The sequence below is a fragment of the Stegostoma tigrinum genome, chromosome 46 (assembly GCF_030684315.1).
Source record: "Stegostoma tigrinum isolate sSteTig4 chromosome 46, sSteTig4.hap1, whole genome shotgun sequence".
Lineage (NCBI taxonomy): Eukaryota > Metazoa > Chordata > Chondrichthyes > Orectolobiformes > Stegostomatidae > Stegostoma > Stegostoma tigrinum.
Genome location: NC_081399.1, coordinates 4,515,054 through 4,576,001, shown reverse-complemented (window position 1 = coordinate 4,576,001; position 60,948 = coordinate 4,515,054). Strand labels below are relative to the sequence as shown.

The following is a 60,948-nucleotide window of genomic DNA, read 5'->3' as shown; positions in this document are numbered from 1 at the left end:
TTCTTCTGTAGGTTTCTATCAAGTCTCCCTTTGGCTTCTGCGACTCCAGAGAAAATAACCTGAGTTTTTTTCTTGCCTCTCCTTATAGTTTATATCCTCTAATCCAGGCAGATTTCTGGTAAACCGCTATGCATCCTTTCTAAAGCCACCGTGGATCTGATGCATCTTAATCTTCAATCCTCAATTGCTATGCAATCTTTTCAGCTTCCAGAAAACTTTTACAGTTGGATGCTCTGGGCTTCTTCAGAGCTACAATTTCATCCCTCACAATGATCTTCACTTTCATTGATCTTCCCCTTAACTCTGGAATTTTGCCTCTCTAAATCTTCTCCACCATACTTCCTTTCGGGTGTTCTTTGAATCAATGTGCCTTTACACAATGGTATTCCTTTTGCGGGCTTGTCAGCAAAATGTATTTACTTCTCTGCAGTTTTTTTCAATGGTCACCATGCGAAAGGCGCTATCAGTTCACCTCAAAGAGATGATTCAGGGCTGGACTATAAATTCAGCAAGTGAGATATTCCAGAGGGAATGACATGCGTATCTGATATGCGCAGGGTGCAGAGTAAAGGTGGAAGAGTGGCATTAAGTGAGCGTCAATTCAGAGAGTGGGTGCAGATTCGAAGGGCTGAAGATCCTCCTCTTGTGTGATAATTACTTTGTTATACTGGACCAGGTTTTGAAAAAAATAAAAGAAAGTCTGCCAATCAACAGTAGTGGAAAGTATGTAATTTGATTAGCCCAATTTGGTTTTGAGCGGCAAAGAGTTCTGTTGTTTTGTATGATATCACAAAGACATCAAATGACAAAAACCACTGGGACATTGTGAAACTACACACCATTCTTTACAGCTGCAATTGTTCACCTTTTTAAAAAAACCTGCAATCAGCTTTTCCCTAGCATAAACTGGAATCATTGGGGGGGGGGGGGGTGGAAAAGTGGTGGTGGAGGGAGATGTCCACTGATTGGAGTCGTTCCTGGCACAGAGAAAGCTGGCTATGATCATTGGAGCTCAGCCATCTTGGATTGAGGACATCTCTGTAGGAGTTCCTCAGGGTAGTGTCCTCGGTCCAACCATCTTCAACTGCTTCATCACTGAATTTCCCTCCATCATAAGGTCAGAAGTGTGGATCTTTGCTGATGATTGCACAATGTTCAGCAACATTTGCAACTCCTGACATAAGGAGGCAGCCGATGTTCGCATTCAACAAGATAAAAACAATATCCTCATTTCAGCTGACAAGTGATTAGTAATATTCATGCTACACAAATGCCAGGAAATTTCTATCTCCAATAAAGGGCAATCTAGCCATCGCTCCTTGACATTCAATGGTGTTACAACATGGAATCCCTCACTATCATCATCCTGGCAGCATTACCATTGACTAGAAACTCAACTAGACTCATCATATACACAACGGCCACAAGAGCAAAGGCGATAAGTATTGCATGAGTAACTCACCCTCTAATTCCCCAAAGACTGCCCACCATGGATGAGGCATAAGTTAGGAGTGATTTATTTATTGATTTGTTTTTGATTTATTTATTGGTTTACTGTTGTCACGTGTACCAGTGAAAAGTTTTATTTTGTGAGCAATGCAAGCAGATCATAGCAAGCAAGGATGTACACAGATCATAGTGTGCTTAGAAAAAGATGGGAATACAGCTGAAGACTGCACAGGAGTTGCAGAAAAGCATGGTCGCCATTAGATTTGAAATTAGAGATTCCATTCAGGTGTCTCACGACAGCAGGGAAGAGCCTACCCTTGAGCCTGTTGATGTGTGTTTTCAAGCGTCTGTATTTTCTGCCTGATGGAAGAGACTGGAAGAGGATATTACAGGATGGAAGGGGTCTTTGATGAATACTCCCATTGGCCTGGATGTTTGCAGCTGTAATGACACTCAGAACCCTGACGTCATCCGGACTAAGCAACTAGTTTAATTGGCAGCACATCCACTGACTCTTATTAGCAGTAGTGTGTACTATCTACTAGATGTACTGTAGAAATTAATGAAAGATCCCCCAACAGTACCTTTGAAGCACATGGCCATTTCTGTCTAGAAGGAGCAGGGCAGCACAAATGGAGGAATACCACCTCCTGCAAGATCCCCTGCCCCCCCCCCCCCCCCCCCCCCGAGGTTAACCACCATTATGGCAGGGAAATATATCGCTACTCCTACAATAATATTGGGTCAAAATCCTGGAATTCCCTCGCTCATGGTATTGTCAGTCAACCTACAGAACAGTGACTGCAAACATTCAAAATGCTGACTTCGGTCAATGAAGTCCACGTCCCACAAGAGAATTTTTTTTTAAAAAAGGGAATGCAATTCAGGTTTGAGATTGTGGAGGGAAAAGTATATGGAATACTTCGTTGTGTAATCAAATTCCTCCTCAATGATTCATATATTTATGGAGAGTGGGATTTTGTTTGTTCTTTTGTTCAGTCACACTGATGGGGGAAGGGAAGGATTGAGTGTGGATGTGGTGTCAATCATGCATGCTGCTTTGTCCTGGCCAGTGTCAAGCTTCTTGAGAGTCATTGGAGCTGTACACATCCATTGATAGCCTCTCTTCCCTTTGAACAAAGCATTTGCTGGCTCAGAACTCCTGTGCTCTCTCACACACCCAAATTGGTGCTGATGTCACATCTGCATATCGGTATGTTCTTGCGCAGACCTCTGAGTTTCCTAAAGACAGTGCTTAGTTAGAAGCCTTGTGGTTTTCACAGCAGAAAAGGATCGCAGTTACCATTGCCGGGTGTTAAATTGCAGACAACTTGTGAAACTCAGTGTTGCAAGAATCTATCAGGACTCTCTGTGCCCGAACCAAGCAAGTTCCTTTCTGGATATTTGTTCGTTTTGGTGAGTTTAGCAAAAAAATGCCCAGCTTATTCTAAAACTATACCTACTGTGGTTGTCATAAGAACATAGAACAGAGAACAATGCAGCTGAGTAATGGACCTTTCAGCGCACCATATCTGTGCCAACCATGATTCCATTCTAAACTAATATCATCTGCCTATACATGCTCTGTGTCCCTCCATTCTCTGTCAGTTCACGTGACTGTCTAAATGACTCTGATTTTGCTGTCATTTCTGCTTTTACCACCTCCCTGGGCAGTGTTTTTCAGGTACCTACCACTTTCTGTTTGAAAAACAACTTGCCCCCCAGATCTCCCTAAACTTTCCCCCTCTCACCGTGAGCCTCCACCCCCTTGTATTTGGCATTTCCACCCTGGGAAATAGATTCTGACTATCCACTCTATCCATGCATCTTATAGTTTATGTACTCCTATCAGGTCATCTCTCTGTCCCCGATGCTCCAGCAAAAACTTTTCAAGTTTGGCCAAACTTTCCTAACAGCTAATGCACTCCAGTCCAGGCAACATGCTGGTGAACCTCTTCTGCGCACTCTCCATTGCCTCCATATTCTTCCAATAATGTGGCGACCAGAAATGTGCAGAATGCTCCAAATGCAGCCTCACTAATGTTTATAGAGCTCCATTTCAGAACACTTACACTCAATGCCCCGACCAATAAAAGCAAGCGTGTTATAGATTTAACATAGAACATAACAGCACAGTACAGGCCCTTCGGCCTTCGATGTTGTGCCGACCTGTCATACCACTCTGAAGCCGATCTAACCTACACTATTCCATGTATGTCCATATGCTTATCCAATGACGACTCAAATGTACCTAAAGTTGGCGAATCTACTACCGTTGCAGGCAAAGCATTTCATTCCCTTACTACTCTCTGAGTAAAGAAATCACCTCTGACTTCTGTCCTATATCTATCACCCCTCAATTTAAAGCTATGCCCCCTTGTTCTAGCCATCACCATCCGAGGAAAAAGGCTCTCCCTGTCCACCCTATCTAACCCTCTGATTATTTTGTATGTCTCTATTAAGTCAGCTCTTAACCGTCTCTCTAACAAAAACAGCCTCAAGTCCCTCAGCCTTTCCTCGTAAGATCTTCCCTCCATACCAGGCAACATCCTAGTAAATCTCCTCTGCACCCTTTCCAAAGCTTCCACATCCTTCTTATAATGCGGTGACCAGAACTGTACGCAATACTCCAAATGCGGCCGCACCAGAGTTTTGTACAGAGTCATTAGCAATCATTGCCATTGTATCAGTTGCCCGTCTCATGGAGGTATGGACATACACCCGAAGATCCCTCTCTGTATCAATGCTCCGAAGGGCCCTGTCAGTTTAATGTTTATTTTCCTCTTCCATTTTACTTCCCAAAATAATTCATATCACATTTATCCCCAGCAAATTTCATCTGCCATTTCTTTGCCCAACTTTCCAACTGATCCTTATCTTGCTGTATCCTTCAATAAACTTACTTCGGCAATCTACAACTCTGCCAACTTTTGTGTCGTCTGCAAATTTAAGAATCAGCCCACCTGCATTTTCATCCCAATCATTTCTCGAAATTGCAAACAACAGAGGTCCTAGCATTTGAGGAGCTGGAGAGTCGACGTTTCAGAATGACGAAGGATTTGGTCTGAAGGTTGACTTTCCTGCTCCTCCAATGCTGTCTGACCTGCTGTGCTGTTCCAGCCTCACGCTTATAACGCTGGCTTCCAACTGCTGCAGTACTAACTGTCTCTAGAGGCCCCGGCATTGATCCTTGCAGAACAACACCTATTGCAAACCTCGAGTCAAACCAAGCCGGTCTTCTCTCAAATTTGGGGCGATCCGATCAAAGTCTTTTAGATTTTAGTTCTAAAAGGCAGAATAAATAAAGATAAACTATTTCCATTGTTTAGAGATGCTACAACTGGGTGACATTGTCTGAGAATTAGGGCCAGACTGTTCAGCTGAGATATTAGGAAGCATTTAGAACCTAGAACATAGAACATAGAACAGTACAGCACAGAACAGGCCCTTTAGCCCACAATGTTGTGCCGACTATTGATCCTCATGTATGCACCCTCAAATTTCTGTGACCATATGCATGTCCAGCAGTCTCTTAAATGACCCCAATGACCTTGCTTCCACAACTGCTGCTGGCAACGCATTCCATGCTCTCACAACTCTCTGCGTAAAGAACCCGCCTCTGACATCCCCTCTATACTTTCCACCAACCAGCTTAAAACTATGACCCCTCATGTTAGCATTTTCTGCCCTGGGAAATAGTCTCTGGCTATCAACTCTATCTATGCCTCTCGTTATCTTGTATACCTCAATTAGGTCCCCTCTCCTCCTCCTTTTCTCTAATGAAAAGAGTCCGAGCTCAGTCAACCTCTCTTCATAAGATAAGCCCTCCAGTCCAGGCAGCATCCTGGTAAACCTCCTCTGAACCCTCTCCAAAGCATCCACATCTTTCCTATAATAGGGCGACCAGAACTGGATGCAGTATTCCAAGTACGGTCTAACCAAAGTTTTATAGAGCTGCAACAAGATCTCACAACTCTTAAACTCCATTACCCTGCTAATGAAAGCCAAAACACCATATGCTTTCTTAACAACCCTGTCCACTTGGGTGGCCATTTTAAGGGATCTATGTATCTGCACACCAAGATCCCTCTGTTCCTCCACACTGCCAAGAATCCTATCCTTAATCCTGTACTCAGCTTTCAAATTTGACCTTCCAAAATGCATCACCTCGCATTTATCCAGGTTGAACTCCATCTGCCACCTCTCAGCCCATCTCTGCATCCTGTCAATGTCCCGCTGCAGCCTGCAACAGCTCTCTACACTGTCAATGACACCTCCAACCTTTGTGTCGTCTGCAAACTTGCTGACCCATCCTTCAATCCCCTCATCCAAGTCATTAATAAAAATTACAAACAGTAGAGGCCCAAGGACAGAGCCCTGTGGAACCCCACTCACCACTGACTTCCAGGCAGAATATTTTCCTTCTACTACCACTCGCTGTCTTCTGTTGGCCAGCCAATTCTGTATCCAGACAGCTAAGTTCCCCTGTATCCCATTCCTCCTGACCTTCTGAATGAGCCTACCATGGGGAACCTTATCAAATGCCTTGCATTTCTATACACTTTTGGAACTCTCTTCCACAAATGACAGTGAAAGCTGGATCAATTGTTGGTTTTAAATCAGACATAGGTTCATTTCTGTTAAACAAGGATAGGAGCCAAATGCAGGTCCTGGAATGTGGCCAGAGAGCAGTCATGATGTCATTGACTGGCAGAACAGGCTTTAGGGGCTGAATGGCCCACTGCTGTTCCGGTACTCACTGGAGAGAATGCTGCAGATAATACCTTATTAAAGAAGTGAAAGTCAAATGCTGTGATTTTTTGATGTTTATTTCAAGCAGTTTTCCTAGACTTCTTTCTTACTTATTGGGAAGGTTGATGGAAAGGATTTCTTTCTGCTATTTTTAGAACTTTAAAACGCTGTTTTATTTCAATAAGCTGAAGTTTCATTATATATAATTGCTTTGCAGCATGACTCATGGTTCCCCAAAGCCCTTTTTCAGAGACCTAGTTAAGTAGTTAGAAAATTTATGTTCTGATTGTGACAATTGCTTTGGAATCTTGTCCGAATTCTTGTCCTTTCAGCTAACAGGCGCAATGCACAATGCACGTTCTCTTCTGACGGTCTGGGTTCTAAACCGACCATAGAAGATAGTGGAAATAGATTTCTATTTTAACAAAAAAGTCTTGCATTAGGATGATAATGATGTCCTGTGCTTGAAACAAATCTGTTTCACTCATGGCTCTTTAGGGAAGTATGCTTCCATGCTTATGTGCTCTGGTATACATGTAACTCCAGAGCCACAGCAATGTGATGAACTCTCACTTAACTTCTGAGCAGACAAGAATGGTCAAAAATGTTGGCCTGGCCAGAGGCGCCTGTATTTCATGAATACATTAAGAAAGAATGACCGTATTAAAATCCTGTGTCCTCCAACTCTTACTCTATGTGGGTATCCATTTTCTAACCAGCCCTTCTGTGAACTGGGTTTCTCCCAATGAATATCAAATGATCAATCAATATTTTAACTGTGAATAAGCTCTCTCCCCCTTTACATCTTGAGAACAGGCACAGGTCAATCTCTTCGAGCGACTCTAATTCCCTAAAGCAATGCCATTCTTGGAAATCTCGCTGAGACCCAACAATAAGTTTATATGGGTTCCACCTAATTTTTATCTCATTCCATAAAGGCGTCTTCCCAAAAACTCATATTATGCGCTGTTCAGTCTTGATTGATCACTTTCATCTGTCACTCTTGTGCGAACATGCTGGAGATCTCCTTGCCTGCATACCCTCCAACAATACCAGGCAACAAAGTGTGGAGCTGGATGAACACAGCAGGCGAAGCAGCATCTTAGGAGCACAAAAGCTGACATTTCAGGCCGAGACCCGTCATCAGAAAACAATACCAGATGCTTGTTTTTCGCATTACATGTGTCCTTTCCATATGTTGCTTCTGCTAAAAATTCAATTCATCCCCAGTTAACTTCCAAAAGATATGCTTGTCTTTCCATTTCACCAGTCCATCTGGGACTTCCAAAGCTGTTAGCGTCTTTCGTATTCCTAATTCAATTTTCAACTTTTGGGACATCTGTAAATTTTGGAGGCATGCAATATGTTGCTAAATACAGAACAAAATTGCATTGCATTGTTTTCGTGCTTTTCCCTCAGTTCCCACAATCATCATTTCTGCTCTGTCTTCTGCGTTTTATAACTTAGAGTCATAAATCACAGAAGAGGCCCTCAGCCCATTAATACTGTACCGAGCTAACTATTTTCGGCCCACTGTCATGCACTTAGGTGATAGCCCTGAATGTTATGATGTTTCAAAAGTTCATCCATGCACTTCTTCAACTTTTGAAGATTTTCTGCTCCTTTGACCCGCCCAGATAGTATGTTCCAGATGCCCACCAGTTGCAGGGTGGAAAATGCTCTTTGAAACTCCTCTAAAGCTCCTGGACTACTTCATTTTTGGACTATAAGCTACCCCACCTCCCCTTCTCCTTCATCCACCCCTGCCCAATTATTGACACTTCAACCAGGGGAACAGCTGTTTTTTATCCACACTGTTCATGTCCGTCATAATCTTACACTCTTCAGCCTTCCCTTGCCAAAGAAAATAAACTGAGCTTATCCAGCCTCTAAACATCGCTGAAATGCTCCATCCCTGGTGAATCTCTGCACCCCTTCCTGCGCAATCAAAATACAGAAATAGTTTCTTGTCAACTATATAATTTACTTTGTTTTTCTGCCTTCCATTTTAATTGTCCTTCCTCCATAAAATTCTGAAATTGTATCTCTGTCACTCAGTTAATTCAAATTTGGAGATTCCTTCTCCTTCCCCCATCAGACCCACTATTTTCTTTTAAGATTGGGGATCACATTAATTTTTATAACTCTTCTGAATCAGCCTAAGGATCCAATTTTAATGTGAACTGGCCCTGTTAATTCAAAATCTTCAAAGCTTCAAACAATGATCAGCTCTTGTTATCACAAAAAGGCACCATTTGAGTTGTTTCTTCTTTTAAGCCATATATCACTATTGCTGCCTGTCTGAGAATAGTTCTCAGGATGTCCTGTGAGGACTCGTCACATTCAGCGGAAATTATGTGTGCCCTTGTGCATGAGTCGATGCACAGTTCTGTGAAAGTACATGAAAACACCTGAGTTCTGCCTGCTATGTACAGCAAAAACCAGACTTTTGTCAGGTTTTGGTGTTTGTGGTTTTTGTGTTGAGAAATACAATAGTTTCCCCAGACATAACTCTTCTTCCAAACTGTGCTGAACAGCATGCTATTTTTCGAGAATATGAAAAATATTTTGTTCTTTCTCATGACCCTATACTGTAATTCCTTTCGTGCACACATGTGAAAATGTCCTCTGTCACTGCTCTGCGATTGGAAACGAGAACATAAAGTTGCGATCAAAGCTGGTGGATTTGTAGTCATATGAGTGAAGTAGTCATCCACAGGCCCAAATTACAAACTTCAGGAAATTGATTCAAATCACAGCACGGAAACTGTTGTCACTTAACTCACTGAATTCTGCAAGCTTGTGACAGTAATCGTAGTGACCACGAAAAAAACAATTCTGTGAAAACACATTTGGATCAAGAATGCAACTTAAGAAAAGTAAACTGTCATCCTTACTCAGGCTAGTATCTATGGAACATCAGTTCTGATGACCGATGTCTGGCAAGTTGCTCAGCTCCAAAGCAATTAAGGGACCCAAACTCCAGTCACAGAAACAACCCTTTACCATCACCCTTTGTCTCCTCCACTGAGCCAACAATAGAAAAGAAAGATTGTTCTGATGGAGGGTTGAAGACCAAAATGTGGACTCTCCTAGTCCTCAGATCCTGCCTGACCTGCTGCTTCGTTCCAGTCCAATACTGTATGGACTCGGACTCCAGCATCTGCACTTCTTGCTGTCTCCAAGGAAGAAAAGATTTGCTGGTGGAAAAAGAAATTTAAATCCATATGTTAAAGCTAAAGTAATCAGGGATTTGTCCTGTGAATCTGGAATTACTTTGAGTGGATCAGGACCTTAATGACAAATGACAGAAGAGAGATTTGTCAAGAGGAGTAAATTACTGCATTTGCTGGGATCTGTACAGAAAACAAAAGTGCTGGAACTCAAAAGCAGTTCGGGTAGCATCCATGGAAAGAGGGCAAGCTACCGTTTCAAATCTAGATGACTCTTGATCAGATCCCTCAAGCATTTTCTTTTTCAGGAGAGACTTGTAGTTTTTTACGAGTCTGTTTGTCAGTCAGATAAATCGCTGGTCGTGAGTCTTTGTGTGTGTGTGTGTGTGTGTGTGTGTGTGTGTGTGTGTGTGTGTGTGAGAGAGAGAGAGAGTGTGTGTGTGTGAGTCTGTGTGTGTGTGAGTCTGTGTGTGTGTGAGTCTGTGTGTGTGAGAGAGAGAGAGTGTGTGTGTGTGTGTATGTGTGTGTGTGTGTATGTGAGTGTGTGTGTGTGTGTGTGTGAGAGAGAGAGAGAGTGTGTGTGCGTGAGCCTGTGTGTGTGTGTGTGAGTCTGTGAGAGAGAGAGAGAGAGTGTGTGTGTGTGTATGTGAGTGTGCATGTGTGTGAGTGTGTGTGTGCATGTGTGTGTGTGCATGTGTGTGTGTGCGCGTGTGTGTGCGCGTGTGTGTGCGTGTGAGTGTGTGCATGTGAGTGTGTGCATGTGAGTGTGTGCGTGTGAGTGTGTGCGTGTGTATGTGTGTGTGTGTGTATGAGTGTGTGTCTGCGTGTGCGTGTGTGTGTGTGTATGTGCATGTGTCTGTGTGTTTGCGTGTCTGTGTGTTTGTGTATGTGTGTGTGCGTGTGTGTGTTTGTGTGTGTGTGCACGTGTGTGCATGTGTGTGTGTGTATGTGTGTATCCGCGCGCGCGCGTGTGTGTGTGTGTGTGTGTGTGTGTGTGTGTGTGTGTGTGTGTGTGTGTGTGTGTGCGTTTATGAGAGATCAACTGCTGCAATCAACTGTGGGTGACTTTGTGGACAGGTTCCACTACTGTTGCGTCTGGCTTCAAATTGTAGCCCACAAGTACCACTTCCTCTCCAAGGTGCTTCTTCCATTATGCCAACTTCTACATATTAAGTTGCATCTCCATGTGTCTGTACATTTTACTGCTCTAGCTGTGTCCTCACCCATTCTGATTCTGAAGTAGGAACATGCGCCACAAGCCTGCTCTACCATTCAATAGATCATGGTGGATCCCACATTCATCACATCCAAATTGTTGCATTTCACCATAATCACAAAACAAATAAAGACATTCTATCCAACCCTTGAATATGCACTTGGACTCTATCCTAGAGACAAGACATTCGTCCTCATCTCAGTCTTACAATGGCATCCCTTTAACATTGTCAGCAAATCTGCTCACAGTGTTTCAGATATGTTCTCATCTGCCTCTTTTCATTTACCATGAGACTTTCCTGCTCTCATACTCCTGTCCCCTTGAAATAAGAAACAACATTCCATTAGCCTTCTTGATTACCTGCTGAACCCAATGAGCTTGCTTTTTGTGTTTCATGCACAGGTTCCCTGAAGACTTTTGTGTTGAACCTTTATGTTGCTCTTTCTCTGTTAAAATTATATATTTTTAAAAAAACTGATTACAAGGTTCACCACACAAAGCAACAATGTCTATGCGTTCACTGAAAATTTTGCTTTGCAGAATTCAAAAATTCTTTTATCTGCTGACCAATTTTTAAAATAGATTTTAAGTCAACACACTACAATCTCTGGGGTAGTTAGATTCGAACATGGGTCTTCTAGATTAGAGAGAGAAACAGTACCACTATCACTGCAGAAGTCTATTGTCTTCATTTGCCATCCTTCCATCACCGCTCTTGGTTACTTCATTACGATATAAAGTTAATTAGTCAAGTAATATATTTGATTTGCCCTTCTGTGCTGTTTGACCTCAATTGAGGCATGCTTTTGCAAATGAGAATAGATGTTTTCAATCATACTACATTCTGGTAGCTTTTGTAACATTGGCACTAGCCTGATTTTGCTTTATTCACCTCAGGGATGTGGGAGCCATTGGCTGCACTGGCATTTATTGCCCAACCCTAGTTGCCCCTTAAGAAGATGTTGGTAATCTGCCTTCATGAATCACCGCAGCCCACCTGCTGTGCCCTACAGGAGGGAATTCCAACGTTTTGATATAGTGATGCTGAAGGAATGGCGATATATTTCCAAGTCAGCATGGTGGGTGGCGTGTAGGATAATTTACAGTGTGTGTTTTTCCACGAATCTGCCCCCTTTCTGCTCCAAAGAGAAGTGGCCTTGGGTTTTGAAGGTGCTTCTGAGGATCTTTCGTGAATTTCTGCAGTGCATCTTGCAGATAGTACACACTGCTGCCACTGAGAGTTGGTGCTGGAGGGTATTGATTCTTGTGGATGTGGTGCCAATCAAGCAGGCTGCTCTGCCCTGCTGTGGTGAATGTTTGTGTGTGTGCCACGTGTGTGTGTGTGTGTGTGTGTGTGTGTGTGTGTGTGTGTGTGTGTGTGTGTGTGTGTGTGTGTGTGTGTGTGTGTGTGTGTGTGTGTCTGTGTCTGTGTCTGTGTGTGTGTGTGTGTGTGTGAATGAGAGAGGTAGATAGATAGAGAGAGAGAGAGAGAGAGAGAGAGAGATATTTGTCATGATTGCCAATGTAACTTCTTAAGCATTTTTTCAATTGTTGCATTCAACAATCGATGAGTATGCGGAAAGATTCCACTGCTCTTGTGTCTGGCTTCAAATTGTCAAAGTGTCAAGCATCTGAATGCATCACTTGCCCTGCCATTTCTATTTTGTTTTAATAGACTGATTAAGATTTTGAATTTTGAAAAGTCACTCATAATTATGGTCAGTAACATTGAGAAGCTAATAATTAAGTTATGAATTTTGCAATGTCTAAATTTTCCACTTTAATTTTATGGTTCTGCTTCATGTGGTATAAAAAGTAACATAAAAGCCATTAATCAATTGCCTTCCCGTCCACATAAATTACGACACTGGAAGTCCAATGTTAGATCTATTGTCTCTTGTTCATTTCTGTTGGACCCGTCCTTGTTTGAAAAACGTCTGTACAGGACCTCTTCTTGCGCAAAAATAAAACAAAGGGCTGTGGATACTGAAGATCTAAGACAAACAAGAACAGAAATCACTGGAGATCTGAAACAAACAAAAACAGAAAGCGTTGACTCTAATTTTGCCCAGTGACGCTGAAGGAAAAGTGATATATTTTCAAGTCAGGATAGTGAGTGGCTCAGAGAGGATCTTGTTGAGGTCGCGTTCCATGTACCTGCTTCTCGTGTTCTTCCGAGTGGAAGTGGCGATGAGACTACCTAAAGATCTTTGGTGAAATTCTGCAGTGCATCTTGTAATTAGTACACAATGTTGGTTCTATGTGCTAGCAGTGGCAGGGAGTGGATGCTTGTTGCTGTGTTAACAATTGAGTGGGATGCATTGTCCTGGAAAATATATCACTATTCCTTCACTGTTCAAGAAGTAAATATTCTGGAATTCCCATCCTAAAGATATTGTGGGTCTACTTACACCATTCCAGAAGGCCGCTCACCACCATCTTCTCAAGGGCAACTAGGGATGGGCAATAAAACGTTGGCTCAGTCAGCAACTCTCACATCCTTCGAGTGAGTTGAAAAAACGTGTTGCCGTTTCCAGCACCATACTCCATTTGCTGACGTTTTGCCCACATTTGTGTTTCTCAAAAAGAGATTGGATAATTATGAAAATATTTCCAGACGCCTGTAAAGCAGAGGTTAGAAAACACAAACAAACAAACAAGAGTAATCCACTATGCCCTTCGATCCTTCCCCACCATTTAATAAGATCATTGCCTGTTCTGTTTGTAGCCTCAACTCTGCATTCTTGCATATTCTCGAAAAATCGTTCATCTTTCTGAGAATCAAGAATCAATCGACCCTGCCTTTGAGATCCTGGTCAAGTAAACATTCAATGAATGTTTTGCTAATGCAATAGAATAGCTGGATTGTTTTTTATTCATGGAATGTGGGCGTAACTGGTTGGGCCGTCATTTTATGCCTCTCTATCATTGCGCATTGTGATAATGGTGCTCCACCTTCATGAAGTGCTGCTGTCCACTTGCTGTGCAGGAAATTCTCTCCTAACCTGCACAATTCTGTGGGCATTCAGAGGCAGTAAAAATCATAGAATCATAGAACACTACAGTTCAGAAGGAGGCCAACTGACCAATTATGCCTGTACCGACTCATGAAGGAACTAATCCTGTTCTCCAACCCTATGTCCATTGCCCTTTAACTTAATCATTTTCATATATACATCCAGCTCTCCTTAGAAATCTCCTGTGGAATCTGCCTCCATCGCTCCCCCAAGCAGTGGATTGCAAATCCTGACAACTCTCTGTGTAAAGAGGCTTCTCCTCATCTCACTCCTAGCTTTCTCGCTGACAATCTTGAAAGTATGACCTTTACCTACTGGCATATCAACTCGCTGAAGCAGAATGTCCTTCTTTATACTGAGAAAAGAATCATAATTTTGAACACTTCAGTAAGGTCAGCTGTTAATCATCCCTGCTGCGTGGAGAATAAACTCAATATCTCTGAGTTTTCCTAATACCTGGAACCCTTCGTTTCTGGCATCAGTCTGGTGAATTTCCTTTGCACCTCCTCCAAGGTTTTAACATCCTTCCTTAAGTAACGTGCCCAGAATTCAGCACAATTCTCCAAATCTGGTCTGACCAGTGATTCATAGACGTGTAACATCACTTACTTATTTTACACTTTATACTTCTATCCATAAACTCAAGCATCCCATAAACTTTTTACCAACTGGCCACCTCAGAGAACTACGAATGTGAACCATGCTCCTGTATTCCTCTCAATGTTGTACCATTGACCCCCTGTATTGTCTCTTGTGTTCCTTATACCAAAATGCATTACCTTAAATTTCTCTGCATTGGAATACACTTCCCAGGTGTCTTCCCATTTGGGCATTTTTTAATGTTTCTCTGACCTCACTCAGCGACATCCTCACGATTCACTATTCTCCCAAGCTTAGTATCAGTTATTCAAATTTATAAATTGTATCCTCAATATCCATCTCTAAATTGTTTATTTCAGACATAAAAAAAACAAAAGTACGAACACAAATCCCTGGGGAACACCACTTCACTCTCCCCAGTCTGAGAAATGCCCATAGCTGACTTCTCATCCATCTGTTAAAGATCATGACCTGGCCTTGACAAAGCCACAATGACTGTATAAGATTAACTTGTTTTTTTCTCCAAGTGTACAATTATCTTGTCCCGTATTATGATCTCCATTAATTTTCTGTTGACAGCAATTAAATAAAAGAAATGCTAAGAAAGTGGGCGAAGAGAGCTGTAATGATGGTCACATGCCAGCATTGTAGGTTTGGTATATATTTCTTTATCTGAAGCACTCATGTGATACTAGTCTGTCACTTTCAGTCCTCAAGTTTTGACTTTCCTGAGCTTGGCCATTCACTTGTTAGGTGACGCACTCTCAGAGACGCACACTCAAACATTTTACACACAGACTCTCTACAATGTTTCATTTTTATTATATAAATCATTGCCAGTTGTTTCAAAGGACAGAATCAGGGGAAGAAAACTCCAATTGAGAGACGAAGGGACCAGATTTGATAAGAGCAAACATCTTTATATTCAGTGAGTAATGAGGATCTGGAATCTAATGCCTCAGTCAATGATGACTATCAAAGGGCATCGGGGATAGTTATTTATAAAATGGTTGGAAGAATTGCCTATCTGTTTTAGACTTCGAAAGCCTGACACTATAATGGTTAAACATGTTCAAGCGAAATTAATTTTATTTTCAAAAGCAACTTTAATCAGATCTTTCACAACAATGAAAGCCCAAAATGAATTTACAAAATCTAATCTATCGGTTGATGGTGTTAAAATGTCAGACACAGGGCATCTCCCTTTCACTGCTATCTTTTGTTTCTCCCACCGGCAAGTTACCCACTTAGTATACTGTTTTGCCCTCAGTCTACTCCACTTTTCTCCCCCTCTGTCTTTCTCTCATGTTTTTCTCTATCCATCTATCTTTCTCCCACCTCTCATTCTCGCTTTGGTTCTACACCCCAACCCTCCCATTTTATTGCTATCTTTCTCCCACTCCCATTCTTGCTATCTCTTGCCCCACACACTCCTGTTAACTTCCTACTCCACATTTTCACTGTCTTTCTCCTCACCCATTCTGTCTATCTTTCTGTACCTTAACATTCTCTGAGCCCTCGATCCCAAGCCCATCCCACATTCCGCATTCTTCTACCTCTCCTTCCTCACTTACTGTACCCTCAATCCACCCAAAACTCTCTCTCGGGAAAGCAGACTGAGGAATGGGGTGTAGGGTGGAAGAAACAGAGAGGGAGAGAATGAATGGGGTGTTTTTCTGTATAATCAGAGTGAAGAGTGCACATGCTCGGTGGTTTCAATAAACACTGTCCTCACACAGTAATGATAAATAGCTTGCTGACACCTAAATACATCTGTAGTAGTCCTATAGTCAAAGAGGCTTAGAGTCATACAAGATGGAAATAGTCCCTTTCGTCCAAATCATCCATTATGACTATTTTCTCAAACCAAAGTTCAAGGTGAGAGGAGGAAAGTTTAAGGGAGATATGCGTGGAAAGTTCTTTGTGCAGAGGGTGGTGGGTGCCTGGAATGCGTTGCCAGCGGAGGTGGTAGACGCAGACACGTTAGCGTCTTTTAAGATGCATCTGGGCAGGTACATAGATGGGCAGGGAGCAAATGGACACAGAACCTTAGAAAATAGATGACAGGTTTAGACAGAGGATCTTGATCGGCGCAGGCTTGGAAGGCCGAAGGGCCTGCTCCTGTGCTGTAATTTTCTGTGTACTTTGTCGTTCTTTGTTCATTCCTTACACGAACAACACTGTGTAAAAAAAGATGTCCCTAATGTCCTTTCTAAACCTATCTCCACTCATCTTGAAAATGATACCCCGTAGTTTTGAACTCCTCGCCTCATGGAAAAGACCCTTGCTATTCACCCTATCTATGCCATTTATGATTTTATAAACTTCTATAAGGCCACCCGTAAGCCTCGCAAACGTTAGGAAAGCAACACCTTACAGTGACCTTAAAATTAAGAATACATTTGTGTTTAGAGCTTCTTCTGAATATTTTAAGGGCGTTCAGTCTGGTCTATAACAAGAGGCTGAGAAGGAGAATCTTTCACAGTAACCTCAGCTGGAGTGAGAATTGAACTCCACTCATGATATCAGTGTGTCATGGTCCAGCCAACCAATTAAAGCCTTCAACTTACCCCAGTGTTAGAGATTGCACTAAACATATAAGGTGGCTTTGCTCTAAATCAGGTAATATGAGAGAAAGCTGATAACACTCAAATGGCCAGACAGAGAATCAGAGTTAAAACCTGGAATTTCAATATGTCTGGGAGATATTCAAGAGTAAATAAAACAAAGAACTATGGATGCCGAAGATCTGAAATAACACCAGAACTTTTTGGAGAAACTCAGCAGGTCTTTCAGCATCTATGAAAAGAAAGCAAAGTGAACGTTTGGAGCCCAGTGATTAGAGTGCTGAGTTCTGAAGAAGGGTCACTGGACCCAAAACATTCATTCCACTTTCTCTCCCCGGATGCAGCTAGACATGCTGACTTTCTCCAGCACTTTCTGCTTTTGATCCAAATATTAGACAGGAACAGTTTTATAACAATACTGCAGCCAGGAAAGGAGACAATCTGTTGACACGAGTCCCTGTGTTTGAATTAAGCCCAGGAAATTTTTGATTTGACTTGATTTGTAATTATCACATGGACATACGTAGAGTGACAAGTCTTGTTCTGCATGCAGTACAGGCAGAGCATAACATACAAAGATGGAAAAATTACAGTGTGATTAGACAGAGCTAGAAATACAAAGTTATGGCTGCAAAGAAGGTGTACAAAAAGCAAGATCTACACTAGATTTGAACTTTAAGAGTTCGATCCAGACATATAACAAGGAACATTTTCCTGCATTCAGTGTTTATCAGAACACACACTTTAAACACACACAGAATGATTGGTCAATGTATTACCTAAACAACAGAAAGGAGAATCAGAATAAATAGGTCTCTTTTCTGCTTGGCAAGGTGTAACTATTGAGGTGCAGAGGATTCTGTCCTGTGGCCCTAAATAGTTACAACCTATGTGAATGACTTGGGCATGGGAATACAAAGTCTAAGAGCCAAATTTGACAAAGACACTAATATAGGTGGGAACCTTAGTTGCAATGAAGAAATTTACAATTCGATTTGAATAGATTAAGTAAGTGGACCAAAAATAATGTCAGATGAAGTTTAATACAGATGTGCGAGGTTTTCCATTTTGGTCAGCAGAAGAGAAAGGCAAATTAATATCTAAATGGAGAGAAAAATCACAGTGCTGCAATGCAGAAAGATCTGGGTATCCTCGTGCATGAGTTGCTGGAAACTATTATACAAAACAGCTGTTAATTCAGGGCTGAATTGATGACTCATCGTTTTGGTTCCATTGCTCTTAAATTCTATGTTAGCAATCAATAAAACACCTTTTTCATAGACCGCAAGGCACAGTTGTCTAAACCTTAAACAACTTGCAAGCACGTCCAGTGGGTTTCTTTATTTTCTTTTGATGCTCATTTTCACACCATGGGTACGCAATAATAAAAACCTCCAAACTTTTTTGGTAGTTAATTATCACTACAATGACCAATCATCTGAGGACAACAAGGCACCTATCATCACAAAATCTTCATAATGCTTTGCTTCTCTCATTGTTTGCTGTCAGTCGCAGATACCAAGAGATAGCAATTGTTTGGAGCTCAATCAAATTTTACGAGCCTTCATGCAAACTGCAACCAACTTCACTGTGGTAGGTGTACATTTTATACTTGATGTTTAACATTTTGCTGACTTGTACTGAAAACTGCATTTAAGTTAATGATTGATTTATTAATGTGGGCGAGTATTTTAAGAGCGGGACAGCATTTCTGTGCCATCTTCATGCCTTTTTATGGAGTATTATAGTGAAATGTGGGATATATAGAAATACTATAATAGACTAATAGAGGAAAAAGATACATGCAACCATGAAAAAAATCAGTAAACATATTCAGATTGAAAGTAATGATATGGATGATGGAAAATGAACTTACATAAAGGTTGCAGAAGGAAATTGCAAATATGTAGAATCGTAGCATCATACAGCATGGAAAGACATGCTGATCATGATTCATAAACTAAACTAATTCCTTTAACCTGTATTTTGCCCATATCCTTCAAAGTTTTTGCTATTCGTGTACTTGTCCAGATGTATTTTTAAGTATAGCAACTATCCTGCATATAACACTTCATCTGGCAGTTCATTCCACATGCGAACCACTTTCTGTGTAAAAATAAAGTTACCCTATGGGTTCCTTTTAAATCTCTGTCCTCTCACTTTAAAATTGTGGTCTCTAGTTTTGAACTCCTCCACATTAGGGAAGAGACCTTTGCTTTTCACCTCATCCATGCCCCTCATGATTTTGCAAACGTCTAGAAGGTCAGGCGTGAACCAGCTTGGCTCCAGGGGGAAGAAAAAAGTCTTGGCCTATCCAACCTATCTTTATAACTCAAACCTCGGTGATGTTCTTGTAAATCTTGTTTGCATCATCACTAGTGTAATAATACCCATCTTACAGCTAATTAAAAAAGACAAAGGCACAGTAAATGGTGTGGATGGAAGTAACAGCCTTCAGAATTGCATGGGCATGTAAAAATGGATGGGCATAAAGAATTTAATGAACCAAATTATTCGTGATCCATCTTAGATGGAAGAATGAGAACCTACAAATTAAAAAAATAAGTTGGTACAGTTTCTAAAATGCACCCAGGTACAAGTGGAAGTGTGCACACATGTCATTGAAGTTGGGAGGACAATTTCATCACGTTGTTGGAAATTTGTAAGGCTCTTGAGTGTTATAAACCAGGGTGTAGAAATCAAACCAAAATTGTCAAGAAAAAAAATTCCCAGGGGATTTGTCTAGTCTCATCCGTAGAACTCCACACTTTAGGAAGGATGTCAAGACTATGGACAAGGTATAGCTGATATCTACTGGAATAGGTGCAGGGAGGTGAAGTTTAAATGAAGTTGAAAACATGAACCAGGAACAAGAATAGACCATTTAGCTCTTCAAGCCTGCTCTGCCATTTGATATGAGCACAGTCGATCTTATCTCGGCTGCAACTGCTCTTTCCTACACATTCCCTATAACTTTTATACCCATTTCCAATACATCTATAAAAAACTTTTGCATATTTAAATTTAAATTTATTCAATGTCCCAACGTGGACCTCACTCTGGGGGAATGAATTCCACAGATTCATGACCCTTTTAGAGAAGTAACTCCTCCCCATCTCTGTTTTAAATCTGCTGTCCATATCTAAAACGATCGGTTCTTGTTCTATCTTTCCTCACATGAGGAAACATCCTCTCTATAGTTACATTGTCAATCCCTTTAAGCACATAACATACCTCAATTATACCTCTTCTCATCTTCTGAACTCAAGCCAGCATCATCCTAAACTGCTCAAAGTCTCCTCATAAAACAAAACTTTCATCTTTGGAATGAGTAAATCTCCTCTGAGCTGCCTCCAATGCATTTGCATACTTCCTCAAGTAAGGGGACCAGAACTGTATGCAGTATTCCAGATGTGATCTAACCAATGCTTTCTACAGTTGCTTCCCTGTTTTTATACTCTGATAGGTTAGCACTAAATGCCAAAATTCAAATTTCCCTCCTTATTACCTGCTATGCTGTACACTAGCTTTCAGTGATTCATGTACAAGGAGACCCCAAGGTCCCTCTGCTCTAATGCACTTTGAAATTTCTCTGCATTAATGGCTGGCATGGTGGAACAGTGGTTAACACTGCTGCTTCCCAGTGCCTGTGACCGCGTTTCATTTCCAGCTTTGGTTGTCTGTCTGGGATGAATTTTCATGCTCTCCCTGTGTCTGTGTAGATATGCTCCCAATATCCGAATATGTGCAGTTTAAGAGTACTTGCCATGCTCTGTTGCCCTATCATGTTCAGAGATGTGTAGATTGGCTGAATTAGCTGTGATAAATGTAAATTTACAGGATAGACCAGGTTCTGTGTTCAATGCTCCAGACGATTAGTGCACACTTGATGAGCTGAACGGCGTCTTTCTGCTCTGTAGGGATTCTATGTTTCAGGCAATAAATTGCCTTTCTTTCACTCCAAGCCAGCTGATTAACCCCAGAATTTACGTTGATCTCCATCTGCCAAATATTGGCACATTCATCTAAGCTATCCACTTCCATTTGTGGATTTCTTATTGCAACTGCATTTCACACCTATTTTAGGATCTTTGGCAAAGTTGGCTATAGTGTGTTCTATGATAACAAGGTGTGAAGCTGGATGAACACAGCAGGCCAAGCAACATCTCAGGAGCACAAAAGCTGACATTTTGAGCCTAGACCCTTCATCAGAGAGAGGGCGTTCTATCCCTGAATTCAGTTTAATGAATTTAGTCCAGTTATTCTCATTGAGAGAGTGAAAAATAAGGTGCCTTTTACAGAGTTACACAAAATCTTCCAGTAATAAAGCGCAACGAGGCAGGGGGGAGATCAAAGGGAATTAATCAATAATCAAAGCGTGAGATGAAGAGCGTACTTTGATTAACGGTGAAGATTGCTGTGATGATCTGTGTGAGCGGGCAGTGTACTGCTCCTCCACAATAATATTCAAAAGTGTAATTATGTATAGTTGCCAGTAGACAATATTACCAAGCTGAGAGAAGTTGGGAATTGGATGTGGCAGAAATGTGATGGATTGTAAAAAGTTAGCACAAGAAAGATCAGGTGAATGGCCACCCTCCATGCTGCATATTCTAAATGTTCTGTAAGCTGAAGGCAGGGTATTCGTGGAAGATTATCAGTTGTGATGGAGAAGTGATATGAAGACTGAATTTTCATCATTGGCTAAGGTGTCGGTGTTGATGTAACCAGAACGGGGCTTTCGCAGGCCTTCGGTGACAGTGGTTTGTGTATTTCTTTTCCACAAGGAGTCGAAAGAATAGAATAGAACATTTGTTTTAGTCATTTATAGTATGTACTGGATAGGCCAGCATTTATTACTAATTTGAGGCCGTTCAGAATCTAAAACAAAATGGTTGGTCTGGAGTATGTCGTCCAGAATCATGCAATCCCTACAGTACAGACAAAGGCCATTCAGTCCACCAATTCAGCACTGTCCCTCTAAAAACATCCTACCCAGCTCCATTCCCATCCTTGTAACCCTGTTAATCCACTGAACGTACTCATCTTTGGACAGTGGAAACCCGATCACCGGGCAGAATCCCACACAGACACAAGGGCAATGTGCAAACTCCACACTAGAGTCGAATTCACAGGAATATAATTCGGGCCCCTGGTGCTGTGAGCCTGCACTGCTACCATTGATCCACTATGTGGCCTGTGAAGCGGTTTCCTTCCCCAAAGGATGCTCGCGAACCAGATTGGTATGGCTGACAATATGTAAAGGTTTCGTGATCATCATTCAACTCTTAATTGATTGATTTTTCCACTATCTGCAGAATTTCAGGCTGGGTCTCCAGCATATTACCCATATCTCCATGTTAATAGTCCAGCAACAATAAAATTAGTGCATCGGCTCTCTGGTCTTGTAAACTTGCGCTGTACTGGCTCATAAGTAATAGTTATTTTGTTCTCTTTAGTCAAGTACAAGCTCAGAAAGACATAAATTAATGGGAGTGGAAGTTCAACACATAACTCTTCAGCTTTACTCTGCCCACCAATAAGTTATTAACAAATATTCTACACCGCCTCCCGTTTCCTATTTCACTTATTTAAAGTCAAAGTTATATCAATCTCAGCCTTGAATATGCTCCATAATTGAGCAGCTACATCACTGTTTATTCAAAATTTCATAAGGTTCACAATTTCTGAGTGGCTACCATTCTCCCCACTGCAGTCTAAAATGACCAACCAATTATTCTGACATGTTTGAGACTCATGCCCAAGGGACTGTTATACCATATCATCCTTTGTGTCAAATATTCTGTGAATGTTATAGATTTTAATTAAATCAACTTCCATTTTTCTATCCACCAGAGATACATATGTATTCTACTTAACATTTCGTCAATAGACAATCCGTACACGGTTCGTCTATGTCTCCATTTCTTATGTATCGACTTATCATTTTATTTGTCCAAAATGTTCAGTGTTTCCTTCTATAGGCTAGGTACTCTGCTGCAACTAATTCGCCTCCTGACTCCCCAAAGCCTGTCACTCATCGACAAGGCAAAAGTCAGGAGAATGATGGAATACCCCCCACATGTTTGGATGAGTGCAGCTCCAATGACACTCACAAAGCCTGAAAACAATGAGGACAAAGCAGCCAGCTTCAATCGTACTGCATCCACAAACATTCACATCCTCTCCCACCAGTGATCAACAGCTGTACTGTGTGCCATATGCAAGATGTGCTGCAGAAATTCATCAAAGTTCCTTTGACAACATCTTTCAAACCATTGACCACTTGCATCTAGAAGGACAACGGCAAAAAATCCATGGGAACATCACTGTTGATAAATTTTATTCTAACCCCCTCGCCGCACTGGGTTGAAAATGTAGCACTGTTCCTTCACTGTTGCTCGGTCTAAACCCTGTAATTGCCTCCCTAAGGGCATTGTCGGTCCACCGACAGCACATGGTCTGCAGCATTTCAAGACGGCAGCTCATCACCTCCCTCTCAAGAGCAACTAGGAATAGGCAATAAATGTCTGTCCTGTCCAGATTGCAACGCCCACTTTCCATGTGTCAATAACTCCTCTGTTTAGGCTACACATCTCTCACAATTAAGTCTTACATCACATTGAGTTTCTCAGTTGGATAAGGGGAAATTTTGGTTGAGCAAGTTTGTGGATTATTTTTAAGGAAATAACAGAGTGCTGGTAAATCATTAAATGCAGCTTACATGTACTTTGAAAAGGCCCTCAATAAGTTAGCAAATAGCAAGGAGCATGAACCAAATGGGAGAAAGTGGACACTTCCTTTGCAGGGTCGGTGCGGAACTGATGGGCTGAATGGTGTCTTTGTGCACTGCAGGCATTCCATGATGAAGTTAGTGGGCAAGACTGTGGCAAATGTAAATAAAAGTGATATAAATATAAGGTGATTAGCTATGGGCAGTAGAAGGGTGGACCAAAGCATCGGGTACAGCTGAAACAATTGAATTGCCCATGTACTTAAAACCTGAAAAGTTAGTGGACTGGACAAAAATTCATTTTCCTTTTTTCAAAACAAAAGGTAAGCACATTTTTGACCATTGTCAACTGAGGAATTGCTGCATTTTTTATTCCAAATTAGGGTTCAGATGTATAAAATTCTGTCAAAATGTCAAATATGGTCCTAACATGTATGTGCAACTGAGGTAAAGTAATACCCAAACAGGACAGCATTTCAATGAAGCAGAGAATTAGGCCTCTGTATGCGTTCAGTCTGGTTTATTATTCTGTTAAATGTTGGCTGATACAATAATTCACCTTCCTGCCCACAGTGCGCAATCTTTCACGGTTATCCTCAACAAGAATCGATCTACCTCCACTTTGAAAAGATGCAAAGTCTCTGCTCTTAATACTATTTCAGGGAGAGAGATTCGAGGATTCATGGCAGTATGTGAGAGTAAAAAAAAAACTCTTATCTCTGTATTAAATGAGCAACAATTTATTTACAACAGTTGCCCTCCAATTATAGATTTTTTTCGCAAGAACATTCGGGCCACGCAAATTCCGGGCAATGACTACCTTCAGTGAAAGATAATGTGACCATTGCTCTTGGCAGTCAATTCTGTTACCATCACTGAATCCACTGCTATCAACTTCCTGGAGATTTCCGTTCACCAGAAAGTTAGCTGAACTCGCCATATAAGTACAAAAACAGGTCACAGGCCAGGAATATTTCAGCCTGCTGATTCCAAGTATTAGTCTGGCAAACCTGAAGGGCTAACAACAAAATTGCATCCTTCCTGAAGTAAATTGACCGATGCTGTATGCAGAATTCTACATGTCCGCTCACTGTTACCCAGTAGAAATGATGCATAGCCGCTCACCTTTAGATTAAACTCCAACACAACAAAAGACAACAAAACAGCTACTAGTCATGGGTTGGATGCGGGACCAATCCACCTGACAAAAACGATCAGGGTTAAACTTGTTAAAATTCTTCGCATATGAATGGATAAGCTGTGAAGAGTTAAAGATGGTAAAATGAGTTGATGTGTATAATCCTCAGTCCAAGGTCAGGATCAGGTTCTGTGACCTAAAGATTGGCATAACTTGTTTCAGGTGAGTTCTTCACACAAAGACTAATGGTAATGCTGTAATCTTCCACTGCAAATAAGCTGTAAAGAATGAGATGTGTGGATGAAGATTTCAAAACTATTTTGGCAAGATTTTCCGCCAGATAATTGCATTAAAGATATTACATCAAAGGAAGCTTGATGCAGGGGACGTGATGGTTTACCGATAAACTTGCCAGATTATTAACCCAGGGACTGTGTTTGAATTCTGTCATGGCATATTGTGGAATTTTAATTCAATTTTAAAAATCTAATGCAACAGTTGTCATTTTTCAAGTCTAATGGGGCTGCGTGTAATTCCAGGCACACAGCAATGTGAGAGGCTGCTTTAGGAAATTATACCTTGGCAGTAAATCATAGGAACACAAGTAGGTCATTTAGAGCCTCAAGTCTTTTTATCCATTCAAAGATATCATGGCTGAACTATGTTTGTTAAGTATTATTTATAGGAATTGCTGGGTAGGGCAAGATTTATTGCATATCCCTCATTACTCAAAGGGCACTTAAGTCCCAATCTCTCTCCATGCACGTGTCTTTGGATCAAAATGCTTAATACCTTTCCTTAGCTAGGATGTGTCTACTTAGATTTAAAATTAACAACCGAATCAACATCCGCTGCCTTTTACGGACAAGAGTTCCAAGCAACGGCCATTGTTTGTTTGTAAAAGTGTTAATCCCTGGATGACTCATTGGCCTGTTTAAATCTGCAGAACTTCAACAAAAATGGGGGAAAGAAAATTTAAATGCCAGCCTTATGCTGCTTCTTGAAATTAGTCTATGTATGTTTGGAAGAGTTGAGGACAGAGCTCAATGAACTGGCACAGCTAAGCAAGAACCAAGGGAAACCTATTCCAGCTCCATTAAGTAAGCACATCAGAATTGCTAAGGTGACCAAGCCAACAATGCAATTTCTCTTTACACTCTGAGGCACGATAAGGAGCTCCAAATTTGATGTATCCATTTCTGTTGGATTGGACAGTGTTTAACAATTGCCTTTGCGGTTCCTGTGCCAATATTTTCAGTCTGGGAATGGCGATCACCATGTGTCTGTTGCTGTTTTTCTGAAAGTCTGCTGTTCATCTTGCCAAAAATCCAATGTTACTGGCTTCCATTATTTCATTTGGGGCAGTGTCAAGTTAGAGTCATACAGTGCTAAAGAAGCTCTTCGGTCCATCAGGTGTAGGTCTATCAATCTTCATTCACCCCAATTTCCCAAGCTGAGGACATAGCCTTGGAAGGAACATAGAACAAAGAACATAGAACAATACAGCGCAGAACAGGCCCTTGGGCCCTCGATGTTGCGCCGACCTGTGAACTAATCTAAGCCCCTCCCCCTACACTACCCCCTTAAGTGCTCATCCAAATGCTTTCATTTTTAAAACAATTATGAGGTTTATTGCCTTGACTACCCTCTCAGGCTGTGCATTCCCAGCCATACCACCCTCTAGGTAAAAGAAAAATCTAATTCAATTCCCCTGTAAACTTCCCCATGCCTTTCCATTTAAAATTCTGCCCCCCTTGTGAATGACCGGACATGGCTGCTTTCTATTCACCCTCATAATCTTCAGAGAATCCATACAGTGTGGAAACAGGCCCTTTGGCCCAACAAGCCCACACTGATCCTCAGAGCATCCCACCCAGACCCATCCACCTGATCTATACATCTCTGAACACTATGGGCAATTTAGTATGACCAATTCACTGAGCCTGCATGTCTTTAGACATGTGGGAGAAAACCAGACCACCTGGGAGAAACCCATGCAGACTTTGTGAGAACATGCAAACTCCACAGATAGTTGCCCAAGGGTAGAATTGAACCCAGGTCCCTAGTACTGTGAGACAACAGTGCTAACTACTGAGCCACGATGGCACCCCTCCATTTGCACCCCGTACCCTTTTCTGTTCCAAGGAAATCAGCGTGAGTTATCCAGTCTCTCTTCATTGTTGAACTGTTCCATCTAGGCCACATCCTGGTGAAACTCCCCTGCACCCCTCCGACATAATCACATATACCCTGTAGCGTGAGGACCATAATTACACCGAATGCTTCAGTTGTGGTCAAGACCAAATTCCTGTACAGCTCCAAAAAATTTCCCTGCTTTTATAATCTATGCCTTGACTAATATAAGCCAGGGCCCTGTAGGCCTTCTTACCTCCTCTATTAACATTTCCTTCCGCGTTAAAAGATTTGTGGACAAGCATCCCAGGTTCACTTTGTCCCTCTGAATTTCCTCAGGCAGAGTGACACTGAGTTGCGTTTCACTTTATAGATGCTTGGAGCAGAGATTAGGGTTTGACCAGGATTTCGAATTGTGGGCAGGAAGGTTTGTTTTAATAAATAATCCTTGAGTCCTAGTGTTAGGTTAAATAAGAACCTGAAAGGGGGAAAGGATGAGAAAGATTGAATTTGATAGAGAGAGAAAGCAAGAGAAAGAGGGAAGGGGACAGAAAGGCTGTGGAAAGGGAGAAAAGAAGAGTGATCAAGAGTTGAATAATGACAAAGAGAAGGGGGAATCGAGAGAGATAAAGAATAGATTGTGTAAATGAGAGATGGATAGATCAAAAGCTGAGATACTGAGAGAATAAGGAAAGGAGATGCATGTCTAAAAGACAAAGAGAGAGAGAGGAAGACAGAAAGTGAGAGAAGACACAGTTTTCAATGTAACTCATGGCTCAGGCAGGAAATGACCAAAAAGAAAAAGTTTCGTTTGTTTTAAACAGCGACTCGCAAAAAAGAAACTGCAGTGTATAAAACGTTTAGAGATAGGAAGCAGAGGAGGAAATGATCTCTCCACGAACACCCAGCGCACCACCACTTCCACGTCGAGGAAGATGTATACTTAATATTCCTTTGTTTTGACAATAATATAACCTATAAAAAATAGTTCATATATTTGGTCTTTTAGAGATCATTGAATTCTATGCAAAGTCCACCACAGTGAACAGTTATCTAGGAAGTTGGAATTTATTGTGTGTGTGCATTTGATTCAGGAAATGTCAATTTTCTTTTCTTACCCTGACCACAACTAACCAGAGCTGCCAGCAAAGCTGTATATCTTTATTTGTGAACAGCATAATTCATGCCCAGTAGCCCACATAGGGAAAAAAAAACTGTTTGACCGTTAACAAGCCACTTTGCAACATAACCTCAGGTTTATCAAAAGCCCCATTTGTTCCAGGTACAAGCTGTTGTGCTTTTTTTTTTAAAGAAAACTGTCATTTCTTTAGAGTAAGAAGTAAAATTTCCTGCAGATACTGCTATCAGGTAAGGCATTTGTGCGTACAATTTCTGCTCATTCTGAACAAAGTGATACTTAGAGCGTAACATCTTGAAGAATTAGGTTACTTGGCTCATTTAATGTGGTGTCATTAGATCATGGCTGATTTGTTTCACATTAAAACATGACAGCACAAAAGAGGCCATTCAGCCCATAGAGTCTGCACCTACCCTCCCAAGAGCATCTGTCCCAGACCCACCCTATCCCCCATTTACCATGGCTATGCCACCTGGCCTGTACTTCTCGGGGCAGTCCACCTAACCTACACATCTTTGGACTGTGGGAGAATGCAGAGAAAACTCACACAAGCACAGTGGGAACTTGCAAATTCCCCAAGGCTGGAATCAAACTCATGTCACTGGTTCTTTGAGGCAGCAGTGCTCAAGAAAACAGCTTCTCCAGCACCCTTGATCCTCTTGCTCATCAAGAACTATCTATCTCTGTCTAAAGCACATTCAAAGACTTGGCCTCCACATCCTTCTAAGGGAACGAGTTCTACAGATTCATCATCTTCTGGTTGGAGAAAGTCTCCCTCACCTCACTTCTCAATGGTCGTCCATTCACTCTGAGATAGTGCCCTCAGTTCCTACTAGTGGAAATGTCTTCTCCACTTCCAATCTATCCAGGACTCTCGCTATCCTAAAGGTTTCACTCAGATTTCCCCATATCCTACAAATTGCATCGAGTATAGATCCAGAGTCTTCAGCCACACCGCATATGGCAGTCCCTCCATCCCCAGGATCATTCTTGTAAACCTCCCGCTATTGATTGTATTGCTTTCTCCTGCATTTGACCCTCCAAAATAGATCAATGGTGCCACGTCTGTGATACCTGAACTGCCAACAGGACACACCCACCAGAGCTGGCAGCACAGTTGGGAGACTATTAGACAAAACAGCTCTGGAGCCAATGGGGTCATGTCAAACACAGGCAAACATGCCCCTGTGACACTCCTCCCACCACTGATTGACTGAGACTGAAGAATCAATACTCCTCAATGACGAACATCAACTTGACAAAGGATGAAGGACAGTCAGGGTGCAGAGTCTATTTATTCATAGAATGTGAATGTCGTTGGCTGAGCCAAATTTTATTGCCATCCTTAATTGCCCCAGAGGGCTGGTATGAGTCAATCACATTGCTGTCAGTCTGAATTACACAAAGGCCAGATCTGGTAAGGGTGGCAGATATCCCATTCACTAAAGGGCTTGAAAGAACAGATTGGCATTTCCTTCAACAGTTAATTGCCATCAATTCAGACTTTCATTTAAATTTAATTGAAATTCCACCATCTACCCATGGAAGGGCATCCCAGAACATCGCCTGGGTCTCTGGGTTAATAATTTCGCTGATCATTGCTTCCCCTGAATCAGGTGTTTCAGTATCAATCATTGATAGTGGATCAATGTTATTCATACTGACCCAAACTGGTCTGCAGCAAGTGTCAAAGAATCATGCAAGAGGGAAAAATACAATTTGAATTGACCCACAGGAACGAGCCTGTCACACACGCATATGGTCACGACAGCAGTGATTGAAGAGATACTGGCACAGTCCTTTTAAAGTCACTGTGTTGAAAATCTAGTGATAGTGAACCTATCTTTCTCATACCTGGTTTGGTATGTGATATACCTGGTGAATGTGTCTGTTGGTAGTTCAGGTGTCACACTGAGGTGTGATCCATTTTGGAGGATCAAATGCAAGAGAAAACGATGCAATTAATAGCAGGAGGTTTACAAGAATGATCCTGGGACAGGGGGACTGTCATAAGTGGTGCGGGGTTGTGTAGTATAAACAGCAGGATAAATGGGGCAGCACACAATTGGGGTAACCATGAGTTGCTGCTGTACACTATCAGTTGCATAGTTGCACCATACCATTACCACTAAAACAGAGGCACCAGCTCCAGTTGAATAAGGCAACATATTCCCACTATTTTGAGAAATGAATAACAGGGGATAATTAGACAAAGCTTCAGAACGGTAGACTCCACAAATATCCCCGAATTCAACAATGTAGAATTATCAAGTTCAAAAGGCAACATTTGGCATTTGTATCCATCTTCAATCAGAGTTGTCCAGTGGATGATCTACCTCGGCCATCATAGAGGTTCCCAGCATCACAGCCACCATTTTCCAGTCAATACAAGTTACTCCACGATCAGGGTCGACTGATGGCACAGATTACTGCAAAGTTGATGAACTCCGGTAAAATTGTAGCAGTTGTAATGAATAGTCGCGCTCCAGAATGGGCTGCCAGTCAAGCTATTCAAGGCTGTTGCATCTCTGATATTTACCTGGAAATATGGTCCGTCACTCAAGTACGTCCTATACACAAAATGGAGAACTTTGCTGATGATAACACAAGCTATAGCACTATTCATGACTCACATATTAGAGCAGCACATGTTCATCTCAGAATCATAGAATCTCTGCAGTGTGGAAGCTGGCCTTTCAGCCCATCGAGTCCAAACTGACCCTGAGAAGAGCGTCCCATCCAGATACAACAGCCTTATCCCTGCATTTCCCATAGTTAATCCACCCAGCTTGCACATCCCTGTACTCTATGCAAAGTTTAGCATGGCCAATCCACCTAACCTGTATATCTTTCCACTGTGGAAGGACACTGAAGCGCTGGGAGGAAACTCACACAGACATGATGAGAATTTGGAAACTCCTCACCAACAGTGGCCTGAGAATGGAATTGAACCCAGGTCGCTGGAGCTGTCAGGCAGCAATGCATTTGCAATATGACCTGGGCAACAGCAAGGCTTTGGCTGCAATACAAAATACAGTATTTGTGCAAGGCAAGTGCCGATGAACTTTTCGAACAAGAGTGAAGCTAGTGTCCTTGACTTCCAAACCAGGTACAAGAAAGATATCTTCACTATCACTAGATTTTCAACACGAGGATCTTAAAACATTTAATGACCCACAAACCTGCTCAATTATTCCTAACCCGACTTTACAAACAAAACATGTTGGGCACCAAGTTGAGAATTGAAACAAAATTTAACAATTTAGAATTAAAATATAACTTCAATACAGTACAGATAATCTACAAGGCAATTTAATTAATACTTACAATCTAAACACAATCTTCTTTGAATGTAGGCACCCCACACTCTGACAAATACAGACAGACACAGTTCAGGAATTTCAACAATGAATACCTAGCCTTCATGAAGTCCATGAACAACAGATTGTTTTAGAAGTATACAGGACTCTGTATCTTACTTGGATTCCAAAGTCATCAGTCAATGCAAACAGCTCATGCATGTCTATGGAGAATTCTATTTATTTGATGCAGACTGGAGTTCTTTTTTTCAGAATTTTCAACAAGTTCATAATTGGGAAATAACTAGAGAGAGCTAAACCAAAAATAATCAGTTTCCCAGTCTAGCAGCTGCTAAAGCAAAATCTGCCTCATTCCAAAAAATAAAAGACCAGGCAGAGCCAATTCACTCTGCATTTCCTCTTTTCTCTTTCATTGTCAATATTGCCTGCTGTTGGCTGGCCATGCTCCTTTGGTTAACCATTTCAATGTCCAACCAGCTGCCAGTCTCTGAGCATAACGACATTTCTGTGCTAAATTATCCAAGGTTGTGACTTGTCCCGCCTGAACATACATTCTCAAGCAGTGCATTCCAGGAGTCTGCCTCCCTCGAGATGGAAAGAATTTTCCTCATCCCCTTTTAACTTAAGCGTCCCACCTCAAAATGTAGCTCCTCACTTTGAGTAGTGATGGCCTGCTGGAGTTATTGCTGGACTGTTAATCCAAAGACCCAGGTAACATTCTTAGGAGTGGGGCTCAAAACCCTCTACAGCACATGGTGGAATTTGAATTCAGTAAAAATATCTATTAAGAATCTAATGATGGCCATGAATTCACTATCGATTGTCATGGGGATAAAAGAGACCATCTGGTTCGCCAATGCCCTGTAGCAGAGGAAGCTGCCATCTTTACTTGGGTCTGGCTTACATGTGACTCCACAACCAGAGCAACATGGTTGACTCGGGATAATAAACATCACCTCGCCATCAAAGCCCTCATTCTGTTAATTAAAAGATGACACTTTAGCTCGTGTTTATTCAGGGTGTTAACAGTTTTTGATACTTACGAAAGACTGAAGGAAAATGTTTGCTGGTGCAGAAGCATAGGGAACTAAATTATTCACAGACTGAAGATCATTGCCAACGGTAGCATGAAACAAACTGCAGACGATTGCCAATAATAGCAAAAGGCAAAATATGGTTGCATAACAAATTGTCGTGATCAGGAATATGTGACAGGAGAGTGGTTAAAGCAATTTCACTCGTAAACTTGAAAAGAAATTCAATGAACACTTGATAACCGGGGGAGAGCAGGCATGGTTTGATTGTTTCATTACCCTATGTTTTGAATCAACCTGTTCAAAGATGTGATTCTGCACTTCTGGAATCGATAGACATAGAGCCCGGCCTTCCAGATTTAGGGGTAGGAGCATGAACGTCGCACCAAAAGGGAGCCCAACCTATTATTTCCCCAAAAGTCTACAGCAAGCATTACAGGATGGATGGTCTCATTTAGTACTACATCACCCAGCCATTCTACTTCACCCCAACTGTGTCACATGCTCCTTTTTTGTATTGTTTCAGGTCATCTAGACGAATTGATTGTTAGATCCCTGAAGTGCTTCGCAAGATCAACAGGATAGTGAAAAGCGACATTCACACATCCCGGGGAGAAAAAACCATTAGTCCAGCAAAAGAAACCCAGAAAAAGAGGCAATGCATGCTTTAATTTGGGTTGTGCTACTTTCTCTGGATGTGGACTGTAAGTATTCCAAATTGCGTTGGGAGCAACGCGAAAGTTATGGTTTTCGATAGTGTAGTACAGTAATTGTAACGGGGCCAGCCCCAGATGGACTTCGTAGAATATGTACCCCTCGTTTGGAGCTGTTAAGCTGGGATCCCTGGTTGACATATGAAAAGGGGAGTGTCAGAGATGCTGACAGTCTGGTAACTGACACTGTGTGAGACAATACTAAAGCCAATGGTTGTACATGCATAAATAACTGGTGGCATGGTGATGGGTGCTGTGGAGTTGATTCAGAAAGCCAGTTCAGCTTCTCCAGCTGCTCAAGGGAAATATAATGAAAAGGCATTTCACATGAAAACGTCTCATGGGAAAGGGCTGGGCCAATCAGACTGAAAGTTGTGTTACTTGGCAACAGAGCTCACATATCAGATTTTTCTGATTGATTGTATAGGATAGGAATGGCCCATCAGGCTGCCTGTGCTGGAGGTATTGAACAGTTCTAGCCTGCACTCTCTGAAGATTAGAAAAATGAGAGGGGATCCAATTGATACATATAAGATGGTGAAGGGGATTGACAAAGTGGACCAAGAGAGGGTGTTTCCTCATATGCAACAATCTACAACGGGCGGTCATAGATTTCGGATAAATGGTAACCGATTTAAAACAAAGATGAGGGGACATTAGAGATGACAAGGTGTGAGACTGGATGAACACAGCAGGCCAAGCAGCATCAGAGGAGCAGGGAGGCGACCTTTCGGGCTTAGACCCTGCTTCAGAATTTTCTTTTCCTAACTCTTCCTCATTTCAGTCTTAAATTCTTGTCCCTTTATTCTCGGACTACATCCTCTGGTCCTAGAGCCCCCAATGAAGTGAAACACCCTCTCAGCATTTCCTCTGTTAAGCTTCTTAAGAACGTAATATATTAAATCAAATCACCTCTCCTTCTTCTAAACTCCAAAGAGTAAAGTTTTAGCCTGATTAAACTTTGCTCATAGGGCTATCCCTGTAATACCAGAAAGCTCCCCACTGAACATTCTCTGAACTGCCTCCAATGAAGCAAATCTGCTCTCAGTACTTCAGACGTGGTCTCATCAACACCTTTTACAGTTACAGTAAGACCTGGCTTCCCTACTCTTATAACCAGTAGCATATTCTGTTCGTGTTTGTTGGACGTTTTCAACATCCTCAATGCTTTGCTTTATTACAATCTGAAATATTTACTCAGGGACTGCGTAATTACATAGGATTTAAAATTTGGTGCCGAAAAGATGCGGAACCCTGAAACCTCGGATTGAACATCTGTGGCTCTACTTGAGCTATCCAGGCTTTCCAAAATCACACCTCAAAGTCTGACATAAAATGTTTAAAAATTAACACTGAAGCAGCACATTCCTATCTTCATTATATCTGTATACTTTCTATATGAGGGCTGTGTATCTGGTCACCAAGTCTCATTCTTCCCACACAAACGCAAATTACAAGTCTTTGCAAGCAGAAAAAGTCTTACTTATGTATCAGGTACAAACTAAAGTCCACCTGTTAAAATTACTTCTCTTTTACTGTACTCTGCTTCTGACTCCCCTATAACTTTATCCTTTCATTTCTACTTCTACCTGCCCCCTCCGTCACCCCAACCTGTTGTCAGCATCAAACTTTGTGATGAGCATATGTGTCAAGAAATGGAAATCTGCTACTATGATGTGTCACTGGACTCGAAACGTTAACTGTGTTCTCTTCCCACAGAAGCTGCCAGGCTTGCTGAGTTTCTCCAGCAAGTTCTGTTTTTGTTTCAGATCTCCATCCTCCGCACATCTTTCTATTTTGAGGGTATTGTTTAATTGCTTCATCTATGTTTCTTCTCTTCCTAATACTTGCATAATCCTCTTTCGATAGTTGATGTTGACAATGTTTTCACCGACCTTTCAGTTACTGTTATTCCATTCACAACTATTTGGTCTGCAATAAAGACCTTCTACTCTGTTTCTCCTGCTCATTTTGTGAATGACATTAAATTCATCTTTGCTGATAGCTAGTCCTTCTTCCCATTGAAATGGATTCATCTGCACATTCTCCCTGTGTCTGCACAAGTTTCCTTTGGCTGCTCCCACAGTCCAAAACCCATGCAGGTTAGTTGGATTGCCCATGCTGAAATTGCTCCACAGTGTCAGTAATGAGCAGGCTGTATGGTTAATGCAGAATTGTGGGTGGGTCTTGCCAATATGTTGTTCGGATGGCTAGTACAGAATCAATGGGCCCAATAGCCCTTTTCTGCACTGTTTTCTGCACTGTACAGATTCTACGACTCTATGATTTGCTCAAAGTAATTCAAAATTTTGTATAAATCCTTCTATGTCTGTCCTAAAGCATTTTCTAATCCATAAAATAAAACATCAGCGTTTCGAGATGTCCACCTAACAGAATGATTTCAGACCTAGATAATCTCTTTGGTGCCCTCATCCCAAATTGAGTCTTTGAGCTCAGGTATGTCGTGCATTTAGATTCAAAGCTATTTCATTTTACTTTGGTAAGAGTAATCTTCAGCAAAACCTCTTGAATGCCATTGAAAATGTCTCCATATACAAAATGCCCTATTAGTTATTTTAGTGGAGCATGTAGTTAAATAAATTGATTTCATTAGTCACAGACACTCTTCACAAACCCATGCTGACCATCATCGAGAGTTTACATATTCTGTACCTGATGATATATTCTAACTTCACATCCAGTCTCCGATTGGCAAATGAATTGTGACTGACAAACCTTATTGTCTTCCAAAGTGCGCAAATGATGTCCATTTACTCCATTTTTTTTTGGGAATGACATGCGTCAAGACAAAGGATGAACGTTCCACCATATGCCTGGTTTGTGCCTGAGACATTAGACAGATTTCAGGCGAGCAGATTCTGAGTTGATGGTCTTGTTATTACTGAACAGTGGATCTATCCACCTATCTCACTACCTATGTTTGAATCCTGACCACAGTAAATTCTGGAATTTGAAATCAATTTGCAAAAAAAAACCTTGAGTCTAATGATGACTATGGTTCATTGTTAGGGAAAGCCTAACTTACTCAGTAATGCCCTGTTAGGAAAAGGAACTGCCATCCATACCTAATGTGACTCCAGACCCACAGCAATGTAATTGACTTTTAACTGCTCTCTGGCAGATTGGGAATTTGCAATAAATGTTGGCCCAGCCAATCACGCTCTCATTCAGTGAATGAACAGAAGGTGAATTACAATAGCGGAACTCCCAGCATCTGATTTACTTCTGTACCCACAGTATGTCTTTTTCAAGGGTTATTGACAGAGTAGGATTCAGTGAATATCACAGTGATGGACTGGAAGCGACCATTCATAGGTGACATTTGGCTCATGAAGTCTGCACTGAGCACTAACATGTAACCCAGCATGGGGTTTTTAACAATAGCCAACACACATAACCTGCACATTTTTGGATTGAGCCAGAAGTCACAGGATAACAAGGTGTGGGGCTGGATCAACACAGCAGGCCAAGCAGCATCTTAGGAGCACAAATGTTGACGTTTCAGGCCTAGACCCTTCATCAGAAAAGGGGGATGGGGAGAGGATTCTGAAATAAATAGGGAGAGAGGGGGAGGTAGACCGAAGATGGATAGAGGAGAAGATAGGTGGAGAGGAGAGTATGGGTGGGGTGGAAGGGAGGGCATAGGTCAGTCTGGGGAGGATGGACAGGTCAAGGGGGCAGATGAGGTTAGTAGGTAGGAAATGGAGGTGCGGCTTGAGGTGGGAGGAGGAGATAGGTGAGAGGAAGAACAGGTTAGGGAGGCAAGGACGAGCTGGGCTGGTTTTGGGATGCAGTGGGGGGAGGGGAGATTTTGAAGCTGGTGAAATCCACATTGATACCATTGGGCTGCAGGGTTCCCAAGCGGAATATGAGTTGCTGTTCCTGCAACCAACGGGTGGCATCATTATGTCACAGGACTCTAGAGTTACGTGAAATCACAAGTATTCAGAGCGGTGCCCCTTTATTACTTCATTTGATTTCAAATAAACCTGTTGTCAGGTGACTTTTGACTTTCGTCCAAAACCAGTACCTCCACATCTTTAGACTGTCGGAGAAAACGGAAGCGCCCAATAGAAACCCACACAGGCATGGAGAACATAAAAATCTCCACGCAGAGAAACAGCCAAAGCTGGAATTGAACCGGCACCCCACCATCTTTGGAAGCAGCAGTGTGAATCATGTCACCACTGCCCCATTTGGTCCAGCATCTGTAGCTCCTACTATCTCTGAAACAATTTTAACCCCACTGCAAAGCCTAAGGGCACTTCTGAAGAAGGGTCAAGGCCCGAAACGTCAGCTTCCCTGCTCCTCTGATGCTGCTTGGCCTGTTGTGTTCATCCAGCTCCACACCTTGTTATCACTGACAGGAAAAAGAAGCAGGAATTGGTTACCACATGGGCTGGGGGGGCAGGGGGTTATGGCAGTGTTGGGGGGGATTTTCATGGATTTGAAGGGGAATTGCATAATCAGAATAAGGAAAAGGGGAGACAGTACATGCTGATTGGAAGAGGAAAATGTTGGTGATCGGATCCCAAATCAGCAGCGCATTTCCTGATGAAGGGCCTAGGCCCAAAATGCCAGCTTTTGTTCTCCTGAGATGCTGCTGGGCCTGCTGTGTTCATCCAGCTCCACACTTTGTTATGTTGGATTCTCCAGCGTCTGCAGTTCCTATTATCTCAGTATCACATACAGGTCTGCTTCTGTGTTAGGCTTTGTATGATTTATTTAAATGTTATTTTATAATAATATATATTTTATAATAATATGATAAATAATTATGTTTATAATAATAATATTTAAATATTATTCTGTTGCACGATAATAAATACTTGAAGTTTTTATTTCGGTATTCTTCCTTTGCTTGGCAGACAAAAGGCAGGTCGGTAAATGAGTCAGAATTTAATTAAATGATTTATTTAATACGTTAGTTACCAATACTTAATTTGAAACATACATTCATGACGACATTTCCTTCTCACTTCATCTAACAGCTTCAACTTTAACTTTACCGAACTTCATTCAACTTCACTTCAGCTTACTTTATGCAATCCACACTTAACCCTACATTTGACTTGGATCAAATGGATTCGGGCGAAGTGGTCAACTTTGTTCTCCACATAGGCCCTGCGTCATATAAGGTAGAATGCACCTGGTCGAGAGACACCATGATCTAGAAGCACAGAAGGGGTTAATAATTATAGCTGCATTATAGAAACCGGGAGTAAACAACTCGCAGAATGATAAACAAATACTTGCGGTGAAACAACTACAAAAAGAGGCCAAAAATGTGCCAAAAGACATATTTTTAGCCCACCACCACCCAATGCACCTCCAGCCCCACCTACCAGTGACGATGTGAAGCTGCAGCCATATGGCTCATGGGAGCTCGTACAGAACAATGACTGGGATATCGATGTGGAACGGACCAAATATGAACATCACGATGATGGTGATCACTGGCCAGGCCCGTACGGATGTGGGGAGGGCCCAAAAGGGACCCGGTGTCTGTTCAGTTAGGAAGCAGGAGGGTGGTGGCGAGGGATAGGAAGGGACACAGCTAAACACTGTCAGTGGTGCATGCAATGTGCCCAAACAGAGCTTGGACAACCCTGTAAACTAAAAATGGGAAGACAGCAGTGGCCAAAGGGTCCCTGGGAAATAGTACAGATGGACTTTCTAGGACCATTACCTCAGAGCCAGGGGAAAACTATACTGTCTGGTAATAATCGACCAATTCACAAGATGCGTAGAAGCCTACCCAACTCAGGACTGCACTGCCGAGACTGTGGCCTGCCTTTCAGCCACTGAAATAATACCCTGACGAGGCGTCCCTCAGCAATTAGACTCAGACCAGGGAACACATTTTACTGGGAAATGTATTAAAGAAGCTTGTAAAACTTGGGAGTCGCTCAGAGATTCCACATACCCTACCATCCCCAGAGCTCAGGATTAGTCTAAAGAACCAACAGAGCCCTGAGGTTAGCCCTTACTAAGGCCTGTGACGGCAAGAGTAATAGATGGACAATGGTATTACCCACAATTCTGATGTCTATGAGGACATCAGCACACTGGGTGACTGGACTTACCCCTTTTGAGTTAATGACAGGACGGGCTATGAAACAACCCCAAGATCTGATCATGGGAGAAGCAGAGCTAAACAATACTAAAGAAAAAAATCTCTGGAATTACATGAGAGAGTTATGTGAAAACCGAGACAATGTTAGAGAGCAAGCTCGCATTTGACAGCAAGTACATGCCTGGGAGCAAAACTTCCAGGACATGGCAACACCTCCCATTAAAAACCAGGAGACCGGGTCCTGGTAAAGATCATCGTTGCCAAATGAGCATTAACCCCTAAATGGTCAGGACCACATGAGGTAATTATAACAGAGAGAATTGGGATCCTTGCAAATAAAGCTGACATAAGGAAGTGGCACCAGCGCTCACAACTGAAAATGTATTATGGAAGCTAAATTATAACCAATGTATTAATACCACTACTTGGGAATAGGTCTTGTATGGTGATGATTGCACAGTGCCTCATATGCTTCATCTTATTGATATAAACTTGTTGCCTTGGAAAAATCCTACGTAAGCAAAGAAGATGTGAAGAAATGGGGCCCGTCTTGGAACGAGTCAAATACCCAAGACCACGAGGGCACAGTGCAAGAGCAGCCCAGGTGATAAGATACAATGAGTGTCCCATGGTGAAGGTGGCTTTGGGCCAAAGTGGAGGACCAAAGGAACCCCTTCACCACCACCCAGCCACAAATCCCAATGACACTACACACAAACACATACTCAGGGTGTCCTAGGGGGAAGGATGGAAGATGAAGACGCCACCCCAGTAATTAAAACTCAAAGACCGCTCCTTTCTGACCCAGAACCCAGGACTTGACGGTTAGTCACCACAGGATAGGGGATTGTGGAATATTTGCATGTTGACGCTGTCTCATTTAGGCTGAGCAGAAATGAGTTAAGATAATACATGGCTCGGAGCATGAAGTGGAGAAACTCTAGCTTTATGAGACAGTAGATATTGCTGTAACTGCAAACTACCTTTCTCTAGCCTGAGAAGTCACGTAGGACAGATGGCAAAAAGCTTGGGCTCGCAGCATCTGTACACTCCTATCTACACCGCATTACACTTCAATTAACGTATATCTGGTTGCCTAAGTGGCCTTATCTTGCTAAAACACAGAACAATGGCAGTGTATTTGGTTTAATCAGAGCCTCCCTGGCCGTCCTGTGAGATTGCGTCTTGGAGATCTCTCTGCTGTAGTTGCTTGCTAGCTTGAATAGAGACAGGCTACTATTGAAGCAAGCTTCACTTACTCATGGTGTGTCTTTAGAGTTTGAAAGGACTCCCAACAATGGCACTTGCCTTATTTTGTCAACTTGGAATCTGCGGGTTGAAACATACTGGCTCCATTTTAACTGAGGTGAGAGTTTAAACTAGCGTAAACAAATTTCCCAGCAAGAGCAATCATAGACTCCCTACCGTGCGGAAGCTGGCCGTTGAGCACACGCCGGCCCTCCGAAGAGCATCCCATCTAGATCCACCCTTTACCCTACCCCAACATTTCCCATGACTGAGCGACCGAGCCTGCACATCTTTCAACTGCGGGAGTGGAGCCAACGCTTATACGTGGAGAACGCGCAAACAGTCTTCTGAGAGTGGGATTGAATCCGGGTTCCTGGTGCCCGTCTTTAAATAACTGCCCCTCACCATGATTGGAGTATTTACACAGAATAGAAACCATTTGTGCTGCTGGTCACTGACCACAATTCATTCACTGTGTGCAGCATTTCTAGCCTATGGCCTGTTCTTATAGCCATTGTGTTAATGTGGTAAGCCATGTTCAGTTACCCAGGATATTTTATTTTCCTTTAATCATTCATTCATTCACGGGCATTGCTGGCTGGGCTGAATTTGTGCCCATGTCTAATTGCCCAGAGAGCAGTTAAGAGTCAACTATGTTGGACTCTCATGTAGGCCAGATCAGGTAAGGATGGGTTTTTCCTGACAATCAAAAATGAATTCATGTTCATCATTGATTCTTAATTCTAGACATTTATTGAACTCAAATTCCACTATCTGCCAATTCGGACCTAGGTACCCCCAAACAAAATCTAGATCTCTGGATTAAAAGTCCAGTTATAATATCACTAGGCCCTTGGCCCCCCTGATGAAATTTGAAAGGCTAATTCATTTTTTTTCCACAGGTGAGATAGCTGTTGCTTTGAGACCAGGAGACAAATACATCCACCTGGACATGGCAGACAGCTCTGCTGCTTATATCTTTACCTAGACCAGAGAGGCTGACCAGGCAGCAATTAGTTACATAAGAAAGGAGTGGAAGAGGATGCCACAAATCCTGAAAGCCTGGGACAAGGCAAACAGCACCCTGGGCAGCAACTGTGTAATTCCACGGGGATTACAAAGGGAGCATTTGGTGGCAATTCACGCTTACACCCAACCGTCTGCTTTGTTCAAGGAGTTCAATGCGGCAACCAGGAAGTATGGAGTGAGTGACGAAATTTACGAGCGGAATTTCGCTTTCAAAAGCTTCCACTACCTCTTCTCGGTCGCCCTGGATAAGTTAAAAGGAAAGAAATTGCAGACCTATCGGGGAAGTGAGAAGACATTCTGGGCCAGGGAAGGGAAAAGTGTGCGGTTCGGACAATTTGCTTCATCATCCTTGGATTTGATGGTAGCCAAACGATTCATGAAGAACATTCAAGGTGAAAACACGTTGTTTGAGATCAAAACCAAATTGGGAGTAAGTGTCAGCCAATACTCCTACATAAAGAATGAGGACGAGGTCATCATTCCTCCAACAGAGGTGTTTAATGTCAAGTACAAGCGATGCTCAGAAGAGCCGGGGAATAAAAAATGGGTGACGTTTGGGCTGCAGGCTGTGGGATGTCAGGGCATTGCGGTGACGGTGGAAAAAACCAATGAAGGTTCGTTGAAAGTGAGAAGAGGACGTGGAAAATGCCCCTCTTATTGCAAGTGCTCTCTGGGCTGAGAGCAACTTGAACCTGAAATCAAGAAACTCACATTGCTGACTCACACCAACAATAGTCGCTTACAATTAACAATTCATGCTTGACAAAATATTCCTGCTTGCTTTGTAACTGCTAATAAATGCTGCATCATTGATAATTCATCATGATAATTGTTCATTTTTATTCATTCACAGGTTATGGTCATTCATTGTTGATAGTAATTCGTTGTTCTGAATCAACCACATTGCTGTGGGTTTGGAGTCACATGTAGGCCAGACCAGGTAAGGATGGCAGTTTCCTTCCCAAAAAGACATCAGTGAACCAGATGGAAATTCCCAGACAATCAGCAATTGTTTCATGGTCATCGTCAGTCTTTTGCTTAAAACATTTTTCAATCAACCTGCTCAGAGATTTTATTACACATCATTGGAAATTGTGGGACAGGAACCCAGACTTCCTGGCTCAGAGGGTTGGACACTACTACAGTGCCCCAAAAGTCCTATTATTAGAGCCTCTTCTCCTTTTTATTTCTTATTCCGTGTGCGCTTTACAGTGAGACGAAAATGAAGGTGCCTTTGTGAATAATGTTCATTAGTTACTTTTTCCACTGTCACTAAAATATCCATGTGCCTACTTCAATATTTGTAAGCTATGCATGTTAAGGCCATTGTTAGATTTTTTTAGTTACAAATTTTTATTGAATTCACATTCCACCATCTGCTGTGGTCAGATTCCAACACAGGTCTCCCGAGTATGGCCCATATCCCTGGATTAATAGTCGAGCAATAATACCACAAGACCAGTGCTTATCCTGTGCCAATCCTGTGTTTAATAATCAGGTAGCTAAAATCCCCTGTGCCAAATTTGCTCTGTTGTGGCAGTGCTCCTACCTCTGGCAAATGTAAGCTAGGTTCCAAATCTGCCAATTCCCGAGGTGCAGCATAGCGTCCCTGAACTGGTTGGTTACAAGAGCATAAGGAAGACGGTGTTCAGCCATTCAATGCTATCCTGCCATTCAACACCCTCATGGCCGATCTTACCTTGGCCTCAACTCCACTTTGCATCACCCTTTAACCCATTTCCATTTAGACTATCTCCGTAACAAGAGCAGGATAATATCAATGTGGCCGCATGGTTCTTGTGTTCAAGGCCTCACTTCTCTTTCTGCCATCCTTAGCTGCCCCTGTACATCAGTTTCATTTTATTCGAAAGAGTTTGTGAGCCTTCCCTCCATTAAGAGCTAGCCGATGATGAATAATTTTTTTTTAAAGGCCAAGGCAAATAGATTCCTCTTGACCCAGAGGATAAATGATTATGGGGGGATATGAAAGAATACAGAGTTGAGGTTAAAATTGGATGAGTCATGATATTATTGATAGATTTACTCTTGTTCATTATCCCTGAGTGTGTCACCACCTGACCCTATCTATCCTGGCATCTGGTATTCCTATCCTTTCCCAGTATATGTGAACACTTATCACAGTATATTTCTCTCTACGTATTGTGTGCTGTAACAATGATAGCCTGTCCTTGTCCTAGGCATTTCCTAAACTGCTCTTGTTTCAGTCATCATCTCTTCCTTATATTTCTTGAATCTATCTATCCCGTTTAACCACAAGTGTTTTCATACATGTCATTAATAACATGCATACCTTTGAATCTAGATATCTGTCAGCCGAGCCTCAGAATTTGAATCAGGTCCAGGATTCAACCTTTGTTTGGGCAAGGCTTCGTGGACGGGTGATGGCCTAGGCCTATATTTCTAGAGATTTTGGTTCAAATTTCTTCATCCTTAACTGTGGAAATGCAGCCGATTGAATCGATACTATACTGCCTGAAGAGCAGCTCATCCCATTAGCCTTATATTAACCATGGTTAATCCATCTCCCTTGGTATGAAGGGACAATTTAGCATGGCCAATCCACCTAAACCACACATCTTTTATTAGATTCCCTACAGTGTGCAAACAGGCCCTTCAGCCCAACAAGTCCACACCATCCCTTGGAGCATCCCATCCCCTTATAACCGACACAGCCCTGAACACTATGGGCAACCATAGCATGGCCAATCCACCTAACCTGCACATACTTGACTGTGGGAGAAAGCCAGAACACCCAAAGAAAACCCACGCAGACACGGGGAGAACATGCAAACTCCATAGAGACAGTAACGCAAAGGTAGAATGGAACCTGAGTCCCTGGTATTGTAAGGCAACAGTGCTAACCACTGAACCATAACAGATGGTTAAACCTAAACTCAACAAAAATTTGGTAATCAATGTTGAATGATGAAGCCATTGTTGATGGCTGGGGAAATGATCCTACCTGGTTCACCAATGTTCTTTACGAAAGAAAACATGCCACTTTTACTTTGTATAGCCTACATGTGGCTCTAAGATGGTTGACTTTGAATTGCCTACTGGACAGCCAAAGGCGGCAATAAATGTCAGCCAAGCCAGCGATGTCCGTATCTTGTAGAAGAACATTTTTAAGAAATCCATCTTCTCATGATCAGGCAAGAGAAGTGAGAATGAGTAAAGTTCTACAGAATGGGATATGGAGAGATATAAAAAGGAGGAGAGCACAAGATACAGGTAGAAAAGACAGAGGCAGCCAAACAGAGTTGGAGTAAATGCTAAATGCTGTGAATACTAGAAATCTATAACAAATACACAAAGGCAGGAGAAACTCAACAGGGTCTTGCAACATCCATGGAGAAAGAGAGAAAGAGTTAACAGCTTTGCTCCAGGATGAATCTTCCTCCAAGTTTTAAGATGAAAGAGGTAGAAGCACAGGAAGGAAGGCAGTGAAAGAATGAAAGTGACAGAGAATGAGAGAAAGGAATAGATGAACAGGCAGAGGGTGACGGAGGGGAGAGGGAATCAGTGAGAAAGAGAGGTGCAAAGTGACAGGTAGAGACTGGGACAGAAAATGGGAGAGGCTGTGTAAGAGAGAGGAAGAAAGAGATGGAGAGAGAGAAGAAAAGCGACAGAGTTGCTCAAAATCTCAACAGAAACACCGGAAGAGGGGAATAACAGAGAGAGAGAGAGAGAAAGTGCACAGTTAAGACATGTACAATGCAACTCGCAGTGGGAAGGTCAAAATGGAGAATATGCAAAATTGAATGTAATCATGTCATCGATCCACAGTTAGAACTTGATCAAACAACATTGGGAATGCACTTTTAGTCTTCAAACTTTGAGGTAGATTGCTTTATTTGGAAACGACAGTGATAGAGTTATGTATTTTAGAAGAAAAGGTAAGCAATAATTCCATCATTCTGACCTTTATGTTTGTTTGATTTGGGCATGATGACTAGAATTTGCATAAGTAGTAGAGATGCACAGCTAATTCCTTCTTATCAGCGCATCGCTTATAGGATCATGTCCTACAGTGGTTCTGAGCAGGAACTCATAACTCATGGCTAAGAGTTATCTCTAGGTCTGGCTTGTTGCAACGTTCCTTGGGCAAGTGAACAATTTTTCTGAATTTATTCTGAATGCGTTTACACAGAAGTAGATTTGACACATTATATTCCAGTTTTCCATCTCGTGAGAAATAAACTTTAAATTGATTTAATTTTGGCTTTGTAGTGCTTCGCTCTTTATGATTCAAATGGGTTCCTCTCATAGATTTTGATAAAATACAGCCATGTATAAGTATGTGAACATGCATCACAGCTTAAGCAAGTATACTAGGTGCATCATTTCTCATGGCCTGGAGGAAACGCTTTATCACATTTATGTTGAATGCTTTTGTTTAAGTCTTTAGAGTTTGGAAGGAGCTGTTCGTCGAGTTCGGTTGAAATTCAGACTTCAGCTCCTGTGGAGGGTTAGGCAACTCAGAGGGCCTTCTCGTAGTATACTGTTAGGCTGAAAGCACTTAACGTGTTATTTTAGGTCTGATCAAATGATCAATTACAAGAAAGCAAGTGCTCTTTGATAGGAAGCAAATGTATTAGCTTAAAATACTTAGTAGTTATTAGAGACTTACACAAACTAAAGAGTCAATTTATTAGTTTAACCTACATAGTATAATCTATTTCAGATATGTTCAAACTAATGAGTGAATCTATAAGCTTTAACTATTTTAGAAGTTTCTATGATACGATTCAAATGCAGAACATTGCCTGGGACCCTGGATTAATACTACTATGTGATAACATTACTCGGCCATTGTATCTTCAATATGCAATCTAACGTTCCTTTCCCTAAATATTGTATGATAGTTAAGGTCTTGAGGCCTAATGCAGGACTTCAGGACAAAGCTGTTTCAGTTCACATGGCAGAGTTCATGTTTGATCATTTATTGGGTGGAGGAGGATTTGGGAAGACAGACCAATGAGAAGGAGTCCGACTATTCAAAATCAACGACAAAGCACACCGTGAACTTTTACTTCACTTATGGGTGGGGCATGGGTGTAGCTGGCCGAGCCAGCATTTATTGCCTTTTTCTAGGTGCTCTTGAGAAAGTGGTGGAGAGCTGACTTCTTGAACTGCTGCAGTTGCTATGCCACAGGTGCAGCCATAATGCCATGACAAAGAGAAGACCACGATTTTGCTCCAGCAACAGTGAGGGAGTGGCAGTATATTTCAAAATGAATACATTGAGATGCTTAGATGGAAACTAACTGATGGTAGTTCTCCCACATATCTGCTTCACATGTCCTTCTCAATGAAAGAACATCTCGGAGTGGATCACTATCTATAGCGGCAAAATCATTTTGACTGCATTTTCTATCTTTTTTGAAACTGATAGATGTTGCTCACAAGCTGTATACCTAATGTGAAATGGATAGTGTAAATTTTAACACAGTCACAGCTGTATTGAGACACTTAAGAATGAAATTGCTGCAAGGTGTCAGATCACATTTTATCATTATCTCTGCTCTTCCCAAGTGGAAAATATTCATAATCTGTGGTTAATAATGCTATACATCAATTATAATGTTGGGATGGCGTGGGAGAAAAAACAAAGCAATTTACGCTCCTCCAGAAGATCAGTGTTGGGTGGGAGAGCGAACAAGAGGCAATTATAAACTTCCAGAAGATCAGTGAGTGGTGGCAGAGAGAGGTGAGAACTTACAACCCCTCCAGAAAATCTTGAGTTAGATGATTGTGCTCAATACACGGGTTCAGATAAAATTAGGTTTGAAAAAGCTTGCATGTCTTGTTTGTTTTTGTGGTAACTTTTCACTGTTTTCAACGCCATACATTGCACACCATTGCTTTACATTTCCTGGCCCTTTGTTTCACCATTATATAACTTTGTGTACTCAGAAATGTGTTCTGTTTCTCACACACCACAATCAAATTGAGGAGAAAACACTCCAATTGCGATGGTAACAGCCTGAATTTGAAGTTGAGCTAGATGGTAGAAGGAGCATAATATGTTAAGACACAATAGAAACACCCACTTTCGTGTGACTTCCGACTTTTCCCCTCTTGTGTTTAAACTGGTGCAACGATACCCTGTGCTGTCCGGCCCACGCCACTGTGCACTCACCAGATTTTTTTGTGTGGGATCCCTTCTCTCCCACTAATGGCCAAACCTGACCTCATGATCTGGATGTGCCAATGTTGGACTGGGGTGGACAGCATCAGAAGTATTTCTACACTAAGTTGTAGCCCAGCAGGTCTATTTGTAATCACAAGCTTTCAGAGCGTAGCCTTTTCGTCAAGTGAAATGAGAGAACAGCACACAGAGCACCACAATTATGGGCAGAGAGATCAAGCGCAGTCAAAAGATAAAAGAAGGGGTGGACGCTAGGAAGTTGTTTCCGTTAGGTGGGGAGACTGGGACCCGTGGGCGCAGCCTTAAAATTAGAGGGGGTAAATTTAAAACTGAAATGAGACGACGTTTCTTCAGCCAGAAAGTGGTGGGCTTGTGGAATTCATTGCCACGGAGTGCAGTGGAGGCCGGGACGTTGGATGCCTTCAAGGCAGACATCGACAAATTCTTGATCTCAGAAGGAATCAAGGACTACGGGGAGAGTGCAGGGAAGTGGAGTTGAAATGCCCATCAGCCATGATTTAAATGGCGGAGTGGACTTGATGGGCCGAATGGCCTTACTTCCACTCCTATGCCTTATGGTCTTATGGTCTTATAATACCAATGGGGTGAATGGACTGTCGATTAATACGTCTCTGCAGGTGAACTAAAGTGTTAACAGGTGTCAGTGTCGAGCAAAGGAATGATTTATAATCCAATTAAATGCGATAGAGTTAATTCTCAAACAAATAAAAATATGGTGGTGCTGGAGACAAACCTAATGAAAATTTGTAATGACTGATAAAGCAATCACAATAACTATAATGACAGGTAATGAATTGCATGCCGAAGGTTTGACCAAAGTGATAAGTAATCCACAACTATACAAAATAATTAGCTAGAGCGACCTTAACAAATTTATCAACGTGATGGTGTCAAAGCAGGACTATAATTGAGACGTCAGTCACCGCCCTGCCTCTTCGGCCTCGATCAGACCTCCAGTCCCTGTCTATTGGTCAGACCCGCAGTCAATCATTGCCCCGCCACTTGCTATTGGCCCGATCTGCAGTCGTCGTCGCCCAGCTCCTTCTCCATTGGTCATGCGGTCAGTGAATCCCGCAATTCGTCGCTAATCGTCATCCGGGATGCAGTCCCTCTCTATTGGTCAAGCCTTCAGTCAATCACCCAGCACACGCCCCGCCGCTTTGGTCGGACCTGGATAGGTCTCTACTCGCCATCCTCTTTATTGGTCGCACGAACAGTCAGTCAGTATCTTGTGTCCTTGTTATTGCTCATACCTGCAGTCAGACACAAACTCTCTCTCCTATGTATATGTTATATCTTGGTTAGATCTGCAATCTGTCACCACACTGCTCCAGTATCCATCAGTTTCATTCTTCTCTGGTCGGTGCATGACATGAGTTTCTTCAATTTATACCATTCAAGGATTCGATTATACAAATTCTGAAATTATATTTGAAACTCAGATACATGCTGATGAGTTTGAGTTGCTGAACAAGCATATCCATTTACGCAACGACTCACTTCAAGTTGAGACAGAAATTCAAGAATGCGCTGAAAACTCCAGTGGCATAATTTATACAATGAAATAATGCACTCAACATCTGTGGGTGACCCGACTGTGCTGCAGTGTTTAGAGAATGTGTATTTCAAATTCATAACTGACCACGATTTGAGGAGAAGTCCGCCAATGGCGAAGGTGTCATGGTAGTTGCATCAGATATTACTGTGCTGCGATGCAAATACAATGTTAGGTGGCAGGTCCAGTTGAGCTTCAGTTCAATGTAGGCCCAAGATTTTGGTCGTTGGGCATTTACTGATGGTAACACAGTTGCATGTGAAAGAGTGTTTGTTGGATCGCAACTTGTTGGAGATTTCATTGGCTGGCATTTGTGTGAAAGTAAAAGATGTGTGTCAGAATGTTGGCTGAAGTGTTATGCTTTATCTGGCAGAAGTGGTTAAACAAATTTGGATTGTTTTCACCAGCGTACTGTGCACTGAGCTGCGACCTGTTCGAAATGTACACAAAAATGAGGTCCAGGGATAGGATTGATAGTAGTAATCTTTTTCATGGGATGGAATTAGGGAATATTAGTGGGCATGGGTTTAAGATGAAAGGAGGAAATTTTCAAGAAGTTGTGCAAAGCAGTTATTTACAGACAGGGTGGAAGATGCCTGGACTGCCAGGGGAGCTGGGAGAAGCAGGTATGATAACAAACTTTTAAGTGGAATTTCAACAGATATATGCACAGGTTAAAAACACGAGGAGACAGAAGGCATAAGTTTGTAATGGCATCATGGTGGGCAGAGGGGTTGTTACTATACTGTACTGTCCTGAGATCTGTGTTTCTGAGAAGAATTGGGGAGTTAGTGCTTAAATGTGTTCAGGGCTGAATTAGATAGACTCTTGATAGGCATGGCTTTTGGCAGAGACTAGAAACAGAATCTGTTGAACTGTGGAGCAGGTTGGATTCACAGAATCGCCTCATCCTGCTCCTATTTTCTGTGCTCCTGTGTTTCTTTATCTGGATTGGTAGAAAAATGAGAAGACTTCTTCAAAACGCTGTCAAAACCCTCAGAGACCAACCTTAGCCTGCTGCCTGCGTTTGGGTCAGTGAGCGAGAAAAGGGATGTAGTGACTGCAGAGATTTACAAAGATGAAACAGGTAGATAGGTCAGATTTTTTTTTCATTTACTGGGTAAGAATGTCACTGGCTTGGCCAAAATCTATATCCATCTGTAATAAGAAGTTGATGGGGCCTACCTTCAAAATATCTACAGTGGATTTGTGAGTAGGTTGAGCCACAATGTCGATAGGATGGTACGTCCAGGAATTTGGTCCAGCAATCAAGCACTGCCCCCATTTCTGCCATTTTAGTGAAGGACCATCTTTGATGAAATAGTTGGGCATTGAATACTACCTTGAGGAACTGAATGGAGATGTCCTTGAGCTGAGATACCTGTACTCCAACAACCAGTTCAATACGACATCAACTAGTAGACTTTTTTTCACATATTTCCCACTTACTTGCCTTTTGTGAGGACACATAGAGTCATACTAAATGGTAGCAGACCCGTTGGTCCAACTAGGCCATGGTGAACTAAGCAAAACAAAGCAAAACTAGGCCAAACAAAACTGTTCCCACTTGCCTGCGTTGGCCCATATTCTTCCAAAGCTTTCCTCTTCAGGCACTCATCCAAATGGTTTTGAAATGTTGTAACTCTACCTACATCCACCAATTCCACTGGCAGTTCATTCTGCATAAGAACTGTTGTATTTGTATTAAAAGCTTCCCTTGAGTCCTTTTTAAATCTCAGGCCTAACGCAGTAGACTCAAAACAGTGAACTTGCCTAGAAGTTGCAGAATATTACATTCCATCACATTTCGCTTATCCCTTTTCAGTGTCCCCTCTGCCCAGTATATTTAGACCACACAACTATTTTCATACTATCGTCACACATCAGTGTCAAAAGCTTTCAGCACTCACTCTTCTACGTTAACTGTTGGGGAAAGAATTTAAGTGTAGTAATGCGTGTTACTTGCACAGCAGAAAGATGAAGACCACATAATCATGCGTGATGTGGCTGGGCAAAATGCATTCGAGAAGTCAGAATACCGGCAATCACTTCCAGTACCTGAAAGTACCTCTCACGAAACTGCAGAGGTACTCCAATTGCAAAGGCATAGAGAGCGGCGATGTGAAAGGGACTTCAAAACAGGGATTTGAATGTTGGATCTCATACTGCATTTGGTGCTTAACCAATTCAGTTAACCAGACGCTTGCGTGTAAAATGTCTGTCAATCATCCTTTCTCGCTTCGAACTCCACAACTCAAACACAAACTTATCTTCCATTCTGCACCAATGACACACTTTGTTTCTGCATGGTTCTTTGAAGATTGGCTTACAGAAAGTGAAAAGTAAATCTGGGTCAGCGCAATGCTACTTAAATGATGACGAAAACATAATTTCGAATTCTTCCCAAAACCTCTGAATCCTCACTCAAGTTCTATCCTTCATCTCTGATTAGTCCCTACTTTTTCCCCCTTATATATCATTTTGCTCTTTGTATACTGCTAAAACATTGAGCCATAGACTGTGCAGCATGGAAGCAGAAAATTTGGTCCACCTCAGCAATGCTGACCAGATATGCCAAATTAATGTAGTCTCATTTGTCAGCACTTGGCACGTCCTTCTAAACCCTTCCTATTCATATTCCCAACCAGATGCGTTTTAAACGTTGCAATTGTATCAGCCTCCTCCACTTCCTCTGGCATCTTTGCGTTTTACCTTTATCTTGCAGTAATTTCTATGCCCTGTTTTTCATTTGCCCTTCAGCAGTTCTGGCGGACCACCTTCACCAAACTATTTCACAGTTTCATAATCTGTAGTAATTGTGATCACTATCCTCGATATGGTCTCCTACTGTCACGTTAACCACTTTACCATTTTCATTTCCCAAACCCCTACACCCAGAATTGCATCGCCTCTCGTCAGGCTCGTCACAGTATTGTTAAAAAAAAGGTAAGACTTTCCTGGTCAAAGCACACGCAGTTTCAGCGTTCCTTCAGTCGTTTGAAATCTGGTTGCTGAGAGCACACGTGAACATCGACTTGAACCGTAGACCACAGTGTAAAAGCCCCATGCTCCACCGACTCAGGAGTCCTGGATCGGGTCTTAGCCTGCAAAGAAATTAACATCCCCAGAAGCAGAACTGGAACAATAAATTTGTGTAAATTTTGTTTTGTTTTTCTTTCTTCAGTATTTACGCTGCTCAGGCTGCTTCTATTACACAGTCGTTTTCACACATTACCCTCAACTCCATGACAAACACGATCACAGCTCACTAATCTACAAAGCCTATGGAAGGAATTGCAACATATGTTTTATTTGAACAGTAAGGATGTTGAGAATAACATTGTTACAGAGATAGTAGGAGCTGCCAATGCTGGAGAAGCTGAGATAACACGGCGTGAAGTTGGATGAACACAGCAGGCCAAGCAGCATCAGAGGAGCCGGAAAAGTTTTTTTTCTGAAGAAGGGTCTCTACCCGAAACGTCAAACTTTCCTGCTCTTCTGATGCTGCTTGGCCTGCTGTGTTCATCCAGCTCCATACCGTGTTATCTGAGAATAACATTATTGTGTCTGTTGGGTATGGACACTTTTTTTCACGCAATGATTATATTGACATCACAGATGAGTACTTTAAAGAGACCAGCCTGAACTGATCGTTTACGAACTGTGTGAGTTACACCATCTCGGACAATGTTAATTGAAATGCAGCGCCCCAAAAGGATCCTGAACTCTGGAGGGTCCGATGGATATTCTGATACGCTACCAACTGTATGATCCAGACTCTCTCCTGCGGTGTGGTATGTTGACACTCACCGGCGAAAAGAGGATATTGCATTCGTCTGCTTTTGCATTTACTAATTTCTCCCATACATCCTCCTCACCGCTGCTCCAACCTCCACAATGCGTTCACAATTGTACTTCACATGCATGAAATCTTCACCCATCCAGTGCCAATTACATATTCTTTCAAGCTTTCTTTGTGAAGTTATTTTGAAGGTTGAATTCGTCCCATTTCATCTGTATCTTCACACAAGTTCCCTTCTTCATCTCTGGTCGGCCTACTGTTTTTCCTTGACTACCCTGTTGCTTTTTGAGCAATTGCAAAATGATTTAGGGTTTTTTGTCGTGTTTTATGCATTCCCTTCCACTGATTGCCATCTTTCTGTTCAATCGCAACTCCTCTACACTATCTGCAGCTGTGGGTTAATAGGTCCATTCTGAGGATCTTTGGATTATTTCTACATTACATCTTGTACATAGTACACAGCGTTTCTGATCTGACTATTACCGAAGTGGGAGTGGATGTTTTGTGCATGTCGTGCCACTCAAGTGGGTCGCTTTATCCCAGATGCAATTGATCTATTCGAGTGTTGTTAGAGCTATGCCCATCCAAGCAAGTGGAGAGTATTCTGTCACACTCTTGAATTGTGCCTTGTAGGTGGTGGGCAGACTTTGTGGAATCAACAGGTGAGTTACCCACCTCAGTATACCCAGCCTTTAGTCTGTTCATGGGGACAGTGTATTTATCTGGCATATCCAGTTGAATTTCTGATCAATGGTAGGCCCAGGAGATTCTCGTTGGGCAGCCACTGATACCAAGGGACTTAGAATTGATAGAAACATCATACAATTTTCCTAAATCTACATCAAACCTTGATGGGACCTGCCTTCGCCGGCTGCATGCTCTTCTGATCACAAAAGGTTTTGTAGAGGCAATGAAGTGAGTGGAGAGATTTGTAAGGGTAAAACAGGCAAGTCAGTAAGATATTCAAGACAAACATAGATGTTAAGTTGTGACAATGCCATTCCTATTTTTGGAAGGGACATGTCTGCTTTGTGAGCCCAGGATCACACTTCATAGTATGCTCAAAACTGACTTATCCTTTCGTTATCCTGTCCAGGCATCCTCTACCAAATCACCTCTCAGTTTTGTGAAAGTTTCTTTCCCTGAGTTATAAGCTTCAGCGTCTCACTTACCTCTGTCATTTTGCAAAATAATACTTAACCTAAACAAACGATTGCTACATTCCCTGATATGCTCCCTCGCTATAATTTAACACCTAAATTTTATTCATTCTTGGAAGGTGAGCTTTGCTGACTGGCCATCACCTGTTGCCGATTCCTAGTTTCCTTCTTGTCAAGCTGTAGTCCATGTGCTGGAAGAAGACTAATAACGCCCTTAGCTCGGGAACTCCAAAAGTTTGAAACAGTAACAATGGTGGAAGGCAATAAATACCTGAGGCAGTTTGTTGACAGCCTTGGAGTTGTACCAGTGGGTAATGATGTTTCCACATATCAGTTGTTCTAATCCTTCCTGGTGGGTTTTTTTGAGGTTTTGCAAGGGTGCATTTCGAGGATGTGATAACGGGAACTGCAGATGCTGGAGAATCCAAGATAATAAAATGTGAGGCTGGATGAACACAGCAGGCCAAGCAGCATCTCAGGAGCACAAAAGCTGACGTTTCGGGCCTAGACCCTTCATCAGAGAGGGGGATGGGGAGAGGGAACTGGAATAAATAGGGAGAGAGGGGGACGTGGACCGAAGATGGAGAGAAAAGAAGATAGGTGGACAGGAGAGTATAGGTGGGGAGGCAGGGAGGGGATAGGTCAGTCCAGGGAAGACGGACAGGTCAAGGAGGTGGGATGAGGTTAGTAGGTAGGAGATGGAGGTGCGGCTTGGGGTCGGAGGAAGGGATGGGTGAGAGGAAGAACAGGTTAGGGAGGCAGAGACAGGTTGGGCTGGTTTTGGGATGCAGTGGGTGGAGGGGAAGAGCTGGGCTGGTTGTGTGGTGCAGTGGGGGGAGGGGACGAACTGGGCTGGTTTTGGGATGCGGTGGGGGAAGGGGAGATTTTGAAGCTTGTGAAGTCCACATTGATACCATTGGGCTGCAGGGTTCCCAAGCGGAATATGGGTTGCTGTTCCTGCAACCTTCGGGTGGCATCATTGTGGCAGTGCAGGAGGCCCATGATGGACATGTCATCTAAAGAATGGGAGGGGTGTGGAAATGGTTTGCGACTGGGAGGTGCAGTTGTTTATTGCGAACTGAATGGAGGTGTTCTGCAAAGCAGTCCCCAAGCCTCCGCTTCGTTGCCCCAATGTAGAGGAAGCCACACCGGGTACAATGGATACAGTACACCACATTGGCAGATGTGCAGGTGAACCTCTGCTTAATATGGAAAGTCATCTTGGGGCCTGAGATAGGGGTGAGGGAGGAGGTGTGGGGGCAAGTGTAGCATTTCCTGTGGTTGCAGGGGAAGGTGCCGGGTGTGGTGGGGTTGGAGGGCAGTGTGGAGCGAACAAGGGAGTCACGGAGAGAGTGGTCTCTCCGGAAAGCAGACAAGGGTGGGGATGGAAAAATGTCTTGGGTGGTGGGGTCAGATTGTAGATGGCGGAAGTGTCAGAGGATGATGCATTGTATCCGGAGGTTGGTGGGGTGGTGTGTGAGAACGAGGGGGATTCTCTTTGGGCGGTTGTGGCGGGGGTGGGGTGTGAGGGATGTGTTGCGGGAAATGCGGGAGACACGGTCAAGGGTGTTCTCGACCACTGTGGGGGGAAAGTTGCGGTCCTTGAAGAACTTGGACATCTGGGGTGTGCGGGAGTGGAATGCCTCATCGTGGGAGCAGATGCGGTGGAGGCGGAGGAATTGGGAATAGGGGATGGAATTTTCCCCCACCGCATCCAAAAACCAGCCCAGTTCGTCCCCTCCCCCCTCTGCGCCACACAACCAGCCCAGCTCTTCCCCTTCACCCACTGCATCCCAAAACCAGCCCAACCTGTCTCTGCCTCCCTAACCTGTTCTTCCTCTCACCCATCCCTTCCTCACACCCCAAGCAGCACCTCCATTTCCTACCTACTATCCTCATCCCACCTCCTTGACCTGTCCGTCTTCCCTGGACTGACCTATCCCCTCACTACCTCCCCACCTATACTCTCCTCTCTACCTATCTTCTTTTCTCTCCATCTTCGGTCCGCCTCCCCCTCTCTCCCTATTTATTCCAGAACCCTCACCCCATCCCCCTCTCTGATGAAGGGTCTAGGCCCAAAACGTCAGCTTTTGTGCTCCTGAGATGCTGCTGGGCCTGTTGAGTTCATCCAGTTCCACACTTTGTTATCTTGCATTTTGAGGATCCTTAGTTTATTCCTGCATTGTATCTTGTTGGTAGTACACACTGGTTCACCTGAGCAATGGTGATGGAGGCAGTGGATGTTTTGCGGATGTGTTACAATCAAGCGGCTGGTTTGTCTTGGATGCCACTAAGCTTCTTCAATGTTGTTGGAGCTGCACACAATCAGGGAAGTGGTGAGTAATCCATCACAATCTTGACTTTGGTCTTGTAAATGATGGATTCGCTTTGGGGAGTCTCATTGGGCTTATCACATATTGTTTAAAGAAGAAATTCTTGTTCACATGACATGTATTTTTCAACCTCAAACCTCCTTCTCTTGCTTGAAATCCGGTTGATGACAACCATATTTGAATATTAAAATGAACCCTAGACCATAATGCGAAATTCTGATGCACTGGAGATGCAGCAATCCTGGATCAGGTCTGAGCCTGAAAAAAAAAACCCTAGCTGAACTGGAACGTGAAATTTGTTCAACGTTTGTTTTACCTTCTTCTGATTCTACTCTGCCACACTTTTTTTTCACACATGCCCCTGTCTTCTATGACAAATACTACCACAGCTCACTTTTGTACACCATTAAACAAGTGTTGCAGAATGAATTCAAAAATTCCATTATGTCTTATTTCAACAGAAATGAAGTTGAGAATGACATAATTGCATTTGTTAGGTTTGGTCGTTTTTTTTCGTGGCATGGTTATATCAACATCACAATTGAGCTTTAAAGTTTTTAGTCTGAACTGATTGTTAAGGATTGGTGTGACCTCAGACAATGCCCTTTGAGATACAAATCCCCAGAACGGATCCAAACACTTGAAGCCTACAATGTCAATTCTGATGTGCTACCAACAGAGTGATCCAGACTCGTTCCTGTGCTATAGTACGCTGAAACGCACTGACAGACAGAGGATATTGCATTAATCTGCCTTTGCATGTATAGATTCCTCTCTTACTTTCTGCCTCACTGCCATCCCTGACCTCCACAATACATTCACAAATGGATTTCACACGCACAAATTCTTTACCCATCCAACACCAAATAAGCACCCTTTTATGTTTCTTTTTGTGGAGTTATTTTGAAGATTACATAAAGATCCACAAAATTGTATTTAGAATGCTTCCAATTTCTGCTTGATATTCACACATGTTCCCTTCTGCTTCTGTAACAAGCCCACTGTTCTTCCTTGACTCTCTTGTTGATGTTTATATACATGTAAATCTGATTTGCATTTATTTTGTTTCTTGTCTTTGATTTCCATATATCTGTTTCACTTGAAACTTGAATCTCTATGCTATCTGCAGCAGTGGGGTTTAAGAGGTGCATTCTGAGGATCTTTGTAGCATTTCTACGTTGCACCTCCTGGATATTGCACACTTTTTTTCTGAGTATTGGTGAGATAGGCATTGGATGTTCTGCAGGTGTGGTACCATTCAAGTGGGCTGGTTTGCCCCAGTTGCCAACAAACGACTTGAGTGTTTTTGGAGCTGCACCCATCTTGGCAAGTGGAGAGTTTTCCATCACACTTACGGCTTCTGTCTTGTGGATGGTAGACAGACTTTGTGGAGTCCAGCAATGAGTTACTTGCCACGATATTCCTAGCCTCTTAACTGCTGTTGTAGACAGTCTGTTCATCTGGCAAGCCCAGTTCAATTTCTGGTCAATGATATGCCTAGGACAATAGTGGCCATTCACTGACTGTGAGAACATTGAATGTCAGGGCCGGGTTCTTAATTTAAATGTTATTAGAGATTTCGTTGACTGGCATTTGTGTGATGGAAATGTTACTTGTCAAATGTCAGTCAAGCCTTGAATTCTTCAAATCGTTTTGCAGTTGAACATGGACTGCTTCAGAATCTGCTCAGTCATAAATGGTGCTGAACAGTTTGCAATCATCGGCAAGCCTCCTCACATCTGACCTTATGACAGAGAGCAGGTTTTTGATGAAGCAGTTGAAGATGTTTGTGGCTGGGACTCAAGGCTGAAGAATTCCTGCAGAAATGTCCTGGAGCTGAGATGAATGACCTCCAACACCATCACTACCTTCCTATGTGCCAGCTGTCAGTCAATGCAGCATAGATGGTGCCTCCTGACACTCATTGATCCCAATTCTGCTGTTACTCCTCGATGCCACACTTTTGTTCAAACTTATCCTTTAATTTTGCAAATCTTTATCTCTCAAGCTAAATTCAGAATCGGGTCTCATCATGTTGGGCGGGCGGCCTATTATTTTAAAAATAATTTCCTGGAGGTGGCATGTGATTGCTTTAAGCTAAACACCTGTTATGTCATATGGAAAGAAGCTGATGCTAACAACTGGGCTATGTTTAACTTTGTTTTTAAAGAAGCGCCTTGAACCCGCCAATTAAAAGTCTCATGCTCTACCAACTGAGCCATCCAGGCTCTCCATCGTTAAAAGCTGCAGTGACATTCCAGGGTGAACAGAGTTTATTGCAATCATCTGCATTTATCCTTTCATGTATATGTGGCTATTTCACACGCTTCCTTTCTAAACACCATCCCTGATCACCACAATGTGTTCACAACTTCATTTCGAATGCCCTGGGGCTGTGATGACTGGCCGCCAAGAATCGTAACCATCATCTTATGTAACGGTCTGGCTCCATATGGCAGAAAGTTTGCCCTGGATACTCAATCGTTGCAGTTTTATATAGTGATCCTTGATGCTGCACCATTTAATCTTCCCTTCATTTCCCAACCGTCTATCCAGAACTGGGCCTCCTCTTATTGGACTGGTCATTGATTGAGTTAAAAAGACACGGTCTCAACATAGGATTTGATTGTTTCAACATCAGTGTCGGTTATTTAGTTGGAAAACAACATGATGTAAACATACCAAAGATTGTAAGCGTGGACAAGTCTGAATTAAACTTAACAAATGAACAAGAACTGAAACCATGGACCCTCACATTAAAAGCTAGATGCTCTACTGACTGTGCTCAGCAGGTTTGAGTGAGTAGTGGTGAACAGAGGCTGACAGTTTCATTTCTTTTAGTATTTGAGAATTCTCAACATCTATTATATAAAACTATTCTTCCCCCAATGATAAGCGTCTATGCATCATTTATCCCGGTTCCATTTCATTATAATACTTAATCTAAGCAAATCGTTCTCATGATTTCTGATATGTTCAGTCATTGACACTTTACACACTATTTTCTATTCATTCCTGAGCCTTGGGCATTACTGACAGGCCAGCATCTTCTGTAGATCCCTAGTTACAAATGAGAATGTCGTGGTGAGCTACCTACTTCAACCCTGCAGTTCACGTACTGTAGGAAAATCAATTTTGCCTTTAGATCAAGAATTCCAGAATTTTAACATTGTGATTGAAAGGGGCAGGCATGTTGGTGAGAGTCTTAGATGGTTACCAGCAGGTGATGGTATTTCCACATATCTGTCCTCGATTCCTTCGAGATGGAATTTGTCGAGGGTTTGGGGGGCTCATTTTTGATTAATCTTCTTTTATCTCCATTTAGATAGTACACTCTGCTTCACATGTGTATCGGTGATTGGGCAGTGGATGTTTTGTATGTGAGGTGACAATCAAGAAGGCTGCTTTGTTTCAAAAGCTCTTAAGATTCTTGAGTGTTCTTGCAGTTGCAGCCATTTAGAACAGTTGAGAATATTCTATCACACTCATGGTTTTGACTTGGAGACAATGGAAGACCTTGAGGAGTCACGATGTGAGTTACTGATCACAGTCTTCTAAGCTTCTGATCTATGCAGTATATTTGCATCGCAAGTCCAGCAGTGGTTCCGGTCAATGCTAAGCCCAGGAATATGGTCCTTAGGTATTCGCTGGTGATAACACCATTAAATGTACAGGTGTGACTGTTGGATTTCATGTTATTGGAGATTTAATTGACTGGCATTTCTGTCTTGCAAACATTACTTGGCACTTGACAGCCCAAGCCTTAAACAGTTAAGATATTGTTGTTTTGAACATGGTCTGCTTCCGCACCTGTCAAGTCACAAATGGTGATGAACATCTTAGAATCATCAGCAAACATCTTCGCTTCTGATGTTAGGGTGGAGGGATGCTCACTGATGAAGCAGCTGAAGATGGTTGCGCCTGGGAATCTACACTGAAAAATTCCTGCATCCGTGTCCTGGAACTAAGATGAATGGCTTCCAACAACCATGGCCACCTTTTGATGGTATTACTCCATCCAGCAGAGAGTTTGCCTCCATTACACATTGGTAACATAGTGTGGAGCTGGAGGAACATAGCAGGCCAGATAGAATCAGAGGAGAAGGAAAGCTGACGTTTTGGGTCAGTAACTTCATTTGATGCCAAACGTCAATTTTCCTGCTCCTCTGATGCTGCCGGGCCTGCTGTGTTCCTCCAGCTCCACACTATGTTATCCCTGACTCCAGCATCGGCAGTTCTTGTTATCTCTGAGTGAGTTATATATACAGATTGATTCCAGTTTTGGTGGTGCTCCTAGATGCTGCCCTGTTATAAACTTACATTTTTGCTTGTTTAATCTTGTCCTTTATTTTTGAACACCTTCATTTCCAAAAGCTAAATCCAGAGATCGATATCCTCTCAATGAGTTGTCACATATTGTTGAAAAGATGACACAACATATGTTTGTTCCAATCTTACTGGCCATGACATAGATCGAATCCAAGTTGATTTTAATACCATGAGGGTTTGTGGCATGTGGAGCTCCGATTTAAAAGCAGCTTCCAAAAA

At 42.4% G+C, this 60,948-nt stretch overlaps 1 protein-coding gene across 1 annotated transcript; it reads left to right on the top strand.

The window, feature by feature from the left end:
• The first annotated feature begins 2,788 nt into the window (after nucleotides 1-2,788).
• LOC125449627 (NAD(P)(+)--arginine ADP-ribosyltransferase 2-like) lies at nucleotides 2,789-42,540 on the top strand. Its single transcript, XM_048525474.2, has 5 exons — nucleotides 2,789-2,865; nucleotides 14,787-14,854; nucleotides 18,284-18,367; nucleotides 32,797-32,974; nucleotides 41,503-42,540. Exons 4-5 carry the CDS (start codon nucleotides 32,966-32,968, stop codon nucleotides 42,034-42,036), a joined length of 543 nt encoding a protein of 180 aa, XP_048381431.1. The 5' UTR covers nucleotides 2,789-2,865; nucleotides 14,787-14,854; nucleotides 18,284-18,367; nucleotides 32,797-32,965; the 3' UTR covers nucleotides 42,037-42,540.
• Nucleotides 42,541-60,948: the final 18,408 nt, after the last annotated feature.